The sequence below is a fragment of the Medicago sativa genome, chromosome 4 (assembly GCF_051527215.1).
Source record: "Medicago sativa cultivar Bolivia chromosome 4, Bolivia_mono, whole genome shotgun sequence".
Lineage (NCBI taxonomy): Eukaryota > Viridiplantae > Streptophyta > Magnoliopsida > Fabales > Fabaceae > Medicago > Medicago sativa.
In genome coordinates this window covers 86,191,200-86,248,087 of record NC_140752.1, presented here as the reverse complement: position 1 = coordinate 86,248,087, position 56,888 = coordinate 86,191,200, and the positions used below count along the sequence as shown (strand labels likewise).

Below are 56,888 nucleotides of genomic sequence, written 5' to 3'. Positions count from 1 at the left end.
CTATCATTCAGATGCACTTTGTGGTGCATGTCAGAGAGGGAAAATTGTGAAATCATCTTTTAAAACCAAAGACATTGTCTCAACCTCAAGACCTTTAGAATTACTCCATATTGATTTATTTGGACCAGTGAGTACTGCATCCTTATATGGAAGTAGATATGGATTAGTCATTGTTGATGATTACAGCAGATGGACTTGGGTGAAATTCATAAAGAGTAAAGATGTTGCGTGTGATGTATTCAGTAGCTTCTGCACTCAAATTCAATCTGAAAAAGAATCAAAAATTTTGAAAGTCAGAAGTGATCATGGTGGAGAATTTGAAAATGAGCCATTTGAAGCTTTTTGTGAAAAACATGGAATTTTCCATGAATTCTCTTCTCCTAGAACACCACAACAAAATGGAGTTGTAGAGAGAAAGAATAGAACTTTACAAGAAATGGCCAGAACCATGATTCATGAAAACCATTTACCAAAACATTTTTGGGCAGAAGCAGTGAATACAGCATGCTATGTTCAAAACAGGATCTATATTAGACCTATTTTGGAGAAAACAGCATATGAACTCTTTAAAGGAAGAAAACCCAATATCTCTTACTTTCATCAATTTGGATGTACTTGTTACATTCTGAACAACAAGCTCTACCTAAAGAAATTTGATGCCAAGGCCCAAAGAGGAATCTTTTTAGGTTACTCTGAAAGGTCAAAGGCATACAGAGTGTATAATTCAGAAACACTCTGTGTTGAAGAATCTATGCACGTTAAATTTGATGACAAGGAGCTTGAAGATAAAACTTCAAAGCAGGGTGAAAGTTTTGCAGAGATACAGGTTCCTGAAGCTACTCCAGAACCTGATCAGATAGCTGAGTCTGAAGATAGTCCAGAAGCTGAACCCACATCAGAAGCGCAAGATGAAACTGCTTCTGATGAAGCACAAGATGGCTCACATCAAGAAGATCCTCCCAGAAACACATTCAAACACAAGTCTTCACATCCTGAGGAGCTAATCATTGGAAACAAAGATAGTCCAAGAAGAACAAGATCACATTTCAGACAAGAAGAGTCAATGATTGGACTAATCTCAATGATTGAACCTACAACAGTTGATGAAGCACTTTCAGATGATGGATGGATCCTAGCTATGCAAGAAGAGTTGAATCAATTTCAAAGAAATGATGTGTGGGATCTGGTACCCAAACCTCAGCACAAGAACATTATTGGAACAAAATGGGTATTTAGAAACAAGCTGAATGAGCAAGGTGAAGTAACAAGAAACAAAGCCAGACTTGTTGCACAAGGGTATAGTCAACAAGAAGGCATTGATTACACTGAAACGTTTGCTCCAGTTGCAAGATTGGAAGCAATCAGGTTACTTCTTTCCTATGCAGTTAATCATGGCATAATATTATATCAGATGGATGTCAAGAGTGCATTTCTCAATGGTGTCATAGAAGAAGAAGTGTATGTTAAGCAACCTCCTGGATTTGAGGATATTAAATATCCTGACCATGTTTTTAAATTGAAGAAATCACTATATGGCTTGAAACAAGCTCCCAGAGCTTGGTATGATAGACTAAGTAATTTCTTAATCAAAAATGATTTTAAGAGAGGACAGGTTGACACTACACTCTTCAGAAGAACCCTTGGGAAAGATATTCTTGTTGTGCAAATATATGTTGATGATATAATATTTGGTTCTACTAATGCATCTCTTTGCAAGGAATTTTCTGAGTTAATGCAGGATGAATTTGAAATGAGCATGATGGGAGAGCTGAAGTTCTTCCTTGGCATTCAAATCAATCAATGCAAAGATGGAGTCTATGTTCATCAATCAAAGTACACAAAGGAGCTTCTGAAGAAGTTCAAACTTGAAGATTGTAAAGTGATGAACACTCCAATGCATCCTACGTGCAACCTGAGCAAAGAAGATGAAGGAGCTAAAGTAGATCAGAAGCTGTATAGAGGTATGATTGGTTCTTTGTTATACCTCACTGCATCTAGGCCAGATATTTTATTCAGTGTATGCTTGTGTGCAAGATTCCAATCAGATCCTAGAGAATCTCATATGACTGCTGTCAAGAGAATCTTCAGGTATTTGAAGGGAACAACTAATCTTGGACTCCTTTATAGGAAATCCTTAGATTATAAGCTAATTGGATTCTGTGATGCTGATTATGCTGGTGATAGGATTGAAAGAAAATCAACCAGTGGCAATTGTCAATTTCTGGGTGATAATCTTATATCCTGGGCTAGCAAAAGACAAACAACTATTGCTATGTCTACAGCAGAAGCAGAATACATTTCAGCTGCAAGTTGTTGTACACAACTACTTTGGATGAAACATCAGTTGGAAGATTATCAGATAACTGCTAACAGTATTCCCATTTATTGTGATAATACTGCTGCTATTTGTTTGTCTAAAAATCCAATTTTGCATTCAAGAGCTAAGCACATTGAAATCAAACACCATTTTATCAGAGATTATGTTCAAAAAGGAATTTTAGATATACAATTCATTGATACTGAAAATCAATGGGCTGATATATTTACTAAGCCTTTAACTGTTGAAAGATTTGATTTTATAAAGAAAAATTTGAACATGCACTTCGTGTCTGATTAAATGTTTGCTTGCTCCTGAATAGGATTTTAGATTCTGAAGTTAGTTCAGAAGCAGTAGTCCATCAGAAGCTCTTTATTGAGGTTCTGAGGAAAACTCGCTTCTGATGATGACATCAGCATCTGAAGTCCAGAAGCTGGATTTGTTGCTTCTGAATAGTTGGATTAGTGGAAACGTTAGGAGTTACTTTTTAAAGTAACTTCTGGCCCACTAACTTGGTAGTTACTCTGTGAACTTCTTACGTGGCCTGTATGTGTTGGTGTATAACTAAAAGGGCAATGATGATTTAAAAGCTTTGAAAGTACTTTTCACGCGCCCCCAATTTTGTCATTAATGTTATGTTTGTTTGTCTCTTTTGAATTGCAATCGTTTTACTTTTAACACTTTGTCAATTCACACACTACTCACTCACAACAAACACATTTGCTCTCAAACCGTTTGCGAAGTAAGCGCATTCTCTCAACCTTAGAACCCTAAAAATCTTCATCTTCTTCAAATCTTCGCCAATCATCAAATGGCATCATCAAGCTCAAAAGTTTCAGAATCTACTTCAAACAAGCAAAGCGTATCAGAATCTGGGTCCATCTACAAAGAAAAGACTATGGATATTCCATGGGAATCCTTGATAGTCCAAATAGAGTCACCAGTGGATTTTACTTCACTCAAGAAGTACGAAGTAAACATGGAAGGCTTAATAGAAACACAGGAGCTGTCTGGGTATTTCAGAATGCTAAATGGGCCAACATATGTGAATTTGGTCAAGGACTTTTGGTTAAAAGCTGAAGTGTACAATGAAAAGCCTGCAAAAGTTGTAAGCAAACAAGCTGGGTCAAAGAAAGGGAAAATGGTCATGGATATGAATCCTACATCATTTGACAGCTTAGAAATAAGGTCTGAAGTGATGGGCATTCCTATAACCATCACTGAGGAAGTTATAGCTAAAGCTTGTAGAAGGCATGCAGAGGGAAGATTCCAAGAAATAGTCAGGAAGGAAGATGTCCTGCTACAAGGTTACTACAACACTCTTTTGGGTGGGAAGAAGGATGCAAAGCCTTCTGAAATGGAGATTCACAACAGGATGTTGGTGAAATTCAGTAATGATTGCTTCTTTCAAAGAGCAGGAGGATCTGACCAACCCAACAATCAACAGAAGCTAGCAATTTACTTCATGGCTATTTTGGAAAAGATAAACTTCCCAAGATATGTAATGGATCATCTCTGCTGGGCCATAAATGAAAGCACTATCAGAGGAAGAAAACAAGTACCCTATGGAAGATTGCTGTCTGAAATCTTTCATCAAGGAAGGGTGCTGGAGTTCTTAAAAAGGACAAGGAGTGCTTCTGATAAATGTTTCAAAGTCTCTACTGCTGAAAGGACTATCAGTAGCAGGAGCTTACACTCTATGAAGTTCTTCAAAGAAGCTCCTAAAGATGAGAAATGGTTGGAGTTGACCACAGAAGAATCTGAGATTATCAGAGACTTTCCTTCCATAGTTAAGGAAAGTAATCCTGAACACTTAGCTAGATTAGTAGCTGAGTACGTCTTGGAGGAAGATGCGAGGTCTCAGGAGGAAGCTGCTCTTGCTAAAGGAAAAGGCAAGAAGGCCAAAGCAGTTGCTGTGTCAGAAGCTGCTGTTTCTGATGCACCTAAAGGGAAAAGGGCCAGAACTAGTTCTGAATCTGATGCTGCTCCTACTAAAGGAAAGAAGGCCAGAACCAGTACTGAGTCAGAAGCTGCTATTGCTAAAGCTGCTAAGTCTGAAGCTAAACCTGTTTCTATCAAGGATAAAGGAAAGATGCAGAAGATTGGTGCTGCTTCTATTCCTCAGAAGAGAAGAAAAGGTAAGGCAGACTTGGTAATCACTCAAGAGCAGCTGGAGGAAGCTCTTGAAGAAATGGAAAAAGAAGAGGCTGATCCCAAGCTGAAGAAGAAGAAGGCTCCCCTTCAACTTGTGAGTCCTATGGTTGAGATGACTCCAATAAGGAAAAGGATGGCAGATGAACGTGCTTCTGAACTTATTGCAGACAAAAAGGATCTAAAAGCACAATACACTCATCAAAGAGATGAAAAGCTCAAGGCCTTGGGATTGGAAGATTGTGATAGGTTCTACAAAGATAAATTGGCTGAAGTAAGAGCCATTGCTGGTAAGCCCACTGAAGACAATGAGGAAGACGATATGATGCTCATGTTTGAAAATGCTCCAGAAGAGGGAACTTCAGAAGTAGTTCCTCAAGCTGCTGATCCACAAGAGATCACTTCTGAAGCTGGCCCTGCAGATCAGGTAATTCAGATTCCAGTCACCTCTATCCCCATTTCACCTTCTTCAACATCTGTACCTGAACCAATAGAAGACACTTCTGTCTTAGACAATCTTGCTCTCCATTACTCAGGTGAGTTACCCATAGACAAATCCACCTCAGAAAAAGCCTCTGAAGCAACTCCAGAAGCAGCTGCTTCTGAAAACGTTGTTTCAGAAAACCCCCATCAACAAACACCTGAACCACAAAAACCCACAACACCCCCACAATCACCAACAGCTACCATTGACCCCCAACTCAACACTCAAACATCAACTTCACCACAACAACCACCATCTGAAACTGAATTTCAACCTTTACCTGAACACTCTCCTGAACCAACTCCCATGGATGTTGACATCTCTCTAGTCAATGTTCAAGCCTCAACCTCCACCACACACATTGATTCTGACCAGCCCTCATCTTCTAACACACAAACACACCTTACCATTCCAGTTCCTAACCCTATTCAAGACTTAGAAATCAGTGATTCTGATCTTGAAATCCTTGAACATCCACCCACAAACATCCTGGAATCTGGATATATCAATTCTGAGCTTCTGACAATCCTTAGTCAATTGCTTAATCTTGTGGATCAACGAAGGACAATTGATCTCACAAGTGCATATGAAGACTCCTGGGCATCACTTCAGAACCGGGCAACTGAGCTAATTGAAAGCTTAAGGGCTAAGTGCATCAGAAGCAAGGAAGCTTCTGTCAGGAAGTTAATGGAGCATCTGAATCAGAGTCTCAGAGTAAGAAGTTCTACACTGCTCCTGGCAAACCAGCCTTTCTTCTTAGAAACGGATTACTTGACCAGAGAAGCAAGGTTGTGTAAGCTTCTGAAGAAACAGATGGCACAGCAGCAGCAAGAAGCTAAGGAAAGGGAACAGGCTCTTCTCCAGAGGCAACAACAGCTTGAAGAACTGTTGCAGAAGAAGATTGAAGAAATGGAGGAGATGAAGAAACAACATCAAACCAACACTTAGTTGCACACCCTTGTGTTTTTCTTTTTGTTTGTTGTTTGTTTTGAATTCCTAGTCCTTGCTTCTGAAACCATTCTGTTTTAATTCTCTTTGCTTCTGAATGCTTACTGATTCTGACTGTTTAGCTGCTTCTGACAATTGAATATACATGATTTTTGCTCTGATTTATTTAGTTCATTGCTTAGTATACTCTCTCACGTTTGAGTTTTTCTCATATCTTTTTGTCTTTTGTGCTTAGATTTATTTTAATTTTTTTTGATAATGACAAAAGGGGGAGTATATGTGACAAGTATTTAAAGGCTCTGAGCCCCATTAATGGCATTTGAAATTTTTGAAAAACTTCTATCTTTTTACCTTATTGGTATAAGCTTAATGAACGAAGGAGTATCAAAATTCAAGTAAAGCTAATTGAACCATTCTTCTTATCTATAAGTAAATTCTTTCAATGATTCAATTTTGCTTTTAAGCTCTGATAATAATTATTGCGCAAAATGAATTTAATTAACCTGGATAGAACTTAGGGGGAGCTTACAAACCTCACCTTAAAGACTATCAGACTCAGGGGGAGTTTGAGCTTACAAACCTCAGATTCTGAGCTTACAAACCTCAGAACCCCAAAGTCAACTTGTTAATTAGATTAACAACAATTGATCAATTTTAAATACTTTTGTTTGTCATCATCAAAAAGGGGGAGATTGTTGGAACAAAATGTGTTTAACAATAAACCTTAAAGAGTTTTGATGATAACAAGGTATTAAAAATTGTAAATTGGATTAGCTAATATTTGTTCAAGTGTACAGGACCATAATTATAAAGTTACATCATCATTGGTTCTGAATGAGCAAATAAAGAGCTATGGAAACAACAAAAATTTGAAGCTTGGACGCTCCTGAAGGCAACTTGCTCCTGAAGAAAAAGCGCTCCTGAAGTCAAGCTGCTCCTGAAGAAATAGCGCTCCTGAAGAATAGTGCTCCTGAAGACAAGAGGTCCAGAAGTCACATCATCAGAAGCTGCATCATCAGAAGCTGCAGAAGTCATCTCATCAGAAGCTGCCTCATCAGAAGCCATTTCACCAGAAGCTGAATATCAACTGGATTTGCAAAGAATCAAGAATTGAAGAATCATCAATGCAAAAGCTGTCTATTGGATTCGAAAACACAAACAAAGGATTAGTGGAGCTTGCAACGGTCATTTCAAAGGTGTTTGAAGGCATGTGTTTGCAATTTGGACGAAAGCGTTGACATTGTACTTTGTACGAATTGTACAACCACGTTCTCCACTACTCTGTTTTGTGTCTGCACTTCAAGACAAGAAAACAGCTCCAGAATACGGTCTCGCCTGCATAGATGTTCCTTTGGATAAGGAATGGATTTCAAATTTGTTCTTCATAGGACAACAACCAAATCAGGCAAAAGATCATTGGTGAAAGATCAAGCTTCAACAACGACTCTTTGGTGTGCTGGCAATTTCACAACGTCTCTTTCACACCTCTATATAAAGGAGTGAAGACCTAGAGAATTGGTAATGCAAGAACGCTGAACGAAAGACTCACAAGATTTTCACAAGTACCAAACCTCTGCTGAAATTGTTCTGCATTCACTTAGAATTTCTGTGTCTCAAAGTCATATCTTAGAAATTCTTAAGTCCATTGAGTCTGTATCTGATTTGTATTGTGAGCACCTCTGATTGTATATCAAGTGTTCAACCTTAAACAATTTTCTGTGTAATTTTGTTTAGTTAGGAAGTCTCTTGCAGTTGTGCTTGAGCAGGAAGTCTCTTGATTGTGTTCTTGAGCAAAGGAAGTCTCTTGCTTGTGTGCTTGAGCATTGGAAGTCTCTTGCTTGTGTGCTTGAGCATTTGTAATCAGATATTACTCATAGTGAAATCTCCTTGGAAGTGCAAGGGGGACTGGACTACTTCCGGATTGTGGAAGGAACCAGTATAATTGCTTTGTGTCGTTCTTCTTCTCTCTCTCTGTTTTATTCCGCTGCATTTAGATTCTGATCATCACTTCAGAAGCTGTCTCACTTAGCTTCTGATCAGTGTATTCAGTTATTTAGAGAAACGAAGAATTTTTAAAAACACAATTCAACCCCCCTTCTTGTGTTTTTCTCACCTTCATAGTCTTCAGGAGCACTTTGCCTTCAGGAGCTTCTAAGCTTCAATCTTGTTGATTCTTTTGCTCTTTATTTGCTCATTCAGAACCTTTGTATGATATAAATTTTTGTCTATGGTCCTGTACACTTGAACAAATATTAGCAATTCCAATTGTCAATTTTCAATACCTTGTTATCATCAAAACTCTAAAGGTTTATTGTTAAACACATTTTGTTCCAACAAATCCCGCATCCACAGTTTCATATAAAGTACTCCCTCCGGTCTTATTTACAAGAAACAATTAACTTTTTTAATATATTGAATAATTTATTTTCAACTTTTTCTTGTAAATAGGACCAGATGGAGTAATAGACATAGCGGAAAGAAACAACTTTGGAGCAACTTCTAGAACATGAATCCAAATTGAAGAGAATAATGGGAAATGGACATGAAGATGGCGAAGTGATAATTGTGGTATTTGGTTTTTCAGTGATCTGGATAGGGGATATAAGTTCAGCTTAGTCACCGAACAAAAATTTTAGGCAAAAAGAGGAGCAATGAAGACGAGGGTATAAATGGAAAATGTAAAATATTGGTCATCTCTGTTGGATTTCTTTACTCAACTGAAGAGAAACAAAAAGTTGGTGGGTCCCATGAATTTTTGTTGCTTTTTATTACATCCTTTTTGGAACGGGTTTGGATGTGCTCACTACTTCTGATGCCATCAGAGCCTTTGCCTCTTGCAGAGCTGCTACTCTTTCTTGACTTCCTGCTGGACTTAGGTTGGTGAAGAGCATCTCGTTGTGCCTCCAAGAACTTCAAAGCCACAGAGTGCATATTCATCTTTTCACTGTCAGTGTCAGGGTCCATAGTGCCATCTGTTGTGTGGTCAGAGTCCACTACATTGCCCCAAAATTTACTAAGAATTTGGAATATGTTATTTATACTGTAACTAAATTTTAATAATCGAATTGTTCCATGTTAATTTTTTAAATTTCTTTAAAGATTAGAATTTCCAACTGTATTGTTGGAACTAGACAAACACATGAAAAATGTCGACATTGATACTCACACATACACGTCGACATTGATAATAACATAAAAATTTGAATGTAATCAAATATGTCAGTGTCTGATCAAAAACCAACATGTATCAGAACAATTTCAATTTAAAGTGTCCATTAGAATTATAAAAGGAGAATCTATTCTTTGCATGTGATAGGAATTCGGGTACACGATATTCTACCCTTAAAGTATAAGGTATGTGGGGTGTATACTTAGTCGGTACCTATTTTAATTCCTAAGTTGTGATATTTTAATCGGTTCACTATGGATAATTTTCTATGTATATGCTATAAAAAATATATCATCAATAAAAATTAACTTAAAATACAAAAATTAAAATAGTGTGAACATAGTTAATATACAATTAAAATAAATAACAAAATTTGAAGTTTGTTACACAATATTTATGTATTTTATTTTTAAAGGAATTACCAATACTAAATTAATTAACAATTTACCACTTATTCTTTCTTTTCTTTTTCTTTTATGACAAAATTCATCACTTTATTCTTAAAATACCAATTTGACAGTTATATTTTCACTCACATTGAAGTTGACAAACTATAGAGTACCGTGACAGTCCCACATCGGAAAGGTGTGTGAAAAATGGAGATGAAATTGTCTATAAAAAGAAACGTATGACACGGGATAGTAAAGTAAAGCATGGATTTGAGGATTACAGTACCAAGGTCTTCATCCATTGCAATAAGTTAAATTATTATTACATTTTGGTATAAAACAGGTGCCCCCCTAGCCTATTATATTTGGGTACTCCCTCCGTCCCATATTACTTGACCTATTTAGAATATTTGCACTATTCATGTATCATGCTTTGACTCTATTTTTCTACTAATATATAAAAACAAAATATAGCATATAAGATGTTGTTAGATTCGTCTCGATTAATATTTTCAAAATATCAAATTTTCATAATTTTTTCGACTAGATTATTAAAGAAATTTAAGTTTAAAATTGTGCATTGGCATACGTGACAGAGTCAACTAGGTCAAGTAATATGGGACGGAGGGAGTATAAATCAGGTGCCCCCCTAGCCTGAGCCTTATGGAATCTAAATGAGTGTTCTATATGTCCAAGGTTGGTTAGTTTTTTTTATTCTAGTTGGAAAGATGGTTTCAAAACAGTTTTATTTGTATGGGATGGATCACTTACTCTCGTTTGAATTCCACGCAAAACTATGTGAAAGTAATTTGGATGCAAACAAGTGTAGAACTAAATTCTTCTACTTGATGATAAACAAGCTCAAGACTTCATGATAAACACGCATAACGGCGCAAGAATTCATGATGAACCGTCTCTAGCCAGCAACAAAGGCTATGACTTTACAACCTCATCAACATGCTCCAAGAAAACAACCACAACTTAAGATGTCACCAATTAGTTAGTGATGAAAAGAATTCCTTTGTTAACAATAAGAAATATCACTGACATTATAGTATACACTGGCCAATACCAAGAAGAAGAAAAAGAAGAAGAAGAAGAAGAAAAAGAAGAATGTGATCATGAAACTGATGATTATACGAATGTTTTAGCTAAAGGTTGTAGGTTGTTTCCTATTTCTTAGTTCATGTATTAAGAATTCATTGTGCTTATTAAATCCAATTCCTGAGACAAAAATGGAGAACCAGATTACCATGTGGCTTCCTATGAGGTTGAGAATCCTAACAGAAGTTCAAATTTTAGGTCTTTATGATCAGGTCCAACCATAAAGAAGGTAATAACAAAGTCATTGTGGAGTTGGAATTCATTGTTGTATTTTTACTGCAGGGGATCCTAGGTCTTTTTCCTCTAGGCGTGGGAGTTGGAATGCTATTCATAAAAGCAAATCAAGTTGTGGAGCCTCATCTCCAGACATGCATGAAGTGAGAAAAAAAATGGACTAGGTGAACTTAATAAGCTATGTAGGCTCACTTCATTCCGTCGGTAAGGAGCTGCTGCTGGCGTAGCTTCTTTTCCAAGCGTAAGCCTCAGGCTCAGGTTGAGAATAATCAATTTAGAAAATTGAAATTCCAAAGCCAGGCACATGAAAGTTTTCAAGAAGTGCGATCAGAAGGATCCAAAAGAAGTTCAAATTCAAGGAACCTTTCAGTGGAAGTTAACCGAGTACCCATTTCCTTGCAACTTGTGCAAAGTTCATTTGACAAAGATACAAAGATCAACATCAAGCATGTTATTGTAGTTGACGGTTTAGGAAAAACTGATGATAATTGATAAATGTGTTATGCACCACCTTTCCCTCCTACTGCAAAAGTCATCTTCTGAGTCTTGCCTTTAGTTTCTTTGAAGAATTTGTTCACATATTCGAGTCGAGGAACACAACAATCACATGCTGCTAAAAAGGATTGGTTTTAGCACATCCAGCTATAGCAAGTGGGAAATAACAGTGAAAACATCAAATTTGCATCATCTCAAGTAACCTTATTTTATCGTTTTTGCTATTTTGTTTTGTGATGAGTCCAAGATATAAAAGATTACTCACAATTAAGTTTCTTCACAGGAACTAACCATATATAAATTTCTAACATTCAAAATCTTAGAGATGGAAGTTTTTTGGCATGATAACATAAGCTACATTTGCCGTGGTAGATTATATTATTATACACTTCTTATTTCTTTGCAGTTTTCAGTTTCGTTTACATTTGTTCAAATCTTATTTGCTGAGAAAAACAATTTATTGCTTTTGTTGTTATATGGATCTGTTTAGAATTGCAATGGTTCAGAGGAGAAGTTTCATGATCTTCAAGACCTTCTTTGTGTTTTCGGAGCTTTGTTACATTTTAGATACATTTAATTATTGATGTACATGGTCTTTATTACAGATCACGTACATCATTTAATGAATGAATCTAAGATGTTGATTTTTGCTTATAATAGTGAGCTCCGGTCACTATTATAAACAAAAATCAACATCTTAGATTCATTCAAAAAATAATGTATGTGGTTTATATTAAAGACCACACACATCATTTATTTTGTATTTAAAATATCAATTTTTACTTATAATAACGACTAGAGGGTGTATCTATTAACGCATCAAGACAATCCTCTAGTAATAATAATTTCTAATGATTCTTAAAAATTACATTTGATGCCTCAAATTCTTAATTTTAATTCTCACATGTCGAACAACTCGTTACTTATCATGGTCAATAGTACTACCATTTTATAATGGTTACTATTAAATATGAAACTAATTAAAAAAGAAACTTGGTACAAGTATTCTCTAAAACCAAGTGTATCATCACATGCATTAAAATAAAATAAAAAATTGCTATAGCTCTTTGATATGTTTCAACACCGAACACAACACATGATCCCACACCGTAAGCGTTAACACAATAATGGCTATGGACTATCCGATTACAAATGAATAGTTGAGATTGAAATTGTGTGAAACTATTCCTTTAGATCGTGTTTATGTGGCCGACATTCCCTATATACACTACAAGAAACATTACCCTTTGCCAGGGATTTTGACAGGGGTTTGTAACCCCTGGGAAAATTCCCAGGGAAAATGCCAAGGAAAACCCGTGGCATATAACACAAGGGTAGACCCTCACTTATTCCGTCGCATATTACAAGGCGCCATTTTGAAAATTCAAAAGTAGCTTGCTGCAGGCTTGGCAGGTCAAAAGCTGTTCACTGCAGGCTTTTTCAGCAAATATCCGAGGGGTTATGTGAGGGATAGGCCCTCGGAAATGGTAGATTCCTGCCAAAAGCAGAGAATCCTGCAAAAGTTACTCCTTGAGGTGACAAATCGCTGCATACTTTAGCTTTTTTTTTCAAGCAAGTTGGGACCTACCTATATCTATCACTTGTCTTTTTTCATCTATATATTTCCAAGCCATTGCACCGAATGCTATCACTTGGGTTTGATACTTGGAAACTGGAAACTTCTTTTATAACATACACTATTTCTTTCAATTTCTTTCTTCTCAATTTCTTCCAAGTCCTCGGAAATGGTAGTATGCTATCACTTCTTTTTTCTTCTCAATTTCTTTCATACACTATTTTTCTTCAACATTAACAAACTTCTTTAATTTGGTAAATCTCTCATCACTTCTTATATTTTTGTGTGTTTATTCTTTACTACTTATTAAAATATTCATTTTGTATTTAACTTGTTCTTCTAAATACTATTGATATATATGATATTTTTGAATTTATAAGTAGTTTAAAATACATGTTTGATTTTTTTTGGATATATATGATGTTTTAATTTTTCATGATCGGTTTTGTTTTTGGGCAAAAAAAATTCGATTTTTTTTTAATTAAAACTGTTAAAGAAAATAATATATTAGAAAAAAAAATGTTAAAACTAGAGAAAAAAATTGTATAATAATATATATTGTTATTTTTTTTTCGAAATTCAAATTAATAAATGCTATATAGAATAATATATGTTGATGATGTTGGATGTTATTTTATAGAATATATGCATGTTTTTTTTTATGGAATATATGCATGTTTTTTTTTAATAAAATAGATTAGATACATGTTGAATATGTACTTTTTAGGTAGATTTGTTGATATACTAATTAAAACAGTATTTTTAGGTAGAAAACTGTTTATATACTAATTAAAACAGTTTTTCTAAAACATTTTTTTTCTAATTTATGGAAATTCGTTTTTTAAATTTCTGTAGTAAAAAATCTGTTATTTTTTACTTTTTATTAATTAAAATGATTTTTGAAACAATTATTTATATTTTAAAAACAATTTTATTTATTATTTAAAATAAATTTTATTTATTAAAATGATTGTTGAAACATTTAATTGTATTTGAAAAAACAACTTTTAAAAAAAATTGATTTTTTTAATTAATTTAAATACATTTTATTAATTAAAATTATTTTTAAAATATTTAATTAATTAATAAAAAATACGTTTTTATAAATAAAACATTTTTAAAAAAAATAATATGGACGTTTGCCAGGGGTTAAACCCCTCGCATGACCCTGGTTTTTTGCGGATCTGACTTGACTTTCCATCAGTCAGTCGTCAGTCAGTCAATCAGCGCAGTCGGAGTCAGAGACTGCAAAGTTGCAGAAGAAAGTGAGGGAATATGCCAGGGCTTTTGTCAGGGAAAATGTCAGGCTGTTTACCAGGGGTTAAGGCCCTCGTTTTTTTTCCCAGGGGTGGAACCCCTGGCAAAAGGTTTGCGATGAGCGGTTTTGCGATGGCTTATGCCTCTGGGAAATTCCCTCACAAACGTCCAGTTTGCCAGGGATTCCGTCCTTTTGCCAGGGATTTTGCCCCTGGCAAAATGTAATGTTTCTTGTAGTGATAGTCCGGGTCCATTTTAACACACATGACGACATTTCCTATATACGACTCACTGATTTTAAATAATTTGTCGAAACGTTTCTCCTTGTCCTTTAAAGGTTTCTAAAATTCTAATGGGAATAACATCAGAGTATTTTTTGATGCAGTGTGAAGTTTTACTATCATTTTTTGGAGGTAAACTAGTGAGGAAAAACTTTTGTTGTTCTTGTTCTTGGTGTAGCCGGTTACTCCTATTATTAATGCTTGCTAACCCCGTTTACCGTGAATACTATTCTGCTGATACCAACCTTGCTTGGTTGGTTTAGCTTGTCTAGCTTTCCTGTTAGTAGTCTTGAATTGTATAACTCACTTGAAGTTGATGTTGATCATCAAATCATTTGTTTTAACTTGCTGTGTGTATTGCTTCCAACTTGGGTTGTTTGCTAGATAGGTTTTCTTTTTCTTCTTTGGTTGGAAAAGCAACTAGCAAGACTTGCCATTTTTTTTGAAAAAATATTTCTATTGACTTATTTTGAAGAGTAGAAATAATCTTCTATACTGTAAACTCAATTTTATTTTTTTTTAAACAACTGTAACTCAATTTTAATAATTGCTTTATTCCATGTTAAACTTTTAAAATTTCTTGAAAGATTAGAATTTCCAACTGTATTATTGTTAGAACTAGAAAAACACATGAAAAATGTCAACATTGATACTCACTCATACACGTTGACATTGATAATAATTTAAAAATTGAATGTAATCAAATATGTCAGTGTCTGATAGAAAACCGACACGTATCAGACACGCCTTCAATTTAAAGTGTCCCTTAGAATTATAAAAGGAGAAACTATTGTTTGTATGTGATACGAATTCGGGTACATGATATGTTACCCTTAAATATAAGGTATGTGGGGTGTATATTTAGTCTGTACCTTTATTTTAATTCGTAAGTTGTGATATTTTAATCGGTTCACTATGGATAATTTTATATGTATATGCTATAAAAATATATCATCAATAAAAATTAACTTAAAATACAAAAATTAAAATAGTGTGAACATAATTAATATACAATTTAAATAAATAACAAAATTTGAAGTTTGTTACACAATATTTATGTATTTTATTTTTAAAGGAATTACTAATACTAAATTAATTAACAATTTATCACTTATTCTTTCTTTTCTTTTATTTTTTGACAAAATTCATCACTTTATTCTTAAAAAACCAATTTGACAGTTATATTTTCACTCACATTGAAGTTGACAAACTATAGAGTACCGTGACAGTCCCACATCGGAAAGGTGTGTGAAAAATGGAGATGAAATTGTCTATAAAAAGAAACGTATGACACGGGATAGTAAAGTAAAGCATGGATTTGAGGATTACAGTACCAAGGTCTTCATCCATTGCATTAAGTTAAATCATAAAACAGGTGCCCTAAGCCCGAGCCTTATGGGATTAAATGAGTTTTCTATTAGTGTCATTTAAACCTAAAAGGCTAAGAAGTTTTTTCGGTAATCCGTTAGTCCTATTAGTGTGTTTTTTTTTATGGTGATAATTAGGGTATCTATAGAAGAATAGTGGGTAATTTAATTTAACTAATAAACATTAGACATATAAGTTCATTTTTAAGTGGTATCTTGACCCATCAATTTTTTTTTTTTTATTAGTTGGTCGGTAAATTACCCATCATTCTTTAAAGGTAATCTAGAAAGAACTTTTTTTTTTCTTTGTGAACATAGCTTTATTTGTATCGGATATGCAAAACTATGAGAAAGTAATTTGGATGCAAACAAGCGTAGAACTAAATTCTTCTACCGATGATAAACAAGCTCAAGACTTCATAATAAACTGTCTCTTGCCAGCAGCAAAGGCTATGACTTTACAACCTCATCAATAAACAACCACAACTTAAGATGTTGCCAAATTAGTTGGTGATGAAACGAATTGCTTTGTTAACAATAAGAAATATCGCTGACATTATAGCATACACTGGCCAATACCAAGAAGAAGATGAAAAAGAATAAAGTGACCATGAAACTGATGATTATACGAATGTTTTAGCTAAAGGTTGTAGGTGGTTACCTAGTTCATGTATTAAGAATTCATTGTGCTTATTAAATCCAATTCCTGTGACAAAAGCGGAGAACCAGATGGCTTCCTATGAGGTTGAGAATCCTAACAAAAAAAAAAATCAAATTTTAGCTCTTTACTATCAGGTCCAACCATAAAGAAGGTAAGAACAAAGTCATTGCACAATTTCTTGCATTGCACTCCACCCTTCAGTAGTCAATTGTACCTCACCTTAACTGAAACAAATTATTTGTTGTAACTGCGGCCAACAGTTACTGATCTCGACCGTCCAGATCGTTTAAAATTGAATTAATAAATATGTAATCTGAAACCGTTGGATATCAAATTTGTGGCCGAGATTGATTACAACGTGAAACAGTGTTGTATTTTTACTGCAGGGGATCCTAGGTCTTTTTCCTCTAGGCGTGGGAGTTGGAATGCTATTCATAAAAGCAAATCAAGTTGTGGAGCCTCATCTCCAGACATGCATGAAGTGAGAAAAAAAATGGACTAGGTGAACTTAATAAGCTATGTAGGCTCACTTCATTCCGTCGGTAAGGAGCTGCTGCTGGCGTAGCTTCTTTTCCAAGTGTAAGCCTCAGGCTCAGGTTGAGAATAATCAATTTAGAAAATTGAAATTCCAAAGCCAGGCACATGAAAGTTTTCAAGAAGTGCGATCAGAAGGATCCAAAAGAAGTTCAAATTCATGGAACCTTTAAGTGGAAGTTAACCGAGTACCCATTTCCTTGCAACTTGTGCAAAGTTCATTTGACAAAGATACAAAGATCAACATCAAGCAAATTATTGTAGTTGACGGTTTAGGAAAAACTGATGATAAATGTGTTATGCACCTTCTTTCCCTCCCACCGCAAAAGTCATCTTCTGAGTCTTGCCTTTAGTTTCTTTGAAGAATTTGTTCACATATTCGAGTTGAGGAACACAACAATCACATGCTGCTAAAAAGGATTGGTTTTAGCACATCCAGCTATAGCAAGTGGGAAATAACAGTGAAAACATCAAATTTGCATCATCTTGAGTAACCTCATTTTATCGTTTTTGCTATTTTGTTTTCTGATATGTCCAAGATATAAAAGATTACTCACAATTAAGTTTCTTCACAGGAACTAACCATATATAAATTTCTAACATTCAAAATATTAGAGATAGAAGTTTTTTCGCATGATAACATAAGCTACATTTGCTGTGGTAGATTATATTATTATACACTTCTTATTTCTTTGCAGTTTTCAGTTTCTTTTACATATGTATTTTTACTGCAGGGGATCCTAGGTCTTTTTCCTCTAGGCGTGGGAGTTTGAATGCTATTCATAAAAGCAAATCAAGTTGTGGAGCCTCATCTCCAGACATGCATGAAGTGAGAAAAAAAATGGACTAGGTGAACTTAATAAGCTACGTAGGCTCACTTCATTCCGTCAGTAAGGAGCTGCTGCTGGCGTAGCTTCTTTTCCAAGTGTAAGCCTCAGGCTCAGGTTGAGAATAATCAATTTAGAAAATTGAAATTCCAAAGCCAAGCACATGAAAGTTTTCAAGAAGTGCGATCAGAAGGATCCAAAAGAAGTTCAAATTCAAGGAACCTTTCAGTGGAAGTTAACCGAGTACCCATTTCCTTGCAACTTGTGCAAAGTTCATTTGACAAAGATACAAAGATCAACATCAAGCATGCTATTGTAGTTGACGGTTTAGGAAAAACTGATGATAATTGATAAATGTGTTATGCACCACCTTTCCCTCCTACTGCAAAAGTCATCTTCTGAGTCTTGCCTTTAGTTTCTTTGAAGAATTTGTTCACATATTCGAGTCGAGGAACACAACAATCACATGCTGCTAAAAAGGATTGGTTTTAGCACATCCAGCTATAGCAAGTGGGAAATAACAGTGAAAACATCAAATTTGCATCATCTCAAGTAACCTTATTTTATCGTTTTTGCTATTTTGTTTTGTGATGAGTCCAAGATATAAAAGATTACTCACAATTAAGTTTCTTCACAGGAACTAACCATATATAAATTTCTAACATTCAAAATCTTAGAGATGGAAGTTTTTTGGCATGATAACATAAGCTACATTTGCCGTGGTAGATTATATTATTATACACTTCTTATTTCTTTGCAGTTTTCAGTTTCGTTTACATTTGTTCAAATCTTATTTGCTGAGAAAAACAATTTATTGCTTTTGTTGTTATATGGATCTGTTTAGAATTGCAATGGTTCAGAGGAGAAGTTTCATGATCTTCGAGACCTTCTTTGTGTTTTCGGAGCTTTGTTACATTTTAGATACATTTAATTATTGATGTACATGGTCTTTATTACAGATCACGTACATCATTTAATGAATGAATCTAAGATGTTGATTTTTGCTTATAATAGTGAGCTCCGGTCACTATTATAAACAAAAATCAACATCTTAGATTCATTCAAAAAATAATGTATGTGGTTTATATTAAAGACCACACACATCATTTATTTTGTATTTAAAATACCAATTTTTACTTATAATAACGACTAGAGGGTGTATCTATTAACGCATCAAGACAATCCTCTAGTAATAATAATTTCTAATGATTCTTAAAAATTACATTTGATGCCTCAAATTCTTAATTTTAATTCTCACATGTCGAACAACTCGTCACTTATCATGGTCAATAGGACTACCATTTTAAAATGGTTACTATTAAATATGAAACAAATTAAAAAAGAAACATGCTACAAGTATTCTCCACATGACGACATTTTCTATATCGTCTGGGTCAGTTTCAACACACGTGACGACATTCCCTATATCGACATGCCTATATTGCATGCGGGTAGCACTTGGGTGCCTTTAGCTTTGGTGTCCTTGGGTACTTTTGTCTCTATCTCTCTTCTAAAGAACATTTCATGGTTAGCTTAGCATTAAAAATTTCCTAGTTAATTAATGCGTTGTTCTACTCCTAATTAGTAAATACTACTACAAATTGCTACTAGTAGTTCATGATTATTCTCAATTAAGGCGTGTCAAAATAGGGAATTGTCCAAGTTAAAGATGAAACAAATTAAGAAAGTTGTAACTTCAAAAGAAAGCAGTTGAACCCACATCGAAAAAAGCAAACAAAGGAGAATGAAAGCCTACATTATAAAACGAATAAATAGTAAGTTTCCAACTATTTCGGGATCGCGAGATTCTTCGGCACGTGTTTTTCTTTTTTTGGGTTTTGGGAATTCTTCGGCACGTGTTGCTACAAAAGGTATTTTCATTTTCATCTTATCTTCATTTTCATCTTACATTAAAATTAATGTTGCATTGTTTTATTTCATTTTCATCTTATTTTCATTTTCATCTTACATTAAAATTAATGTCGCATTGTTTTATTAATTAATAGATCTGTAGTTACTAATTCGAGAAGGTTCCAACTTGGATCAAACTATATCAACCCCACTCTGTTCAATTTTGAATTTTGAGTTAGTTACACACTCCATACGGTTCCCGCGTTTCTTTCCTTCTCTTCTCCCATTTCTCTCTTCCACACACCTTCTGCATTCTCTTCCTCTCTCTCAGGTTTTTCTCTCTCCTTCTTCATGGAAATGTACCTCTGAATCCGCCTCAAAATTCCATTCACATTTCGTTTATCATGTTTAATTTTTTCTTCCGTAAATCTCATTTTCTATGCTCGATTTTCATCTTAGATTTCTCAAATCCATCCATAAACAACAGAATTTCGACTTACCTTAGTCTAAAGTCAAGAACGAAGTGTGAAATCTTCTGCATCGATATGAATTTTATTTTTCTAACATTTTTGTGTTAGTTGCTATGAATTTAGTTATATTTGATGATCATTGATCGCTTTATTGAAGATATTTTTCATTTTCACCAGCTATCATCTTCGAAATTCATTTTCCAGCTTGAAATTTGCTGATACCTGTTTTTTCCATTGACAACGCGAAATAAGAGCGAACTAAATGTTGAGTTGAATTAAGTGTTAACAGAGATTTTGAAGTTCTTAGGTTACTGATCATTTTCAGCAACATTCGATGGAATAATCGGTTCAGTTATTTTCTTTTAATTTCAATTAATTGAAATATGAAGCACGGACACCGACATACATGGACACCGGACACGACACGAACACCGATGCTGGTTATAATTTGAGAAAATGACGTAATTCAATGTAATCATAGGTGTTAAAGTGTTGTGTCAGTGTTGGACACCGACGACATGAGCCTAATCCAAGGAGTATTTGTGTTTCATAGAATTTGAAATTAATGATGTTATTAATTTTTTAATCACGAAATTGACTTCATTTTGTGATTTTTTTTGTCAAGATTACTATCATGCTTAATTTTGAAATTTTGTTGTGTTACTTTGTATTATCTCTACTGTAATATATGAAAATTACTAGTGTTAAACAGTGATGATTAACAAGAAATGTATGAACACTGGAACCTGAAGATGTCACTTGCCTCTGCATTTCACCTAATAGCCTCTAAAACAGTACTCCACCTTATCATATGTGCTTACTCATTTTTGTCCTGCTTTCAGATTATTATTTTCAAACATTTTTTAGTTTTAACATATTTAGGTTATCTTCTCTTTGGCATTTCAAATTCAAAGTATGTAAACACATGTGCAGTTAGTTATGTAAATACCTGTGCAGTTATCTTCTCTTTGATATTTTCACATACATTGTTTGATGTTAGACTTTTAACATGGCTATTCTATAGGTCAGTTATGGGTTGGATAAGATTAGTTGGAGGGAAGATCTTATCACCGTCTCGGAACTTCCCGTTGTCACCGTCTCGGCACTTCCAATTATTGTCACCGCTTCGGCACTTCCCATTATCAGCATCTCATCATTTGATTTCTGTTCCAGGTTTTCTCTCATACCTCTCTATTTAAGTTGAATAAGCAGGGAAAGTTATTATCATAGCTGATTTAAGTGGAATAAACTATCCAATTTGTAATCCAAAACTATCTAAATGTAATGTTTGGATGTTATAGTTGGTCTGTTGCTTCTATAGGATATTATTGTGATGTTTTCATGGATGGCTTCTGCATTTGGTTTTAATGTGAGAACTAGCTGTGTTTTGAGTTAAACAAAACGAGAATAAAGGACCCTTTTTGTATATTGCCTTTCAGCTGATGTTCCAAAGATTTGGACCATGCCTCTCATTAGAGGTTCTTCATCACTTACATTTACAAGAGGCTTGTGTGCTCCATATGATGTGCCTAATGTGGATTGGAGAAAGAAGAATGCTTTAACCCCGGTCAAAAACCAGGAAGACACGGGTAACTAGTTTTTTTCCTCAAGGTTCAAACATTTTGTATTGACGTATCACTTCAATTTTTGTTCTTTAAATGCAGATGCTTGTGCCATTTTCTCGATTGTCGCTTCTGTGGAAAGTTTACTTCAGATTCAAACCGGTAAACTGGTCGAGTTGTCGATTCAGCATGTCATGAATCACTTGGCTAGAGATGATCCAATGAAAATGCTTACAATTCATAAGTCTGGTTTAAGTCCAGAGGATGTATTTGATATTTTCAGATTCAAAGGTGTCACGACCGAAGAAAATTTACCTTATAAGGGAATTGCTGAAGCTATTGATTCAACAACAAGACCGTTTCCAGATTTTACAGTGAAATATAAAATACATCATTATCATTGCTTAACCGGTGATCCAAAAATGGTTCTAAAAAGGATGCTGGAAATGGTTACTCGGCAACCTTTTGTAGTTGCTGTTGATGCTTCGAAATGGCCCCTATCTGGTTGGAATGCAGACAAGGTTAGATAGTTTAATTATGTGTTTTTGTTTATGCATTTATTTAAATAATGATTGTAGTGTTGAGTGAATTTGGGGATTAGGGAGTATGCGGCTTGAATCTCAGATTTTGGCAGTAGGTGGTTGAGTTTAGCTTTTTTGCATTTCTGAATGATTTTAAGCATAGTTCAAAGCTCCCTAAGTCAGTGTCAGCATCCTGTCTCGTTAATTAGTAGTTTATTCAAAGTGTTGGCAAACAAATATGCAGGTAGGTTGAAATGTGTTTAAAGAAGAGTCAGTTCCCCATGTCAAAATTAAGATAGGTTCATTTGTCCAGTCCGAATATGAACCTGAACTCGGTGCAAAATTCATTGATTTGCTGGAGGGACTTATCGAAGTTGGGGTCAAGATCTAGTCTTATATCAGACTGGTTTTCGGACGTAGTTAAGAAGAGGTTAGGGGCTGGTGATAGTGTCAGGTTTTGGAACGACGTATGGACTGAAAATGATTCATTGAAAGATTTGTTTCTTCTTTATTTATGTTTTCCGCAGAGAAAAATATAGTAATTAGTAATGTGGGGGAGTGAAACAATAGCTAGTGGTTGTGGAATCTGTTATGGATGTTGAATTTATTTGATTGCGAGCTAGTTGTTGTGGAATCTGTTATGGATGTGGAATTTATTTGATTGCGAAGTAGATTTGACCCATGGATTAAATGATATGTTGCTGTGTTGGCCTCCAATCCCTAACCAATCTGATGTGTGGATATAGAAATCAGTTGTCGCATGCGGTTTCATTTTCAGGAATTGCTAAGACCTGCTGTCAAACACAGTTTATTGCAGCGATTCTTTCAGCTCCATCCCTGCAGCAGTTTAAAGCCTTTCATTTGTGTATATTCCTATCAATTTTCAACAAATAGAGATTGATGTGAATCTACTGTTGCAGGTTTATTCTGGCCCTCCAACTTACCAAACAGGGCACCTGGTAGTGGTTGCAGGTTGTGGGGTGCACACTGATGATACTCCTTATTGGTTGATCAGGAACTCAGCTGGTACTGATTTCGGCCTAAATGGATACGTGAAGATCAAGCTTGGAGACAACTGTTTTGGGATTGAGACAAAACTCATGTATCCGATTAGGAACCCACAATGGAATTGAAACATCCCTCCTCACTGCAGTATAGCATATAGTTGACTGAGTTTTGCTAAACCATTGAAAAAATCTTACTTTTATCGATTAATTAATTGTACTATAAAAACGTATTGCGAGTTTCTTTCTTGTGATGAATTGCCTTGTTTTGTGAAATATGATTCTGATTCTCATTGCTTTGTCTTTATGATAAATATGCCTGGTTTTGCTACCAATGATGATGTGCCTTGCTTGTTTCTTGCACTTTTTTCTGCTCTTTAAAGTTGGAAAAGTTTTTTTAGATTCTTAATGAACCAGTGCATCTATCACCTTATTTCCCACCAATCATTTTAATTAATCTTTCACAAAATTTCTCATGGATAATTTTGTTACTCCTTAATTAATGCTATCATAGTTACATACCTTGTATTGTAATGCAAAATTTCTATTATGATAGATAGTTTGTTTGTTGGATGTTCTATCAGCTCTTCATTTTCGTATTTTATATAATTTGTTTCATTCAGACGCAGAAGACTCTTAGAGCGTTAATGCTTTGGTTAAGATATCAAAGCTCTTGTTAGAGGGTATATAATGCGACCTCTTGTTAGAGGGTTGGCGATGGAGTGATTGCCAAAATTGACCCAATATGAACGGATAAGTGCAAGCGAATAGTCACAATATTACAACTAGGCATGTTTTATCCAATTTTTGGTTGTGCGTGATGCTTTGTAAGCCAATCACTCCGGCGGTTACCCTCTCAAGGAAGAAGAGGCCCGCAAGCTGAGTATATTCAGAGACTCTTTGATGCAGCATCTGAAGCAAAGACTCAAGACTTCTATGAAAAAGAAGCTCTATCAGGGGGAGGGGGTGGAATTCAGATGAAATAGTTTCTTCTTAGTATTCCATCAATTTCCACTTAGAATAACATCAATTTTCATTTGTAACAACACACCATGTCTTTAATCCTCATTTTAGTCTGGTCATGCAAAACTTAAATGTACAAAACAACTCTAAATATTAGTAACTGTCTCATTCAGACCGGTTCATTATTGCTAGTGAGGAGAGTCCTATAATATTCATAATCTAGGTCAAACTATGCTTTCTATATTATCTTCATTTAAGTTTAGTTTTGAATTTTGATTGTATGCTTCTCCCACCTTAATCGACCATTTTCGTAAATAAGTTCAATACTTCAAATGGCAACTGGTGTTACCATTGATCCTTATTGTGGATATTTCTTCTTATGCCTTGAGCCGCGTTTGAGTTATCATTGATGTTAGCCCTTGGTAACGATTTTCGGGATTAGTCAGGTTTGAGCTTTCTGTGCAATTGAATGTCTATGAATTTTCATTGTTACTTAGCCTTAAACTATATGTTACTGCAGTCAAAAGGCTTTACTAGAGACGTGCTTTGGAAATCTCGGTAAAATAGTGTCATATGTGTGCATACAAAGAGAACACCTTTGCTAGGTTCAGATTTTTTAGGGGCACAACCTTTGATATTCAGATTTATTCCAGTCCAAACTCCCAATGTTAGCGCCCATATTTCAGTGGCATCACTGAGTTTTGTATTCAATGCTTTCTAAACTGTTGTTTCTTTCAATCAGCTTCTGCATAAAAGTTTCTGATTTTGGAGCTATAGCTTTGCTAATTTTTATTGTCATCACAGTTGGATAAGAGTAATGATATAGTCTTTAATTTAAATAATGAAAAATAAAGGTCTAAATGGAAAAAATCAACCCTCCTTATAACGGAAAACAATTCCTGTCAGGATTAATGACAGGAGAACGTTATTTTTTTTTAGCCAAATATCAATCAGATTTAGAAATTGAGAAAATATACAACAATTTTTTTTTAGAACGATACGATAATATATTGATGTATTAGTTAAAACTTACTACATTTTCTAAGGTATATACCCCGATTCTAAAAATAATATAAAAAAAGTATAGATACATGCCCTATCAGAAACAATAGGATCAAAGAGATGAAGATGAAGTTCATAGGAGAAGTAGGCATTAGAGGTAGAAACAAAGGAATAATCCTTGTAATTCATATTGAATTAGATTGAAAAAGATGAATGAAATGTTACATGAGTGTTCCTATATATAGAGTTTAGTTGTGTAACTAACTCTTAACCAAGCTTCTCAAACACTCTAACTAACTATAGTCTAATATGCCCCTCTAAAGGAAGTGCAGTAGTCCCACTCCCACGTAGTCTAGTTGGTTAGATACTGCAATATTGAGGGGTTGAGATTTGAACCTCGTATAATTTTATGATCTTGACCTCTTGTTTATTTTCATGAACTTGGTTCACATGTTATTTTATACAAATTTGTTCTCGATATATTTTTATAGATAGACCAAATGACAACATACATTAGAAACTTATGCATATAAGTGGAGAAATGCGGTGCGAATCCCAAACAAGATGTTCAGTCTAACAATTTCTTCATTATATGTGTGAGAGGAATAGAAAGAATCGTAAGGAGGGAGAATAAATCGTTTTCTTTTTCTCTTGAAAATCATATCCCAATAATCTGATTTATATATTGCATGATTTGTTTATACATTTCACTGATCCATGTTTAAATATTTTCTCTAGGATAATGTTATATTGTATGACGTTTGTGCATATAGGACGTTACACGATTACCAACACTATTTGTCGATGAGTTGGAAAGTAATATATATCAAATGGTGTAACAGGTCGTAACTTCAAATGTTATGTATCGGGGAGATTTTCAAAATTTATAATAATCAATGATGCTTTCATTGCATTTTGGTAATGTTTATTATTTTTATTGCTAGTTTATTTTATTTTTTTTCAAAATTTATAATAATCAATGATGTTTTCATTGCATTTTGGTAATGTTTATTATTTTTATTGCTAGTTTATTTTATTTTTTGAGCAAATTCTATTGTTAGTTTATTATTTTTTGTATTGATATTTCTGTGAAAATTATTTATTTAATGTCATATATAATAACCCATGAGACCTGTGTGTCACGAGGGTCGGCGATGTATGTATGTGTGTGTATATGTGTGTCTATATATATATATATATATATATATATATATATATATATATATATATATATAAGACTTCTAACTTACTCCATCTAAAGAAATGAAGGAGTAAGTTAGCGAACACACTCTCACTAACTTTTGACCAAATAATCATTTACACTTTTGTTAGTTACCTTAATCTTAATCTTAATATATATATATATATATATATATATATATATATATATATATATATATATATATAAGTTGTTTTAGCCTTCAGCTCCAAATTCCTTCCAAAACTCAATTCATTAAACAAGGGTGATGACAGGTCATCTTATGTTATTCTTAGCATGTTTTTCAGTTATTTTCGGTAGGTTTTACTAGCAAAAAGGAAGAGTATAAGAGCAATTGCCTATGATTTCAGGACATTTGTAATGTTTTCTATATTTGAGTCTGTAATTCTAGTCTTCCCGAAACATAGCAATTTTAGGCGGGTTTTGAAGTAATTCACGAAGAAATCATGCAAATCGGCAAAGCAAGAACTTCCGAAGATTTGTGAAGACTTTTGGAAGATCAAGAATGAAGATTCAAGAGGCCTCAGGAAACTTTACAGAGAGGAATTTTGTTCACAGATCCCAAGACAAGTTATTTGGAAGGAAACACCTAAAACGACATAAAAACAGAGAATTTGGGCCCGGAAAGCACACACATGCGCCTAGGGCATGCCATGCACCTAGGGAATGGTTTCTAGGCACTCACATGCGCCTAGGGCATGTGTTTTGCGCCCTGTGCACTAAAAATGTGTGGGGCAAAAATGTTTTTCCTTGCTTTTTGTGGGGAAAGCACGCGTTTTTAGCCTAAACCCAGGTGGAAAATCTCACTATAAATACCAGCCTTCCTCGTTCACAATTTCTCGTTCAGAACTGGAGCAGTTCAAAAGGAAGGCAATTCTAGGAGCTTCAGGAAGAGTTTTTATATCTTCTCCTTGTTTTTCTAGTGTATGTTTTTATCTTTAGTAATTTGTCTTTAGTTATCATGTGTAACTGAATCTTATTAGGTTAGAGTTCTAAGATGAACCTATGTTTATTTTGTTGAATAATTATTTAATTTAATGTCATTTATACTTTATTTATTTTCTATTCGCTATTAAGTTTTATTAGGATTAATTTATTTCAAAGGAGCGCAATCCTATATTTGGTACTTAGGTTGTGACAGGGCCTAATATTGATGCTTATATCTTGGTATTTATATCCACCTCTCTCGAAAGTAATTAGTTAAGAATCTAGACGAAAGATACTGAAAGCGCGTTGACCCTAGTAGTATGTACTTAGGAGGTGACATTACTGAACCTATGATGTAACTGGTGATTCTTAACTGAGGAAACAAGTGTCTCTGGTGCGTGAACGACCTAATAAAATCATTCTTTTAAACCCTTGGTAAGGTAGACGCTGATAGGGTTGTCCATTTGTAGAACTACTAAGAGTGAGAGTGAGAGAGAGAGAGAGAGAGAGAGAGAGAGAGAGAGAGAGTGTGTGTGCTATGAGTGTCTTAAGATTCATAGATGGTAAAACCGTTTCAGAACATTAGCCTTCATTGCCTTTAGAAATTTAAGAATGTCAATATAAAGTCTATGTTTCAATTACCTTTGAGGGAGTATGACCCCACAAGTAAGGATCACCGTGTGACCAGAAGGTGCAACTAAACATTGGAGGGATAGACCTTGTCAACCGAGATAGTATAGACCCCACACGTAAGGATCACCGTGCGATCAGCAGTTGCAGCTTGACAACTGATTAGGTTAGAACGTCCCAACAGCCTCATCACTTGTATACTCTACTTAAGATAAATAAATGCGACATGAATGCTATTTAATATCCAACAAGTGAATAGGGTGGATTCGAAGAATCCTAACCGCTACTTATTTTTCTGCAATCAAAACAGGTAACTTGCTCTGTTGCAAACAGATAAAAATTGCAATCTCTAACCCTTTAACTCTTTTATTTTATATCGTCAACTTAAAATAAGTAACGCGAATTGTTTGGACGAAACGAAAATCCATGTGGATACGATACTCTACTTATTACTTTATTACTTGGTAAACGATTTGATACACTTGCCTAATCTGACCATCAAAGGGCATCTTTGTAATTTATGGTATGCAACTTCAATTTCTCTCCAAAACTCAATACATTAAAATAAGGGAAATACTAACAAGTGCCTTAAGGAGGATTGGGTTTTTGAAAGAAGGGATTAAGTTGCGATTTGAGATTGTCGTTGTTTCCATTGGAGAGAGTTGTGATTAGGTTTGAAGGAAGGAAGGAATGAAATTGAGATTGAGAGACAATGTTTTGAAATATAGAGAAAAGGTTCTGAGAGAGATAAATAGAAAGGGTTATGAGATATAGCAAGGAAAAGGGTCTGTGAGAGAGAGGAGGAGAGAGGGTGAGGGGGGATAGAGAGACTTTACTTGGTTTTTTTTATGAAGGTTGATAGAGGTATTCTTGAAGGTGGTGAATAAGAGGAAGGAAGAAGATGAAGAAAGAGATATAAAGTTTGTTATTGTCGGTTAACCGTAAGATACAGTAGACGTGCATGATCTAACGGTCCTCTTTTAATAAAAAAGATCAAACAGTTTAAATTAAAAAAAATTAATAGGATCTATGGTGGATCACTCTTAAGGTTGGTCCACCATAGATATTTGGGGTTAAAATTAACAGTAAGAGATTTATTTGGCTAGTCGAGGTTAACTTAAGGGACCAAAACATTAGTTTTATTAGTTATGAGAACAAAATGAAAACCGGAAATTAATTAGGGGACCAATGAATCAAATAAGCCTTTAGATTAAGTAATTGATTTTTTTTAAGGGAAAATGCTAAAAGTGTCCTTAAACATTGTTTAACCATCCAAAAGGAGTAACTTTTACATTGAAAATTTGTATAGTTACAACTTTTATATGTCCTTAGATATGATTTGAAGCAAAGATGCTAAGAGTCCATAAAAAATGTGCAGGTAAATTAATTTGCAGCTTGAGAGAATTTATAAATCTGTTAGATTTGTGTTTGATGATCTTGCTAAGACAGCAAACTATACATATAAAAAGGAAAATAAAGGTCTACATGGAAAAAATCAACTCACCCTATAACGGCAAATAGTTCCTGTCCTGGCAGCTAGGATTAATGGTGGGAGAACGTTATTTTTTTTAGCCAATTATCAATCAGATTTAGAAATTTTTTTGGTAACAAAAGGGAAGAAAAAAAAAACTAATAATATTTTTTTTTGGACAAAGTACAATATATTTTTTGAAAAGAATACGATAATAAATTTAGCTAATTTTTTTTAAGGATAGTTAAAACATATTTTCAAATTGTATCTGTGAGCTTAACTCGGTTGTTAAGGACATTACATAATATATAAAAGGACGGGTTCGAACCCTGGAGACGCGCTTATTCACCTTAAGGGTATGTTTGGCTCAAACAGAGGGGAGAGAATTTTAATGGAGGGGAGTATTTATATGTTTCGTTCAGAGGAGAAGAGGGAAGAGATTTTAATTACCTAAGTATTTGGTTCACAAGGGGAGAGGAGGAATTTTAAAACATTTTTACCTTTTTATCCTTGTGAGGGTAGGGTACCTTATTAGAAAACTAGTCGGTCGACCCGTGCTCTCGCACGGGTCAATAATGAGCACATGACAACACCAATGCAAAAAGAGTATATCATATGAGCATGGAAATAAATTAAAACAATATGAAATATTAGCAATTTAGAACTACAACATCACATGAAAATAAATTAAAACAATATGAAATATATTATAATTGAAACTTTATTCTAACACCAATTGGTTAATAATAACGGTAACTAACAACATTTTGGACAACTTCTTTTTGATCTACATTATAAGTAACATTTGTATCTTCGTCTTTCACATCAGTTAATGAAGTCTTTTTACACCAAACATTTAATGAAGTCTTTTTGTCCGAACATCAGATATGTATCGTGTTCGATATCAACACGACACCGACAAATATTATTACAATAAATTATGTTATTTTCTTAAATTATCGATGTCAGCATGTTTGTGTCTAGACTTCATAGAGTGCTTTAGATAATTTATATATGAAAAATGGAACCAGTATGTATAGGTCTTGTTTTTCTTTATTAGCTTCAAATGCCAAACATATCCTTGCATTTACATTTTAATGTTTCTATATTTCATAATTTTGCACCTGAACTTTAAACCTGTGAATAAATAAATACAATACCTATCCAACAATTGATACACATTCCTCAACATAATTATAGCCGTCATTAAATTTTCAACTCTCTACGCCAAATATTTTTTTTGTTTTTTTTTTGTCAAGCAGACTATAGGCGTAACCATGGAATCAGGTTGAGAAGAATAACAAAGATGCCGCATATAGGCGTAACATCTACCCAACTCTCACTAATCCACCGCAACCAAAACAATTACGGCGAAAAAGCCCCTATGGAATCAAAGACAACCATACAACATGGCGTAAGCTATGACTCTGAAATCTAATAATAAATACCAAAATTCAATCCCATATCTATGCCTCTGCCAACCCAAAACAACCCAAGGAAAAGGTCCCAAAACAAACAGCAACATCTCTGAGGCCAGAACAACAGCAACCAGCCTGCACAGCAGACAGAAAACAGCACCAGCAGCTGCTGTTCTGTCAAGACAGCAGCATCAAAACGGAAGACGGACCACCCCACAGCCGAAGCACACATAACTGCAAAGGGACAAAAACACCATTACCTCAAAAGACACTCCCGGGGACACCAACTCCACTCGTAAAACATACATGCCGGACAGTTGAGTCTATATGATTTCTATAAAATATAACATGGTCTCTTTTTGCCACCTGCTAGAAGTTTTCACAAAGTAAAAATCAAATCAATGTAAATTTTTGAGAGTTAGAATATTAATATTGCAAATGAAAGTTACATTGACAAAATCTCCATACCAAATGAAGAGACTAAACATTTATTCCTACCAATAACATTGGCAATTATTGCATTGAGGTGTTCAGATGAAAATATTGCTTAGTGTGATCAGTTTGGCCCAAATTGATTAGTATAGAGACACGTATGTAAATCTGTTGAAACTATTAGAGAAAAGCAATAGTAATTATGAAACCCTCAAAGATGTTAATTGTACCCTCGAAGATGCTAAATAAAAAAAGAGTTGTACCAACAAAGATAATAAAAAGAACACTACTCACTTTTCATGTTAATTGTTTACAATTTGAGCAGCAGATTTTGGGACCACATCTTCTAAACAATACCAAAAACACCATCACTCTTGACTAAAACATATTCCGTGGCTTCAAAAGAATACAGATTCAAGCTTGGTAAAAATAAAGCACCTGGAACAACCCAAAAACCTGCAATAGGATCAAACAAATAATTTATTAAAAAATAACAAATATCCTACATTTACAAATCTTAAACACGAAAAGAAAATGTAATGTGTTCATGGAAAAAGAAAAGAAGAAAGGAATATCTTCAGGCACTATAGATAGCACCAAATCCTACAAAAGAGTACAAACTCTTGCATCCTAATGCTGACTTAATTGCTACCGGTCATCCACGTATTTGCCAAACCATCATCATTGTAAAGGGAAACAACTTGCTAAAGAAAATAGAGTAGCACATACAGAATCAAATATTAAACTGTTATTGATGAGTAATCTCCAAACAGAAACTAATTAGGCTCAAAATAGTGCAAACTCTTGCATCCTAAGCTGATGTAATTGCTACCATTCATCCATGTATCTGCTAAACCATCAACATTATGAAGGGAAAGAACTTGCTAAAGAAAATAGAGTAGCACATATGTATTTTGAATCTGCAAATTTAGTAGACAACTTTTGCAAAAAGTACATAAAATACTTAAAAATAATAACAGTTTGTTCAGCTTTAAACCATAATCACTCGACCCCTGCAAAGAACATTTTTTTTACAACGTTGAATGAGTGCAAAAGTAACATCAAACATTTTTTAGCTTTTATGATTTCTGAAAGTTTAACTGTAACTACGTGGAATATTTGTTTTAGTTAAGTTATTGCAGGACTTTCAAACAGTTTTGTTTAGTTGTTGCTTGAATGGCCAATAACACATAAGCACAAATACACCCAATAAAAAAATTCAGTGACCAAAGAACCTTTGACTTGTCTCGCCTTTATTCTCGACAATTGATCTACTTGTTAAATATAGAAAATCATCACAATTCCACCCGCAAAATAAATTTTAAATTATGAGATACTAATTATATGTAGATATAAACAAAAAATAGTCACTCATTGAAGATTGAATAAAGCAACCAAGTTTCCTTCCAAATTCAAAGTGGTCAAATTTCTTGATAAGTATGGAAACATAATAATAAACAAAATCAGTAGTGTTGTCTACAATGGGATTCCCAAAGCTAACAAAATCAACGAAAAACAAATGATTACGAAAATGATTAAAATTTGACAAAATCAAGGACATTTTAGAAATATTCATAATCTTATGGACCTATTTTGAAAGGTCCCTACAAAATCAGAGATGAGTTTAGTGGTTTACTCAATTTAAATTGTGCATCTTTCAATGAATTACCTGCCACTTAGCACTGTCGAGGGTAGTATGAAGGTCTCTGCGGAGATCATCAAAGTTCCATCTTTCATTGAATGAATCCATGTCCTATACAAAGATCATATCCTTCAAATACACAATCATTGCAAAGCAAATAATGAAAAAAATTTGAAACTCTTCAACCTTACGAATCTCACAATTACTTTGGAAATTAGTCAAAATATGCATTTTGCAATCAAATATTTACTCCTAATTTAACCCAAATATAACTAATAGAAAAAGAACAGTACAATGGAAATTGATTTTTTAAGGTTTCATAACCCCCTCGGCGTAATAACTTCAGTTTTGGTTACCTATTTTTCATTCTTTATCATACACAATAAAAACGAATTGGCAGACCAAATTTGATGCAGATGAAGAAGTAAGACATGCCAAAATAGAAAGAAATAAACCAAAAAGTCTCTTACCATTACAGTCCATCACCTCGAGCTTTGCTCTTATTTCAACAGCAGAAGTGTTGTCTCCTTCAAGGAGAAGAACCTCGAGTCCTTTGGGAAAATCTTTCCATTCTTATAATCATTGGCAGTATACACTATAGCTGGTTTAGCATCCTCCCATCAACATTGAATTCCTTCTGACAAATCAGATTCACAGTTTAGTTAAGGCTAGTAGCCCATACTCAAAAAGTCACAGATGGCAAGCCAACTATAAAAACAAAATGAAGCAAAAAGATGGAGTAAATTTGAGATGGGAAAAAAGCACTGATCAAATAATGAAAAAAAAGAAGGAAAAAAAAATAGCATCAAGCCTTTAATTCTGCAATACCTTGCACTATGTACACAAACCAAGACACACTACTTGAATACGCAAATAGCCATTGGCATTGGCAACAACGAAGATTCAACATTCAATGAATAGCTCTTACTGAGAAAGCAATATAACAAAATTTGATGAAAATAATTAATCAAAGAAGATTTTTATAAATTAATATAAGCATCTTTGACTTCTTGCATATCAAGTAGCCAGTAAAGGTTTGTTGCATCTAGGATGTAGATTCACTGAATGGATGCATATTGATTCTTGAGATTCCAAATGAATTCAATTCTAAGCAAAGAAAATCATGCATCAACATTTCCTATTGATGGATAAGCTAAGAAGTTACGATGATAATAAAAACTCTATTAAGTTCCATTCAGAGACACACATCAAAATTACACTAACACACAATAGGAGAGAAGCAAGATGCTTTATTTACCTCAGTTATTCTAAAAATGCTTCATTTTAGTTTAAAAATTGATATGAACAAAATAAAAGAATCTCAAACAAAGGACGAATTCCAAATTTAATTAAAATACTCGAACAAAATAATAACATGCATCTAACCAATGGGAGAGAAGCAAGATGATGATATATGCAATTAAAGAAAAGTGTAAGGTTGAATTTTTAAATATAATACTCCATAAAAATGTAATCTCAAACCTGTGATTCTAGAAATACTCCTTATTAGATCTATCTCTTTAAATCGGCCTCAAACTCAAACTTGTGATGCCTCAAGCTGAAATCGGCCAAAACCACATAAATCAATGACTGAAATAACTCGGATCTAATAAATCATCACAAAAAAAATACAACAAATCTTTACCTGATAAAAATCAGAATAGCTAATGATTGGGAATTGTTCCTTAAGAGGCGCCACAAGCCTAACAGCAATATCAAGACAGTTGTTAGCACCCAATACCAGCACCATGAGCAAGCTCAACTTGGTGCTTGATGGTTCGGACCACCAGTCTTTGTCTTTGAATCAAAAGTTTCAGCAGAGTGTCATCTACACAAACAATTCATCACACACAAATCATAACAAAACAAAAACACACTCAATTCATTATAAAAATACACTCAGTTGATTACAAAAAAAATTATACAATTCATCACATAAAAAAATCACACAAATTATCAAACAAAACAAAATTGCACCCAAATCATCCCAAAAAATATTTAAAAAAAAACAAATCATAGAAAAAAATATAATAATATACAAACCATTACCAAAAAAATCACACCAATAATTACAACACAAAAAAATTAATCAAGCACAAATTTAAGCAAAACAATCTAATAAGTCAAAATCTCACAAAAACGATTCTACAAAATAGAACTTACGCCAAAAGGAGCATAACAGGAACGCATTTCTTCTCAACTGAGCTTCCTCTTCGCCTTCTCAACAACTCACGGTTGGGTAAGATTTTCCCATAGCTTAAAATTTCTGCAACATAATCAAAACAAAATCACATAACAGAACCAGAAAAGTACAAATTCAGTAGTAAAAATAAAACAATGTGGACAAAGGAAAAACTCATACCCATGAAAAATCATAAACATACTCACAAATAGGGTATAATCACTCAATTTCTATCTCACAAATTCACCCACTTAACCCCAAATCGATTGAGACTCTTGAAGGGTTAAAGAAAAAAATGAATTGATAAGAGATTTCAGATAAAAGAGGAAAGTTTGTATAACAAAGGAAGAAAAGAAGAAGGACGAGGGAGGAAGAAGAAGGAGAGCCGAAGAGAAAGAAAGAGGGAGAGAGAGAGAGAGAGAGAGAGAGAGAGAGAGAGAGAGAGAAGTGATGGATTTGGAAGAGAAGAGAGAGTTACCGATTTAGAGAGTGGGAAAGGCAAGAAAACGTGTTCTGTTGGTGCAAGAGGAAACGTGAGAGTGGTGGAAACGTGTTCTTTTGGCTAAATTCAAAATTGACCAATTATGTGGTGGATGCAATTTTACCAGCTAAAGGACAACAAAGTAATTTCTCCATTTTAAACCCTAGGGTTTACAAGCAGTTCTGTTTTCCCTCCATGTTAAAATGGTAGAGCTAGCTGAGGAATTTTCTAGGGTTTGCAAGCAGTTATGTGTTCCCTTTAATATAGTAAGATAAGATAAGATAAGATAAGATGCAGCCTTAAAAGTTGTGAAAGATTTTTTTTAATAAAAATGCTAATAAATAAAGACTAGATACATTAATTATTCAATGTATCAAATAAACCTTTTATTAGTTATGAGACCAAAATGAAAACTGAAAATTAATTAGAGGACCAATGAACCAAATAAGCCTTTAAATTAGGTAATTGTTTTTTAAGGGGAAATATTAACAAGCTTCCTTAGACATTGTTTAACCATCCAAAAACAGTAACTTTTACATCGAAAATTTATGGAGTTACAACTTTTATATGTGTTTAACTTGTATTTTCAAGATAAAATTTATTTATATTAGTTCCTTAAATAATGTTCTTGTGGCACTTATTAGTAAGACCAATAAAATAATTACAATTACACACATGGATGCGCCACATCCTCAAGTTAATTGCCACATCCCTATACACCTAATCGGTCTTTGACAAAAAAATTGACCCACGGACCCAAATTGGGGGAAATTTTGCTAAATTGATTGATACAATCTAATTGCAATTAAGTTTTATATTTTATTGTCATGGGTGCACCATAAGATAGGATGGAACCTCATAGTCAAAACTAGTCCAGTTTTGACCCCACCCAAATTCACTATTAGATTTGGTTGGATTTTAATTTACCAAACATCCTGCTCAAGTACTAAAGTGGGTGATAGTGTAACTGAAAGCCAAACACGACACAAAACCTAGCCGCTCTGACCCGACACAACTCGCACCGCTTTATGATGCAGAGTTTGATCGCGTTTGCAAGACATGGCAGGAATTACATCACCAGATCTTCTTCTTCTTCATCATCATTCTCCTCAGGAATAAAGGTTTTTTTCTCTACCTCTAACTTGCAATTATCCTGTAATTCAAATTCCCAAGATGATTTCCAGAAAGTGATGAGTCTTCTTAGTAATGCTGCTCCTAACGAGCGTGGCCACCAAATTTATTCAGATCTTAATTCCATTCAATTCACCACTCTACATCATCAACAACAACAACACTTTGCACTTAAACTTATTGAAACCTCTTGTCAGACTAAATTTGTTGAAGCCCCAAAGGTTCAACCTTATGATCTTATCAACTTTATAAAATTGGTTTGGAAGAATAACAAGGACCTCATCACTACCCCTGTTCTGGAATCCCTTGTTTCATCAATATGTTCTACTGTTCCCACACCACCTAGAAAGAATGACATACTTTTTCTGTGGGACTTGGTTAAGCGCATTGGCCACCATCATCAACCTGCCGGCGGCATTCTTAATGCCCGGATTCTCAATAAACTCATACAATCCTTCTCGGTTACGGGTCAAGAAGGAGAAGCCGCACTTCAAGTTTTTAATAAGTTTGAGGTCTTTCAGTGTGTGCCAAATCACGATACATATTATTTTACTCTGCAAGCTCTTTTGAGTACAGAGTGTTGTAGTGCTGATATGATAGAGCAAGCAGCTTCTATCTGTCAAAAGATGCTGCTGCTCCTCCCACATGATCATGATGGTGGTTACTCTTCTTCTCCTCAAGAAGAATACATCCACCTTCCTCCTAGTCGTGATGAAGACATTGATGATGATTTCACTGCTCCCAAACGTTTCCAGAATGATCTCACATTTCTTGGTGGTATTCCTCGTCCACATAGCTATGGTTGTGTGTGCGCAAATGTTAATTCGGACGACGTTAAAACTATGCGTCAGCAACTGCATCATTTTGTACTCAAAGTTATTGAAACCTCTTCTCAAACTAAATTAACTGAAACCCCAAAGGTTTCGCCTCATAATCTTATCCACTTTATGAACTGGGCTTGGAGGAGTAGAAACACTTATAAGCATCTCATCACTACCCCTGTTCTGGAATCCCTTGTTTCAGCAATATGCCGTGGTTCCATTGAAGATAATATTTATCTAAGGAAGAATGACATATATTTTCTGTGGGAATTGCTTAAGCATATTGGCCACTATCAGACTGACCTTCTTAACACGCAGATTCTCAATCAACTCCTACATTCCCTTGCATTTATGTTGGACCAAGGAAAGATTGCACTCGAAGTTTTTCATAAATTTGAGGCATTTCAATGTGTGCCGAATCGAGATACATACACCTTTACACTGAAAGCTCTTTTGGCCACAAGATGTATCACTGATATGACCTACCAAGCCGCTTCTATCTGTCAAAAGATGCTGCTTCATCCAGAAACCATCCTTCCTGATGACGGTTACATAATTGGCCACTTGTTAAGTTTGTTTTCTCAAGAAAATATGATTAAAGAAGCCTATGCTCTCTATATGGCTGCAAATGAGAAACGCAAAACAAACCCAAACTGGTCGCTGAAGTTAAAAATGTTATTACCATTGAATATGATCAAAATACTTTGTTTAAAAAAGGAAACTGTACATCTGGCTTTGGAGATGTTGAATGATATCCCTGAGGTGGACGCCTGGGAAGAATGGCTTAAACAAACGCTCTTTATGCATGTTGCCAGAGCCTTGTGTGGGTTTAAAGATTTAGAAGCAGCCAAGAAGTTGATCCTTAAAATGATTGCAGACAATCAACGTCCTTCAATATATGTTATCAATATAATTATTACTGCCTATGTTAAAGATGGGGAAATTGGACAGGTTTTGGAGATGGTGAGGCTATTGGAAAGTATTGGTGTATACATTTGTGATCCTCATATGTTTGGTTTTACACATTCAAAGGGTTTGCTACATATTAGGAAGATCTTGGACAAATGCAAAAAGGAGGATTGTAAGTTGATCGTTGCTCTGCTGTACCACACGCTCATTGCTGGATATTGCAGGCTACAGAAATTTGATGACGCTCTCAAGTCATTGACTCGGATGAAGGATTTTGGTTTCTCCCACATAAATCTTGATGAATATCAGAGGTTGATCCACTCTCTTTCCTTGATGGCCATGGATAGAAAAATGGCAAGAGAACAGTTAGAGGAAATGGAGCCTATGGATAGGAAAATGGCAGAAAAGCAGCTAAGTAAAATAGCTGCTATGGATTTGCGTATGAGAGAAGAGAAGCTAGAGGGAATGTATCTCATTATTAAGGAATTGTTTTGACAGGAATTTAGAATCTTAATGCAAAAGTAATTGGGTTGAGAAAATATTAGGAAAAAATGGTTAGGAGTCAGATGAATGTTTTATGTTTTCTTAATATATTATTATTAGTAGTTAACCAAGTACCCATTTCCTTGTAACTTGTGCAAAGTTCATTTGACAAAGATACAAAGATCAACATCAAGCATGTTATTGTAGTTGATGGTTTAGGAAAAACTGATGATAATTGATGAATGTGTTATGCACCTTCTTTCCCTCCCACTGCAAAAGTCATCTTCTGAGTCTTGCCTTTAGTTTCTTTGAAGAATTTGTTCATATATTTCGAGTCGAGGAACACAACAATCACATGCTGCTAAAAAGGATTGGTTTTAGCAGAGCATCCAGCTATAGCAAGTGGGAAGAAATAGTGAAAACATCAAATTTGCATCATCTCGGTCTCGAGTAACCTCATTTTATCGTTTTTGCTATTTTGTTTTGTGATGTGTCCAAGATATAAAAGATTACTCACAATTAAGTTTCTTCAAAGGAACTAACCATATATAAATCTCAACATTCAAAATCTTAGAGATGGAAGGTTTTTGGCATGAGGATGATAGAGATGGAACTAACCATATATTATTATACACTTCTTATTTCTTTGCAGTTTTAAGTTTCTTTTACATTTGTTCAAATCTTATTTGCTGAGAAAAACAATTTATTGCTTTTGTTGTTTATATGGATCAGTTTAGAATTGCAATGGTTTAGAGGAGAAGTTTCATAATCTTCGAGACCTTAGTGTTTCGGAGCTTTGTTGCAAGATAGTAGTGATTCTTAGTACTAATGGTGGGACAAGATACAAAATCAGGATATGGAGAAGGTACAAGGATAAATGACAGCGTCCTAACTCCTAAGTCCTACATCCTTTACGTGCATTTTCCTTTTAATTTGGCGTATAGTCTTTGTTCAATGACTATTATTATTTCGTTTATTGTAAAACTTCTAATCACACTTAACACATCTAAAAACAAATAATAAAAATCATGATTTCGTACCTCCATAATTTTAGCTTTTGTCTACTCTAGTCATAATAATTTCTAATGATTCTTAAGATACATTTAATGCCTCAAATTCTTAGTTTTAATTCTCACCTGTCGAACAACTCGTTACTTATCATGGTCAATAGTACTACCATTTTATAATTGTTACTATTAAATATGAAACTAATTAAAAAAGAAACTTGGTACAAGTATTCTCTAAAACCAAGTGTATCATCACATGCATTAAAATAAAAAAAAATTGCTATAGCTCTTTGATGGCTCTGTTAAGGCTCTGTTTGGTAAACCCAAAAAAAAAGCTTTTAGCTCTTAGCTTTTAGCTTATAAGCTCATTTGACAAAAAAAAAAAAAGAGCTTTTAGCTCTTAGCTTTTAGCTTATAAGCTCATTTGACAAAAAAAGCTCTGTTTGGTAACACAAAAGCTCTGTTTGGTACAACGAGCTTATAGCTTATTTCAGAAGCTTATAAGCTATTTTTCAGAAGCTACTTCAAGTAGCTTTTGAGCTTATAGCTTTTAGCTTCTCATTTTTCTTCCATATTTACCCTTATTATTCAAAGCAAAAGCTATCAGCTAATTTTACCAAACACTTCAACTAGCTTATCAGCTAAAAGTAGGGCTGACAATGAACCGAACCAACTCGAAAATAGTTCGATACTCGATTCGATGATTGGTTCGTTGAACTTGGTTCATGAACCAAATGAGCCGAACTTGAGTTGAAAATTAAGCTCGTTAAATAAATGAGTTGAACTTGAGTTGAGTATGGTTCGACTCGTTTGGTTCATGAACCAGCTCGATATATATAAAATATTATTTTGTATGTTTTTATATAATATATGTAATTTATTACAAGCTTCTTCTAATAATTATGTACTTTTCTTATAGAAATTATTATTAATTTGATTAAAAATCAATGATAAACTGTAATAATAGAGGAAAAAAGTTAATACATTAGAAGACTTTTAAACAAACATGTGCACAAAAATAGTCCCACATCGGAAGGTTTGCAAATATTAGAGAGGAAGATTATATATATAAGAGAGGTGCATGATGATTATATTGTAAGGCATGATATGCACGAACTGTAGTAAGTGTTAGTGTGTTACTACCTTTCTACCTTCATAGTTTTATTTTAGTTATATTTTGTTATTTTTTCCTTGAGAAAAAAAAGAAGCTTTGGAATTATACAATTTGAGTAGACGAGTTGAACCTAATGAGCCGAACCGAGTGGTTCATAACTTTCAACGAGCCGAACTCGAGCTTAAAAAAAGGTTCGTTTCGAACTCGAGTCGAGTTTCAAGCCGAACCAATTCTTATCGAGTCGAGTCGAGCTCAGACAGGTTCGACTCGACTCGGCTCATTTCCAGCCCTAGCTAAAAGCTATCAGCTAGCTTATCATATGTTTCAACACCGAACACAACACATGATCCCACACCGTAAGCGTTAACACAATAAGAGTATTATTTTTCTCACCATATGTCTTTCCTCGCGCGCCTTATTTTTTTTCCAATTTTACCCCTGGTCCGGATTTCGTTTTCCGGATTGAATTGTTAGAATTTTGCAGATGTATCCGGATTTTAAAATCCGGAATAGTGTTTTACCAGAACTTTTGCAATTTTAAGCTTTACAATTCGTAAAATAAAATGCAAATAAAATAAAAAAAAAACAGAAATAAAAAGACACAAACATAAAAACAACTCATTTTATTAATATATGAACAATACATTACAATAATTTCCAAGCTTTTTAAGCTTATTACATAAGATCATAAATCTATTTCTAATCTTCTAAGAGCCTAATTCTAATCTCCTAAGAGCCTAACCACTGCTATGTGATAGGACATAGCAGTAGTTTGCCTATTGGAGGAAAACCGGAGGAGGAGGGAAGAAGAAAACAATGCCCTTGAGGGAGGTAGGGGGCGCTCAAAAAAGGTTGGGAGGTCATAAATGCAGTCAAAAAATGTGGTAAAACGCGGTTTTTTGACCTGACCACCGACAAAAACCTGTGGTGCAGACCACCGGCCATGACCGATGCATTCCGGAGTATAAAATCTGGAATGCACGTCTATTTTCCGGAATATATTTTCCGGATTAATGCAATAATGGTGAACGAGGGAAAAGTTGGCACTTCTTGTAGGGCTAAGGACATTCCGGAATGTAAAATCCAGAACGCTTCAACATTGGATTCTTTTGAAAGAGAGCTTGAATTCTTTTGAAAGAGAGCCATTAATGTGGGTTTGGACGGTTACAACCACTAACATGTTTTCATTGACTGTATTAATGACCTAAGACTTGTTTTAGGCTATAAATAGGTTTTCATCTTCAACAAATACCTTCATTCTTCACTTCACCTCTTTTCTTCCATTTTCTTCAAATGTTTCTAGTTTTTTAGGGGTGTCGGTGGTGTCATGGTCATTGTTGATCGTTCATATGAACCCTGCAATTGCATTGCAGCTTATGTGGGGTTCATATAACGGTCAACAGAGACCCTTGACATCAAAGAAAGACACAAAAAAGCACACAACATCTGGTTCAGATTTCATATTCCGGAAATCACTAACAATCTTGTCTGGATTATATAATCCGGACCAGGGGTATTTTTAGAAATTTTGTAGGGCGCGCGAGAAGGCAGCAGGGTGGAAAAAATAAATCTCACACAATAATGGCTATGGACTATCCGATTAGAAATGAATAGTTAAGATTGAAATTGTGTGAAACTATTCCTTTAGATCGTTTTTAGAAAGTTGCTTTTCTGACATAGAATACTTCCTTTTGACACAAGTAAATGACCAAATTACCCCCAGCGACAGTTAACAACCGCTGAAGGTGAAGGTAGCGGTTGTTAACTGCCGCTACGTGCTTGCCCATTTTCCAGAAGCTCATTTCCATTTTCCTGAAGGTTTCCTAACCAATTTTCATTTTCATCTAAGATTTTTATCAAATAACCACTTGAAAATTCTTCTAAAATTTTCATATAATAACCAATTGATACCTAAACATATTCATCCAATATTTAACAGGAACATGGTAAAATTAAAACGTAAGAAATAATATAAAACGAACGTACGTATATGTCATAGAAATAGGAAAATGTATGGAACATGTCATAATAATACATCATGATCATCATAGTCAAAAAATACATAAAAAAATCCTAATACTAATCAGCCCTGCCTACCGTGCCTCTGCTGCCCCCTGCGTCGCCTGGAAATCTGATAAGTAAGTGCAGGCTCAGTAGCACTAGCTATCCGCATGACCTCCTGGACAATCTCCTCTTTGGTCATCTTGGCTTGCCTGGCCACAATATCTCGGGCTATGTGCGCCACATCCCGGACGATCGTCAGTGTGTCAGGCATCTCCCTGGCATGCTCCTCCTCAATCAGCTGCTCCGCGTTCGCCGGTCTGGGAGGGGATCCCTCATCAGGTGGGAGAATGCGAGGGTGAGAGACTCTGGCATACCAAGCCATGTAGCCAGGAACATGCTGCCACGGTGTCTCACACCCATCTACCCAACCAGGTACTAACCATGTCGCAGCGTCCATCAACACAGTAGTCAACATCTGTGTAGGCACCAGAGGGACAGCTGAAGGATGTCTGGGAACGTCCTGGACAAAGGAGAACTGCCTCTTCACCCGCTCAGGCAAATGACGGTACACCCTCTCCTTCCCGCACATGAGCCATCCCGAGTAAGTGCACAAGATATTAAATGGGTGCACGTCTCTGTGATCACCATAGGTAGAAAACCTGACGTCATCTACCTCCAAGCGATCCAGGCGTGAGCGGTAATGGTGCACACTCTTATGGCCTTTGCTAGTGAGCCATCTCCCAGCACATGGTGTCCGCGGGTTCCAATCTGGGTTACACTTCCTTGGGTAAAGACCTGGCAAATGCTCCAAAATCCATCCCTGCAACAAAATAAATAATACACAAAAATAATTATTCGAGTTAAAACTTCAATAAATCTAAAACATTATAAAATAGTCTAACATGATAATAAAATTTATAAAATAAATTCATAAAGAAATTAAGATAAATATTACCATAAAAAGAGTCGCAGAGCCAGCCATCGTTCTGTTATTCAAGATAACAGAATCATCCAGATAATCATAGAGGTAGGCTAAGGTCATCCCTCCCCATGACCACTTCCCAATCACCCCCAAGTCCGCCATGCAATCAAGATATATCAAGTTGATGTGTCTGTTCGTTTTGTTAGTGAACAGCGCACAACCGACAAGATATAGAAGGAAACTCCTCACACAGCACGCCCTCCTCCTGGCTCTCTCCTGCATCTCCTCCCTCGACTGTGCATGCTCAAGGCGTCTAACCTCAGTCAGGTGCTGCTCATAAACCCGCTTCAGTGCGGGATAACTGATATGACCAGCAGATTCTTCCCTAACCTGAGCTCTGGCATCAACATCTGACATGCCCAACAACCTAGTCATCAGATCAATCGAACGGTCGCTATCCATCGCCTCGTCATGCTCCAGCATGCGGCCGTAAATAGGAATGTGCAGAAGATTATGCACATCGTCCAGAGTGATCGTCATCTCCCCCACAGATAGATGAAAACTACTCATCTCCGTGTGCCACCTCTCGCATAGAGCACGTATCATCGCATGGGTCACAGTCGAATACCCAACGTGTATCAAACCATGGAGGCCAGACCCCTCCACATGCTCGCAAAACCACCTCAAAGCCATCTCCGGCTTATCAAGATCTTTCAACCTTTTCCCCGCGTTTACGCACTTATAACCCGCTGCATCATGCCACATCTGAAATTCAAATTAAATAAGACATTGTCACTATTTGAAATAAATAAAACACTTACGCTACATTATATTAATTAATTAAACAACTTACGCTACGTTATATTAATTAATTAAACAACTTACGCTACCTAATTTTAATTAATTAAATCAATTACGCTACGTTATATTAATTAATTAAACAACTTACGCTACCTAATTTTAATTAATTAAATATATTACGCTACGTTATATTAATTAATTAAACACTTACGCTACATTATTTTAAATAAATAAAACACTTACGCTACGTTATATTAATTAATTTAACAACTTACGCTACCTAATTTTAATTAATTAAATCAATTACGCTACGTTATATTAATTAATTAAACACTTACGCTACATTATTTTAAATAAATAAAACACTTACGCTATGTTATATTAATTAATTTTAACAACTTACGCTACCTAATTTTAATTAATTAAATCAATTACGCTACGTTATATTAATTAATTAAACACTTACGCTACATTATTTATAATAAATAAAACACTTACGCTACGTTATATTAATTAATTAAACAACTTACGCTACGTTATATTAATTAATTAAACAACTTACGCTACCTAATTTTAATTAATGAAATTACTTACGCTACGTTATATTAATTAATTAAACAACTTACGCTACGTTATTGTAATTAATTAAACCACTTACGCTACCTAATATAATTAATTTAAACATTTAAAGAATTTTAAACAATTTAAACACTTACATTATTGTGGTTCACCCAAAGAGGGTTCGCCACGTGCCTCGCGTAGTCGGACAACAATGACGTGGTCTGAGGTCCTCTAGGAAAGGGAGCCTCTCCAGCAGGATAGAGCGGTATCCGCGGAACACGACAACCTCGTCGTGGCTGAGGCTCACGCTCAGGCTCACCCTCGGGAATAACATTCTGTGCCTCCATATAATCTGCCATAACATCCTCTGCCACCCCTTCATCATCTCCCACCTCCTCATCCTGTGCCTCGGCCTCCGGCTGATAAAACATCTGATCCTCCTCCATCCGATCATATCCACTAAAACCCTCCTCATACACACCCTGGTCATGCGCCGGTGTCGGATCAACCACCTGGGAGGAGTAATCCACATGTGCCTGTGACTGTGAGCCCTCTCCATGCATCCTCGGGTCCCTGCGCCTCCGAGTCTTAGGGACATACGGGTCTTCAGCCCTCTTTTCTCTCCGAGCACTAGCGGTACTCGCTTCTTTACCTCTCCGCATCCTATCCTCTCTAATAACCCGCTACTGCTCATCCGTATCCCTAGCCATATCTGTACAAAACACAAATTAAAAGAAGGCATAAATACGTGGGCAATGTATACTTTACGGTAACATGATTCTAAGCCATTGAACATATCATGAAAATCCAAGGCATTGAACCTAAGGCAAGTAACATGTAACTTATCACAAATTTTACTTAGGCATTCATAGAAATCCAAACTTAGAATCATTCAACTTGGGCATTTCATCAAAAAAAATTATGTATCGTATAACATTATGTCATTCTTAAACTTGCCAAAAAAATGTCAAAATCCAGGCTTATAATAATTACAACATCTATACATTATAAAATTGAACATATTTGAAAATAAATTACACAAAAAAGCAACATTTTCTCACTTAAGCATTTCGTCAAACACCTTATGTGCATTCTAAATTAGGAGCACAATTAGTGTTATTTGAACATCTAATCAACTACATTGTACCTACACTTATTCTAAACAACAATTCCAGCATAAACAATACATTAAAACATCTAAATCATAGTTAATTTTCAATTTTCTAACCTAACCTAAAACTACCTAAAACTAACATTTTGCTCAAAATTATGAAAACTAACACCCTAAACAAACTACATTGCATGTAAATAGGAAAGAATGAACTTACTTGTGAATTAATTGATGAAATTTGGCGCAAATTCGTGAAGTACAAGTTTGGAGAAATTTGGAAGTTGTGTTTTTTTGTGTTTGTGTTTCTGGAAAATGAAGAAATGAGGGTTCTGGTGTTGTTAAATCGCAGAACTCAGCGACAGTTAACAGCCGCTGGGAAGCCAACGGTAGTTAACTGCCGGCGCTTTAACCAGCGGTAGTTAACTACCGCTGGGGGTAAAAGCGTCATTTCCATGTGTCAATTGGAAGTATTTATTGTCAAAAAAGCAATTTTCTCGTTTTTATGTGGTCGACATTCCCTATATAGTCCGGGTCCATTTTAACACACATGACGACATTTCCTATATCGACCCCTATATTGCATGCAACTTAGGATAATACTGTTAAAAAATTTATAGAACATTCCAAAGCAAGTCATGTACCTTGAGAATTGAAACTAAAAGGGCAACATAAAAATTGAAAATGAATGAAGGATAGTATAAAGTACAGAAGTAAGAGATGAATTTTCATTTTCCGCCGAGATGATCCACTTGAGCGTATTATTAAATCTCTACTTGACACTAAATACTTTTTAACTAATGTCTTAGGACTTTAGTTAACATTTTCTTTATGGAATCTCTATCTCTATTATATATATTTGCGTTATTTTTTTTCTAAAGTACACATGTCACCTCTCTATTCTAAGCATCATTTAATGTGATATCATTTAATGTTATATATGCTTAATTAGTTGGTAAGCGAAAATTAGTAGCCTAAAATTAGTTTAAAAATTTATTGTTTTGTTATTGAATAATTATAGTTAGTAGTCAAATTTCTAAATTATTTCTCAATACATCAGTTAAAATTTTATATCGAATGATATTTTAACATGTGTCATTATTGTGTTGTTGAGTCAATTATATCGCATCATTGTTACATCTTATTTTTTGGTTTTTTAGTGCTTCAAATTTTGTTTATACTTTTTTTATATTCCAAATTTTGTTTTTACAAAAAAAGTATGAAATGATCAATCTTTAATTTTATTTGGTCAACAAAGTTTAACTACGCAAAATGTATTTTTTTTTACTCTACCACGAACAATTTTATTACCTTAACTGAAGAGTTGATTATTTGCCGCACTCATTTTCGCTAATCATGTATGAATTTGTCTATCTTTTAAAAAAAAAGGATTAATTTGTCTAATCATGGAAATTTCTAAGCTACGATATGATTCATGTAATCGAAAGTATTAATTTGCCTTTATTAAGAAGATTCTAAGCCAATGTAATATTTATGTACCTGAAAAAGTGATGATACAACAACTTTCTAATTGACTAAAGGTGTTAATCACGTCATTAAAAAGAGTTTCTCCAATGGTGGTTTAACATGTGTCAATTTTGTTTTGTTGAACCAATCATATTGCTTGATTTTGGTTTTATTGTGTCATATATTTTTTTTTTCATATTGCTTCAAATAATATTATACTTAAGCTCTTAGACTATATATATCAGATGTTTTATTCGACTCTTTCATCTGCTTTCTTCTTTCTTCATCTTTCTGCAACCACATATCAGCTTCTTATGTTTGTTTTGCTTCATGTTGTGCTTGATTCTTAAGTCCATATATTTCTTTCTCTCTTATATTTTCGTTCAATTTTTTGTGTGTATTGAATCAATTTATTTTGCCTTTTTTTTCAGATGTTCAATTATTTCATGTGAAGAAAGACTATAAATGATTGATGCGAGTGACGTGAAATTGACACCGTTTTTCAAGAATTTAAGCAAGATTTGAATGTCTGTCATATATACATCGTTTCTTATTATGAAATTCGTGAAAATTTATTATTCATTTCATTGATAAAGTCTTTTATTGTTATTGCACACTATCTTTTTACAATATACAAATATATGTAGAAGGCTCATACATTCAAAAATAAGGAATGCATTTCAATTTGAAATTTCTACCTAAGGCATGTGTTAAAGGATTTGAATAATATTTATTTTTTCTCGCATCTGTTCTTCTAATTTTCTGACTTCCGTTTTTTTTTCTTTCAAAGCATTATAATAAATTGCATATTAAGGACTGATTTAACTTCTCTCAAACATCCTAACAAGACCGACTGACATGACATGTTTTAGGACCCTGCGAATGTCGTTATTCTCTAATAATAAAATATATGAATTAATTTCGTCCAAAATATATATGATTTAAAACACTCATTATGAATATTTTTTTTTTTTAACAAATCAAAATGGAATATATTGCTCAAAAGAGAGTGAATCACCCCGTACAAGGTGTGTTAAAGTGATGAAACACCCAAAGTCTGTTACAAACCACAGTCACCTAACAAGAAAGCCACCATCTAAAAAAGAAATACAAAGAATAATTACATGACACCCATACAAAGTAGTGGGTATCTCCACCAATCATGAAAACCAAACGCAATAGGTACCGGATGCGAAGAAAGCCACAAAAAGGAAGTTTGCTTCACTTTATCAACAATACTAGAAGGATCAAATACCGCATTTTTGAAGACACAGTTGTTTCTTTCCTTCCAAATTACCCAACAACAAGCCAACCAAATGACCTTAAGATAATAATGAGTACATTGTGGTAAGCCTGCCAAATGAATAAAGTGAACATAATGGTCTGTAACTCATTATGAATAATTAAATGTCGCTTAGCTCAGTCTGTTGGGACAATGCATAAAATATGCAAGGTCCAGGGGCCAAACCCCGGCCACTACCATCCAGGGTTCAAACCCCACCCACTACCAAAAAAAAAGAAGAACTACCAAAAAAAATAAAAAAATGTCACAAGCATTTTCTTAATTACAATTATGCACATTTAATAAATGCTAAAACACTCTTATTTAACTATTTTTTTATTCTATCATTAAAAATCTCAATTAATAAATGCTAAAAAGTCAGAATCGTTTAATAGTTTATTGTCATTCAAGAAAAATAAAAAACTTACTCTACTCAGTTAGCAAATTCTTTTTTAAGGGAGTGAGCCAATTTTTTTTAATGTTTTAATATATTCATTTTAAAATTAACTTTATATTGTAAAATTAACATTTGCCTTAATTTTTTTGAAAAGTACACATGGCATCTTCAAATTTCTCATCTCATTTAATTTTTTTTATCAACCAATCAAAATGGATCATGACTCATTTATTTTTTATTAGCCAATCAAAATGGATCATGACTCATTTATTTTTCATTAGCCAATCAAAATTGATCATGACATGATTTTTTTCTTATATATAGACAAATTGTTTTTCATTATTTTCATCTACCTCTTCCTCTCATAAAAAAAAAACCACTTTCAACCACATTATCTTTTCTTTTATTTGTTTATTTCCTATTTTTTTTTATTGTTTGATTAACATTTCTTATTCTTATGTTACTTTTTATTGTGATTTTGTGTGTGTGAAGAATATTGTGATTTCTTATTCAAAATTGGTGTTTATATGTTCTTTGTCTTTTACCGGATTCTTATTTTGGACTTGGAAGCCAATCAAGAGAAAAGAAGAAATGCATCACATATCAATTAAAATATATATGAAGTATTTATTTTTATGTAGTATTTGTTTTTGGAAATGATGTTTATCAATTTTATTGATTGTTGATATTTTATTGTTATAAAGCTATGATCAAGGTCATGTATAACATAAAGTTTTTACCTTTTTCCAAACATCATGCCTTGAACTTGAGGAATCCATGTTTCGTATATCAATATACCTATGTTGGAACATAGTACCTAAAAAACTAAGCAAGTAGCAAATCTATAACCTTCATTTTTTTTTTAGATAACTGAGGATATGGAAGGTCAAATCGAAAACACACTAACTCATGGATATGGGAGCATATGAGAGAAAGAGGAAATACCACCGGGAGACCAAAACTTAGACTAACATTGACACCTTAACTAACTTAATCAATATTATCATTGGATTAAAATCAATCAATGGCTAAAATTTGACATCAAATTAACTTTGACACTTTAATGTCATTTAATCCTAACCCATTTTTATATATTGATTGAGGGTATTTATTTGATAAAAAAAAAGTATGTCACTATTCCCTACTTCAAAAAAACTAATGTGATTTTTTGTTTGCAAGGCTAGGAAATGAAAAAAAAAATGACTACAATCTCAAGAAGGTTCATATTGCATCAGCAACAAGCATATCCCAAAGGCCTGGCGAAAGAAAAGCGTGAACGAAATGGTGAATATCAAAAGAAGTGCAAAACATGAATTAATAGCTAATGTGATTTTCTTACTTCAAAAAAAAAAAAGCCAATGTGATTTTCCTTAAAAAAAGCTAATGTGATTTAGCAAGATTTAAAATTTTCATTTTTAATTACTTCTTTTTTGTTATTATTACTTACTCATATTAATGTAGTAATTTTTAATTTTTATGAACATTCAAAATCAAATCGAGAATGAGAAGATTTTCACGTGCCAAAGCAATTGTCCTTTTTTACGGTGTAAATTTTATAATTTTATAATTGCAATGGTACCTATGCAAATCTTTTTCCATTTTTAATTTCACTAAGATAGTAAAAAAAACGATGTTAACCCTTTACAGCCGATTAAGGATCCATTTCCTAAAAAAACAAATACCCATATATTACCAAAAAAAAAATTGTGAAGAAAAAAATATTTATGAGTTGATTATTGTTTGTATAATATTACCAAGTTTACTCTGCTAAAAAAACAAAAATTTACCAAAAATGGTAACAATCACGTTTGGATTGAATCTGTGTGAGACACACCAAAATATAAAGTTTTTTTAATTGTTTTTCTTAAAAAAAAATTGGTAGATGCAAATTTCACTATTGTAAACAAATAAAAAAATAGCTTCATTTTTTTCAATTAAATCTCTAGATTAAATTAGGAAAGTGTCTAAATGATTTTTTTTAAAAACTCGGTATCTGACCCATGACCGATTAATTCTGGTAACCATTCTCATATCCGCTAGAGGGGGCCATTTAAAGGCAAATCAAACTCTGTACAGGCTAGCCTACTCAAATTTGCATAAGAGGATTCAAATTTGATACCTTGAGATGATCACATTTCAAGGTGTAAAGCATACACCAATGGTTCGACAAAATTGTTTAAAAATGATATTTAGAAAGAAATATACTTGAACATGTCTTTTTAAGAAACTAAGAATAAGGTTCTTGCTAAATTGTGCCTTGAAGACACGAGCTAAGAAGGTAAAATTATAATTAAAAAAATTAAATTTGTATTGATAAATAAAATTTTGAACTTTCAAACTAAAAATTACACAACTTCCAAGATTTCATTTATGTGTTTAATTTCTTTATTTGTACTATAAGGACATCTCTATTATATACAAATGTCTTCCTAAAAATCAAAAGTACACATTGCATCTTCATACTCTAAAGACTATTAAAGTCTAATTCACCTCATCTAAAAATCGAAAGTACACATTGCATTTTCATATTCTAAAGACCGTTAAAGTCTAATTCACCTCATAAAAAAGTTTACACATGTGATTTATTTGACAAGACAATGTGTCTATGTAAACATGCATTAATATTTTTATTAATTACCTTATTTATAAGCGGAAAGCTGTAAAAGTCTTATAATGACCAAAGAATAATTGAATTTTTTTATCACTTATTAATCATGTTTCAAAGGCAACCATCAAATTATCATCATTGTTTGATTTCTCAACCAATCAAATGTAGTCATGTACTCTTTGCCTTAACTTTCTACCAATTAGAGTAACTAAATCATCATAGGTTTCAATCATACACGAATTTGTTAACAAGTTGTGTGTGTGTGTGTATGTGTGTGTAGGTACAACAAATATAACTTACTAACAAGCAAAATCTTCAACTTTCATCTAGCATGTTGACGTGACATTTTTTCTTGGGCTTTAATTTTTCCTTTTTTTTTTTCGTTTCTCAAACATGAAACATATCATTGATGTCATTACAAGGACCATTGAATTGCTTCTAAAATGCAAGGACCAATGAGTACGAGTATATGATATAACATAACAAGTATGTGTAACATCGCAGTTTAAGTATTAAGAATTTAAAACCTTTTCAACTCAAATGGAGTTTTACTTTAAGATTTGAACTTAAAACATCATAAAAATGACTTTGAATAACTTTATTTAGAAGAAAGATTTACAAAATATTTACATTTACATAAAAGACACCTTTTAAAATATAGCGGATAATGAGACCCTAAACTAGACTCTACTGTGATCCGGCCTCTGATGATACTTTGAAAATTACTTATACCTGATAAATAGAAATAAACATGGGTGAGAGTATGAGTGTATGTCATTGCAAGGACCTTTGAATTGCTTATAAAATTGATTTAATTCAAATTATTTTTGGTCAATTTGTTTTGATAAAAAAAACGGATCCTAAAAATATGTCAGATTATATAGTTGATTTAATTATAATATTACAAACAATATCATTTTTTTTCTACAAAAGATGCAGAATCATCTTAGCATTTAATGAAATATCAATTATCTAATTGAATGTATTTATTGATTTTCCTTGATTGTGTTTTTCCGATGATGTTAGAGGTTCTTGGTACAAACTCGGATGAAGAAGAAAAAAATTAATTTTGTTTTGAGAAAGAAATAAAAATTAATCTAACAACTAATTATTAAATTTGCCATTAAAAATGCCTTTGTTAAATAGGATATCTTTTTTCTTAATTAAATACATTAAATATATAACTTTTAACCTATGATGATCAATAAAATCTCATGTCTTTCATTTTAAATAGTATTCTAGACATTTTTTAAATTAAAAATAGAAAATAATTGATATTTTAAGGATCGTTTCTAATAAGTATTCTTAAGATAAAAATTTATGGAGAAAAAACAAAAAAAAAAAAACTAGAAGACGTAAACCTAATCTGATAAAAAATTAGGGACATAAATTGAATCCAAGAAAAGAGCTAACATGAACTAAGTTGTATAATCACATTAGGTTAAAAACAACCACATTAATTGACACTACATCTTCGTCAAAATCCTTAAGACATTAGATATATGGATCATCTCATTTATATGTTTCTCTTCATCTACTGATGCATTCAATATGGAACTTTAACTCACATATGACACATTAACATCACTCTATTTAGTGTGATTTAATGGATGAAGCTTTATGTTCATTTCTTTCATGAGTAAAGAGAAAGTAAATTAGGAAATGAAAGATGATAAAAAAAAAATCTAAACATGAGAAAAATGATAATGAATATCTCCACAATCAAAAGAATACATCATAGAGTTCAGAGCTATGAGGAAGCCTACAATGAATTGGATCATTACATTTGTCTAAGAGAAACCTCACAAATGAGATTGACACCACATTTTTATCTAAAATCTTTAGATACATGTATATGAGTCATTTCACTTCTATGTTATTCATCATCTACTCTTCCATCTAATGTAAAATTTTAACTCTCTCTCTCTCTCTCTCTCTCTCTCTCTCTCTCTCTCTCTCTCTCTCTCCAATGTGCGACTCTGTGTCCATAATTATGTGACATACTACATAGTCAAACAAGGTCACATGGAGGCACAACATGGTCAAAAAGGTGGATTGATGTAATTTAATGGATTGGGGTTTATGTTCCTATCTTTCATGAGAATAGAGATAGAAAAATTAGAAAAAGAAAGAAGATCATGAAAAATAAATTTCAGATTAAGAGATATGATAGTGGTAAAAAAAATAAGAATTGTGTGTTTTGTCCATAAGGTTATAACAAATAGAGTGATTTTATAGTAATTTTATCGGTTTATTGAAGGAGTTTGAGATATTTGGGTAATTAATTTACCAAAAAATTAAACTCAATTAAAAATACGCCACAACATTTAAAAATGTTCAATAAAGATGTATTTTGTCAACTCAACATAACACGTCAACGTTTTTCTATCGTGAAATCCCAACGAAAACCAAAACTGAAGGAAGTTGAAATAATAGAGATTGATATTATAAAATATTGCATGAAAGCGAACAACATCAAAAAACTTCAATTTAATATAAAAATTATACAAACAACGTTGAAAAAACTAACGAAATAATTCATCAAAATGTTTAGAGTTTCAAGGCCACCAACAATGAGTTAGATCATCACAAAGCACACAACTGAGATTGACACCACATCATCACCCAAAACTTTAAAATATTATGTATATTGGTCATCTCACTTATATGTTTTTCAAGATCTACTTGCATCTATTGTGGAACTTTAAGTCACAATTGACACTTTAACATATCTCCCATAAGTGTGAGACTCTTGCGTATGAGGTCTGGTGACATAGCCAAATAAGGTCAACCAGAGGCACAACATGGTAAAAAATGTGGGTTGATAGTGGTTTGATGGATGGAGGTTTATGATCATCTTTCATAAAAAAAGAGAAAGAAAATTAGAAAAAGAAAGAATATAAAAAAGAAATTTAAAGATAATAGAAATGATAAGGGAAAAAAGTAGTGTGTGTTTTGTCCATTGAAGTGTTAGGAATAGAGCGAGTTACTGATAATTTTATGGGACAGTTGAAGGAGTTGAAGATTTATCAGTAATTATTTCACCCAAAAAGAGAATCAATTAAAAAAATATCACATCATTTTTAAATGTCTGATAAATATGTAATTTGTTAATTTAACATAACACGTCTACATTTTTCTATTACTAGATCCCACCAAAAACCAAAAGTGAAGGTATTTAAAATAGTGGAGATTGGATAATTTTTTTCTTTCATGAAAGTGAACATTGAAAAACTTATATTTAATAGAAAAAAATTAAACTAATGAAATCCAAAAACTAAAAAAATAGTTCATCATAGTGTTTGGAGTTTTGAGTGAGCTTATAATGGATTGATCATCACATTTAACTAACAGAAACCCCAAAAATGAGATTGACACTACATCTTCACCAAAACCTGAAAGACATTATATATATTGGTCATCTCACATTCATGTTTCTCAATATATACTTTTGCTTTGAATGTAGAAGTTTAACTCACACATGACACATAAACATATCACTATTATGTGTGAGACAATCCGTATTTCTGATCTGGCGAGAGAGCCAAAAAAGATCAAAGGCATAACATGTTAAAAAATGTGGGTTGGTAGTGGTTTTATAGAGAAATATTTTTGTTCCTTTCTTTCATGAGAAAAAAGAAAGTATATTCGAAAAAGAAAGAAGACGAAAAAGGAATTTGAACATGAGAGAAATGAAAAGAGAAACAAGTAAGGAGTTATTGTTTTTCTCTAAGAGTATAAAGTATATAACGAGTTACTGGTACTTTTATACATTATTGAAGGAGATAAGAATTAATGTTCAATTAATTTACCAAAATATTAGACTCATAAAAAAAATGCCACGACAATTTAAAATGTCTAATAAACATGTATGTATTTTTTATGTCAGCAAAACACATCTACATTTTACTATTGTCAGATCTTATCAAAGATCAAAAGTGAATGAATCAAATATAACAGAGGTTGAATAATTTTTTGACATTTGAAAACTAAAATTTAAGATAAAAAATTAAACAAAACGACATTCAAAAACTAACAAATAAAATTATCACAACGTTGGAACTTCTGTGAGAGTCTGAGTTGAGTTGTATGATCACATTAGGCTAGGGTGTTCGCGGTGCAGTTTGGTTCGGTTTTGAGGCTAAAAGTCATCTGAACCGCAAGATAAAAAAGCATGTGGTTTGGTTTGGTTCGGTTGACTTTTAAAGCACAATCTGAACCAAACCAAACCAAACAAATACGGTTTGAGTTGGATCGGTTGGTGCAGTTTTTTTGAGACAATACAATTTTTTGTTTACAACATTAAAATCGAGTTAAAAAGGTAACACACAACATATTTTCAGCAAGGTTCCGACAATGTTTTTAATTTCATTCCACATTAAATTTTCATTTTCACCAAACAACATAAACCAAATTAAAAATGTGGTCAAAAATTAATTCTATTATGTAAAAAATGTAAAATACTTATATTTTATCATTCTCTAAAAGTTCAAGTAGAACATAAATACATTTTTGAAATAAAAAAGCAAAGAAGAAACTTAACAAGAGAAAAAATATGTCATTTATAAAAGTTTTCATTGAGTTTCTATGAGTATTGGTCTAGGTGACATAGATTTTAATTAGTGTTTTTATTATGTTGCAGTTTGGTTTGGTTTGGTTCGGTTGGTAAAATGAAAACCGCAAACCAAACCAAACCATGTGGTT

At 33.7% G+C, this 56,888-nt stretch overlaps 2 protein-coding genes, 1 long non-coding RNA gene and 2 pseudogenes across 21 annotated transcripts; 3 read left to right on the top strand and 2 right to left on the bottom strand.

Moving 5' to 3' along the window:
* Positions 1-10,464: 10,464 nt before the first annotated feature.
* Positions 10,465-11,493, top strand: LOC146933121 (uncharacterized; annotated as a pseudogene).
* Positions 11,494-14,142: 2,649 nt separating this feature from the next.
* Positions 14,143-39,951, top strand: LOC146933118 (uncharacterized; annotated as a pseudogene).
* LOC146933120 (uncharacterized) lies at positions 30,600-35,624 on the bottom strand. Of its 19 annotated transcripts, none has more exons than XR_015007366.1 (9): positions 35,269-35,572; positions 35,070-35,172; positions 34,552-34,734; positions 34,389-34,464; positions 33,377-33,543; positions 32,934-33,017; positions 31,559-31,720; positions 31,301-31,441; positions 30,600-31,198 (listed from the first exon to the last, which is right to left on the bottom strand). It is a non-coding gene; the product is annotated as an uncharacterized LOC146933120 (long non-coding RNA). The 19 variants fall into 19 exon arrangements; XR_015007368.1 differs by having other exon boundaries at positions 30,600-31,201; positions 31,331-31,441; XR_015007367.1 differs by having other exon boundaries at positions 31,331-31,441.
* On the top strand, positions 35,877-39,183 carry LOC146933119 (uncharacterized). The gene has a single exon (XM_085704854.1). The coding sequence runs from the start codon at positions 36,598-36,600 to the stop codon at positions 38,923-38,925; it is 2,328 nt and encodes a 775-aa protein (XP_085560980.1). The 5' UTR covers positions 35,877-36,597; the 3' UTR covers positions 38,926-39,183.
* A 3,166-nt stretch (positions 39,952-43,117) lies between the features above and the next one.
* LOC146933117 (uncharacterized) lies at positions 43,118-43,627 on the bottom strand. The gene has a single exon (XM_085707812.1). It carries the CDS (start codon positions 43,625-43,627, stop codon positions 43,118-43,120), a length of 510 nt encoding a protein of 169 aa, XP_085563938.1.
* Positions 43,628-56,888: the final 13,261 nt, after the last annotated feature.

Coding starts and splice junctions, on each gene's coding strand:
- LOC146933117 (XM_085707812.1), bottom strand. CDS start 43,627: ATGTGCGGGAAGGAGAGGGTGTACCGTCATTTGCCTGAGCGGGTGAAG.
- LOC146933119 (XM_085704854.1), top strand. CDS start 36,598: ATGATGCAGAGTTTGATCGCGTTTGCAAGACATGGCAGGAATTACATC.